The sequence below is a fragment of the Phyllostomus hastatus genome, unplaced genomic scaffold (genome assembly GCF_019186645.2).
Source record: "Phyllostomus hastatus isolate PE091 unplaced genomic scaffold, TTU_PhHast_1.1 phas_scaffold_345, whole genome shotgun sequence".
NCBI lineage: Eukaryota > Metazoa > Chordata > Mammalia > Chiroptera > Phyllostomidae > Phyllostomus > Phyllostomus hastatus.
This window is the reverse complement of record NW_025334024.1, coordinates 17,970,753-18,027,673: the sequence shown is the minus strand read 5'-3', so window position 1 is coordinate 18,027,673 and position 56,921 is coordinate 17,970,753. Positions and strand designations below refer to the sequence as shown.

Below are 56,921 nucleotides of genomic sequence, written 5' to 3'. Positions count from 1 at the left end.
TATCCTTATCTTTTTCTCTTTGTATTTTTTCCTATAATGTAAAAATGACAAGTAAATAATTTCAAGACAATCCATTTGCTGTGTAATCCAATTTACACTCCTTTTAAATAACTTAAAGGAAAAGTTTATGGTTGTCAATAGAATATAATGATAAAAAGGCAGTTTACATAAGAAAGAAAAGGAAATTTATTAAATAAATTATTTGGAAACAACAGGATAGCCATCTGGGGAAAAAATAAATGAATCCATATCTTACAATTTATACAAAAATAAAATCTAAATGAACTAAATATTGATATATTAAAATAAAATTATATATATTCTAAAAGAAAACATGACATTTTAATATTCTCAAGAGGAGGAAGACCTTTCTATTACACAAAATCAATAAATCATAAAAAACTAGTATATTTTACCACATAAAAGTTTTCTTAAAGTTCTGCTAGAGACCAAGAATAATATAAGGTGTGTATGTCAGGTGGCGGGGGGGGTCTCAGAGGAAAACGGGGCCAGAAGCAAAACCAAATAGTAATCTAGACACCTAGAAAGAATATACATAAGTCATCTTGGGCTACAGCATATTTTTTCTACTACTGTTTACAAAAATCTACTACAATGAAGTATGAAAAAGATCAACATTAGTGTAGAAAAATAGGCAAAAAAGATGAACAGTTCACAGAGAAGGAAATATAAATAGCTCTTAAACATGAAAAAGGGCTCCATCCCACTCACATAGAAAGATAAACAAACATTAAAGCTGCACCGAGGTAGCTTTCATCCGTGACATTGGCAAAAGATCACAAGCGTATGGAGAAACACTCCAGTACATTACAGGTGGGAATACAAATTGGTAAACCTCTATGAAGAAACACTTTTACGTGTACAAATTATTAATGTTATTAACTGCAGCATTGTTTGTAATAGCTAAAAGTGACCTTCCAGGTAAAGATGATGAATTTAACACCTATACTTATTTTTGGTGCTTCCAAAAAAACCAATTAGAACAGTTTTTCAAAAAGGCAAAAACCCAGAAGGACAGGAGAAATGCAAGGACTAAAGGCAACAAGACTTTGGAAATTGGAAAGCAGGTGAATGAGAGCCTACTTAGCAGACTTGATAAACCTGAAACCAAAGCTAACAACGGGAAAAGCCAAGAAACTACTTAAAATATGCTACCAAGCTCTCAAAAGGCTTAGGAATTTGAGGTACTAGGAATTTACTGGAGATGGTGTTAAAAGCAGGAAGAATGGATGAAAATCTCCTTAAGAAGTTAACGAGATTACTAAATCCCTACTCCTAGGTTCTCACACTTACCAGGCATTTGTCTAACACTAGAAGCTACTCTCCCTTTCTCAGGCTGAACATTTAATCTCTGGAAGGGACAAAACAAAGTCTACACACTGGAAGATTTCAAGTGTAACTAAAGGCAGAATACTATTCAAGAAACAGACTAAGCAAATATTTACTTGGTGAATACTAATCTTCCTCATTTTGATTCCTGAACACTGACTACGAATCCCCAGGCAGGAGATTACACTTTGGAGGTTCTTCAAATAATGACCCACTTAATCCTACGAGAATTCACGGTCAACAGATTTCCAAGGAGACTTTTAGCATCTGACCCTTAAATACGACCAGCAACCTAAGATCACCAGAAATCTGAATAAAGCTAGAGACAAAAAGAAAAAAGAAATAAGACTAAGATAATTTAAAGGGTACACAAAAGAGGCTTTGGTAACTAAAAATATGATCTTTTACCCTCCAACCTATGTATTTGAAAAATACTTCAAAAAAGTTCTATATTCTTTGAATTCAAAGAAACCAACCTCATTTTCTTCTCTTTCCAGCTGTTCTATTCTGTGAAGAATTTCCTTTGCTCTCTTCCAGTATTCTTCAATATTCTTCTCTTTCCTATTTATGTCTTTTAATTGTTCTGCTTCATTTTCATCAGAAGGTTTTTCTCTTAGAGATAATTTCTCAGCTTTGTAATATGGAAAAAAATAGTGAGTTTATCGATTACTAGCAACGTTGTTTTAATACTTTAAATAAGAACGACTTCATAGCCCACACCTCTCTCTCTAAATGTTGCCCTTTTACACTGTCTCAGCTTCCTGAGTGGAAGCAGCTTCTTCCTATAATTTTTTCAATTTTCTTTTCACTTGTTGTGGCAACAATTTTTCTTCCACAAAGACCAAAATCCTATTCACAGCCACTCTCCTTGGTGCTCCAGCCAAATTGGCTATCAGTTCCTTCAATGCACCCGTCTCCTTCCCATCACTGGGCTTTTGTGCCTCACTGTTGCTCACCCCTCAGATACTCGCCCATAAAAAATTCCCTTCTTTTCACCTAATTAACTCTCTACATTCAGATCTGAGCCTAAGAATCATTTCCTCCTGGAGCCTTTTCTGTTCTACGTCTAGGTCATAGTCCTCTGTTACACAACTCTAATATCTGTGCCCCACCCCTTCTAAACTCAGGTTAATTTCTAATAATACACTCATTTTGGACACTACTCAATTACTATCTATCTCTCTAATTAAACTAAGTTCTCTGAGTGCACAGACTGTTTCTTATCACTATATTCTTAAAGCCTAGCACAGTGCCTGCTAAATAACTGGCAGACATTTTTAAATAATTAAGTAAATACTTCATATTATGATTTGATCGTGTTGCCCGGAGCCCTCAAATTTAAGTCTTACAACTAAATTTGTCCACACTGGATAAAACATGTGAATTATCTATACTGTTGCTCTCTTCCTTAGGGGTTTTTTATATGCCGAAACACTGCAGTCGTCACGTCCAAACCGCACACTCTGCTCCTCAGGGGCAAGGGGAGCCTGGGGGCTGAAGGGGCTTGGCTCCGCTGAGCACATACAAATTCCCCTTCATAAACTCTGGTGGGTTATTTTTTTAAATAACAGTAAACTTACTAATTTTTTTGCAGTTGAAAAGCACAAAAGTGGCAGCTTTGTTCAGTTCCTCATTCTGAGATTCAGTTAAGGCCTGTATCATGAGTGGAAGCCCATTGTTTTTGAAAAGCTCATACTGATTTTCCTCTGGAAAAGATATAAAAAAATTAGAGTGGAAGATAGTTATTTTACGATAAATTACCTACATTAGGTCAGAGTTTTTCCTTATGATAACTATGAACATAGTTCAAATTAGAGAAAAACAAATCACTTTAAAAGTATATTCAATTAGGAAATAATTGCCTCATGTAAAACACATAAGGCTCGTAAGTAATGGTCTCTGAAATACAGCCAGAGGAGTATCATGCCTCATAAGCGTAAACAAATGCCCTCATATGGTTTTTAAAAAGGTATAGTTCTCAATAAAACCTCAATAAAAAATTTAAAAAATTACAAAGCATATTAAATCCTAAATTTTACAGAAGTTGAGACAGAATAAAGAAATAAACCAATGGCGTGAATGGAAATGAGGAAAGAAGGAGAGCAGAAGGAGCGAGAGAGCAAAGGGAAGAGGGTGGAAAAGGGAGCCAAGAATGGAGACTGGAAGGAGAGAGAGGGAGAAAGGAAAGAGGAGAGAGCTGGAAAGGAGAAGGAGAGTGGACAGAGGGAGAAGGGAAGGAGAATGAAGAGGGGGAGGAAAATGGAAGTGAGGAGAAAAAAGAGGTGAGGATGATAGGTAGAAAAAGACAAGACAGAACTTTTAAAGGTTTTCAGCAAAAGAGGACACGATCAGATCTGTGTGGCAGTGTCAGGAGCGGACTGAAAAGCGGAGACGGAAGGGAACGGGGCGGGGGGGGGGGGGGCAATCTCCTGCATCACATGGACGAAAGATGTGAAGGGGCTGCGGGCCTTGGGAGCGCAGCACTGAAACTGGGCAGACAGGCACATACAGAGGGGTCAGCGGAAATAGAACCACAGGTTCAGGGACGGACTCAACACCATGGATTAAGAAAGAAAAAGAACAAAATTACTGGTTTGGAGCCTGAATGACTGGGAGAAAGGCAGTATTTTTAAGTCTTTCACATGACTAAAAGGAACCAAAAGCAAAAGTATACTTCCACTTCACTGTTGTAATAAGCATACTAAGTAAATCCAGTATTTACCACAAGCCTCTGTGCAATGACCAAGAGTAAGAATGATGCTAAATTTGTCTCCTGAATCCAGACTTTCATGAAGCAGTAATGCCAGAAGTTTTGAAACAATGTGATATTTGGATAGTACTTCCCCAAAAGTAGCTATTAGTATAGAAAATAGAAAAAAAAAGGTAAGTATAAACTTAAAACATTTAACTATACATATACATATCTTACTATTTTTCAGATCTTATCCTAAGAGAATGATCTTATATACCTATATATCTAATATCTATGTGTGTACATATGAATAAATATACACAAATGCATTGCAATGAGGGTGGCTTATATACAGCCCTCGTTAATCCCTCTTCTCATATTAAATACATTTTACTAAAGCAAATTTTTAAAAGAATGGGTTTCTTAATTATCCTACATAATGTTGGTAATATGAAGCATTCCTAAAAGCTGAATACGCTTATTCTCACTTTATATACCTCTTCTTATCTAGACTGGACAGTAAAGACATCCCTATGCAACAAATTCCTGCCTGTCAATGAAATACACTAACTGGCCATGATTCCACTGATGTTATGCAGTGAATCACACCTCAAGCTGAAAAGTGACAAAATTCAAGAAGTCTGCCATTTTAAACTACACTTCTCACAGTATTTTGAACAGAGTTCACCAAGAGTCTAATAATATTTATATCAATAATAAGGTTGTGAATTTCTCAAGGGACTATATTTAATCATTTTCGCAACTCTAGAACTCACATAGAGCCCTACTCATAGTAGGCCTTCAGTAACTGATTTTTTAAAAATCTACTTATTTTTCGGTTATTGAGTCGCTTATTACAAAATTTACAGATTATCACTCCTCAGTGTTTGTACAAATGAGGGGCAGCAACGGGTTCAACTCTGGTTCTGCCATTCACTAGTCATGGCTGGGTAAGTCAGACTTCATGCTTATCAGAAAGAGACATACCTTAATTCTTTATATAGTTTTTCAAAAATCTATAGATAGGGTTTTCCATTCCTTCTGTCTCAAAAACATCCCTTGATTTCTCGACTAAACACTTTAATTTAATGCCACTTTTTAAGTGAAACAAAGGATTAGAGATGATAGAATCTATTATTAGACTTGAAGTGAGAAGACCTAGATTTGAACCTTAGGGAAGTCATAACCTCTGTGGGATAATGAGGATTAGACTAGACAATACATGTTAGTGTTCAAGCTACCATCTGAACACTCACCATGTTGAACTCAAACAAAATGCAACTGGAGAAAAACGACCATGCGTTTTTACTCACGATTATCAGCAATACATGCATCCACTGTCTTTGTCACCACCACAGCAAGCTTAGCACTGGAAAGAGTCTTGTGTGAATCAGATTCCAGTTGCACAAGAACTTGAGACAACACATCCAGTCCACCCACAGATATGAAGTATTTCTGAACAAATGCTTAAGAAATAAGTTAGAACTATTAATACTGCAAACAAAACAACTGTATGGTTTCATTCAATCCATCTGAACTAAATAAAACATTAACTTTTTCAAATAGTTGTCCCTCTATATCTATAAGTGATTGGTTATAGAAACCCCCTCTGCCACTCCACCCCTCCCTCAGATGCCAAAATTCTCAGATACTGAAGTCTCTTACATAAAATGGATTAGTATTTTCATATAACTTATGCATATTCTCCCATATACTTTAAATAATCTCTAGGTTACTTATAGTACCTAATACAATGTAGATGATATAAAAATAGTTATTGTACTCTATTGCTTAGGGAATAATGACAAGGAAAAAGTCTGTACATGTTCAGTACAGATGCAGTCATTGTGGGCTTATCTACACAGTACACATCAGTAACAAAAGAACTTTATTTTTTAAATATTTTCTTTTTTTTTTTTTTTTGCCCTGGCTGGCGTAGCTCAGTGGATTGAGCGTGGGCTGCAAACCAAAGCATTGCAGGTTCGATTCCCAGTCAGGGCACATGCCTGGGTTGCAGGCCACGACCCCCAGCAACTGCACATTGGTGTTTCTCTCTCTCCCTCTCTTTCTCCCTCCCTTCCCTCTCTAAAAATAAATAAATAAAATCTTTGGGAAAAAATAAAAAATAAAAGTCATATTAAATGTTACTATTATAAAAATATATATATATTTTTTTTATTTTTTATTTTTTTATTGCCTGTAGAGAGAGAGGAAGGAAGAGAGAAAGAAACATCAATTTGCTGTTCCACTTATTTATGTATTCACTGGTTAGATTACTTCCTTATGTATAGTACGGTGTTTTTTTTTCTTGTGTGTTAGGTATCTGTTTTGCTTCCTTTAGCAAGAACTGGTACATATTACAAGAACGACAATATTAAACTGAAATCCTCCCATGGAAAAGCTATAAAGAATAGATTCACTGACCTAGGTTGGTACTCTAATTAGCAAGTTGCCTATTTTCTGAATTTCAATACAACTCATTCCTCAGATTGCTTTACTCCACAAACAGCAAAGTAATTTAACAGTTCCAAAAGAATACATGTTTCATCCATCTTATTCAAGCCTAATTCTTTTACTTCTTGGAGCATAAAATTATAATATATTGAGAGTCATGACAACTACTCCAAGCAAAGAATCTATGACATATATTTTAAAAGTCTGAATTCTTTTGTTTCCCTGATGAACATGATTCTGATCAGAAAGTATCCATGAGTTTGTACATTCCATAGTCTCTACAGCTCCTGTTCCAGCAATGTGCTTAGAACAGAGGGATATAAGGGCTAGTGATAATAATTCTGCTGTAAACCTTCTTCCCCAGTCTACCTAGTACCACAAATTGAGCCACGATATTTTAAACACAAAAATTGTTTGTGTTGATCTTAAAACACAAAGATCTTAATCTAAAAAAAAAAATCATGTTCAGAATTTTCTACATCTGAGAAAGTAACTGTTAGGAAATGTTATTTAAGGATAAATAAACATTTTCAATATTAAAGAGACTCCAAAACAGGATTCTTTACTACAAAGTATTTTCATTTTTAAAAACTTGGGGGAAAAAAAGCACCAAACAAAAGAGAAACGGACTCATAGAAACAGAGAATAGACTGATGACTACCAGAGGGCAGTGCGATTGGGGGACTGGGTGAAAAAGGTGAAGGGATTGAGAGATACAGGTTTGTATTTCCTTCATTCCTCTATTTTCCTTTTCATACCTCTTAAGATCTATAGTGATGTCACCTTTTATTACCGATATTGTAATTTGGGCCTTCTTTCTTTAATTCGTGGTTAGTCTGGCTAAAGGATCCATTTTACTGATCTTCTTCCAAAGAACTAGCTTTTGGTTTCATTGACTTTTCTCTATTGTTTTTTTTTTTTTAATTTCATTGATTTCTGATCTCTTTCTCATTTCCTTCTTTGTGCTTACTTTGAGTTTAATTTGTTTCCTAATTTTTTAGGCGGAAACTAAAATAATTAATCTGAGATTTTCTCCTTTCTTTATGCAAGCATTAATGCATAAAGAATTTTCCCTCTAAAGAAATGCATATAAATTTCCCTCTAAACACTGATTTTGCAGCATCCCACATTTTTTTAATGTTTTTCAGTTGTCTTTTAGTTAAAAATATTTCTAATTTCCTTTTTAATTATTTATTCTTTGACTTAAAAGTTTGTGTTTTTTTGTTTTGATTTCATTTTTTTTAGTTCTGGGTTGTTTAATTTCCAGATATTTGGGACTTTTCTAGATGTTTTATTTTTATTTATAATTTAATTCTATGCAGCCACAGAAAACATTCTGAGGGTTTTTAGTTTTGCTTTGTAGAGATATCTGGAGAGATTCAAAACTATGCTACCACAATCATCTTCCCAATACCTTCCTAACAGATCTACTTTTATGATTTTCCTATCTGTAATAGTCCAAATGCATCCAAAATGACCCAACTTATTGGAATAAAATTAATCCATTAATTCAATTAATTCAATAGGTTGCTATTATGCTTTGAAATAATGTCTTCAAGTATAACTTAGAAAATAATGAATACATACTATTATTTGCAAGAGTGAGTCCAATAAATGAACAAATAGGACGAATTATTTCAGGTATCATGCAATTTATTAGCCAGTCATTAGCATGTTGAAAAAGTGAACAGCAAAGCATTTGATTTTCATCTGAAAGAAGGCAAAGTTAATCATATTTTAATATATTTGGAAAATATCAATTTTTTACCTTTATTTTTTATATTTAAATATTTGAAATAATTACCATTTTGAGGATTGTTGACACAGACACACAGGGTACTGCACACTGATGACCACAACTGGTAACTCTGGAAAACACTTTTATCCAACAAATTCAACTCATAATTTGAAAGAACTGTCCTATTAGGTTAGAAAGACAAGGAAGTAAATTAATACAAATGCGTTAAGGTCTTCAGTAATAAATAATTAGTAACAAGAAATTTATATTTGCTTACCTGAACAACTGTGACAGAACTTGAATACAACCTGTTTCTCTCACAAGCGTTTGTCCAGTCCCTTAAAAGAATAGCCACACATTGCATCTATATGACTTTTGTTTATAAATAATTTTGCAGAAATGGAAAATATTTAAGTAGTATTTTGATAAGTAATGTTTAATTACTGTAAAGTGTAACAGATTTATAGTGGATAAAATCTGATCAACATTGTGGGAAATATATTACTTAAGCTTAGAGAATGACAGCACTCAAATTTCTTCTAAAAATTACAAAACACCTATTTTAAATGGTTCTGTGTTACAATAACAAAGTATGCTCCAAAATTTAAAAAAATTTCAAAATAGAGCCCTGACTAGCATGGCTCAGTGTTTTGGGTATTGTCCCAAAAACTGAAAGGTCACAGGTTCGACACATTGCACATGGATGTTTCTCTTCCTCTCCCTCTCCTTCCCTTCCCCTCTCTCTAAAAATGAATAAAATCTTTAAAACAAAAATGATTCCAAATAGAAAAAATAAAATCTAAAAGTATTTTAAATGTTTACAAAATTTCTAACAGTTTGAAAATGTAAATAAAGTGATGTTAAAAAATAACCTTAACCTGAGCAGTAGGTGTACAGGTACACACTATAATATCTTTGCAACTTTTCTGTAAATCTAAAATTATTACAAAATAAAAACTGAAGCCCTGCTGGTGTGGCTCAGTGGATTGAGAACTGGCCTGTGACTGAAAGGTCGCTGGTTCAATTCCCAGCGAGGACACATGCCTGGCTGTGGGCCAAGTCCCCAGTTGGGGGAGTACAAGAGGCGACCGATCTATGTTTCTCTCACATTGATGTTTCTCTCCCTCTTTCTTCCTTCCTTCCCCTCTCTCTAAAAATGAATAAATAAAATCTTAAAAAAAAAAGAAAAATCAACCAACCTAATTCATTAAATGCCTGTCTTTTGCTCTTAAAGCTGTTTCTTTTCATTGTTAGTTAAATAATACAAATCACTTTGCTATTTGTTAAAATTAATAAATATCGATTAATTAAATACATGCTATTAATTCTTTCTTAAAGCTAGTAGCTCTCAGAAGTTAGTAAGAACAAAATAAATTGATATAAAAACCAGAATAAAAGGATTAATAATGACTATTCTGATGTATTGTTTTTAAAAAATGTTGAATGTACTTACTATTATTTGAAACTAGAACCAAAATAACGTAGACAGACATTCTTTTCAAATTTGTGTTTGAATCATTATTGGATAAGAAACAAATTAAGTCTTCAAACAATTCTGAAGTACACAAAGTCTGCTGACAGTAAACTGAAATATAAAAATACAATTTTAATTGCTATGCATAGCACAAATCAGGTATCATTTCACTGACATTTATTAATCATATAACAAAATTTTTGACAGACTGGTATGTGCCTATTCAATTAGCAGACCGAGGGAGCAATACCTTAATTAGAAATATTTGATGTAGGCCCCAAAAAATGTATTGCAATCTTCTAGAATTTTCAATAAAAACCTAAACAAAAAATTAAAATGTGACAAAAAAATTTAAGATGTGTAAATAACAACTCAGTGAGAGAAAAATTTAAGAAAAGTCAGAAGCCTGCTTTAGAAAACAGAGGGACAAACGATACTTATACTATTTCTTAAGACTATTCTAGAACTAAAAATATCTTTCCAAAAAGCAAAAATAATACCTACATGACAGTAGGAAGTTTTCTGTAATAATCACACAATAAACAATTAAAAAAAAATGAACACAGGGATATAATATTTTATCCCGTGTCTAAAACTAGCTATTGGACTCCTTCTCTCAAAGGCAAGGACGATGTCTTATTTATCCCCAATGCCTAGCACACAGCTTGATTCTTAACAAGTAATGAAGAAATATTTAATGGATAAAAACATAAGAATATAAAGTTGTTTAACAAATTGATGGTTTAGATTCAACTTCATTTCAGGTATACTACAGAAAAGTGTTTTTGCCAACATGAATTTGTATATCAGAGTATATCCATATGCAAGGTAGTATTTGTAAGTTATCTTCATCTTTTCATTCAGATACTTCTATATATAGACAATGAACAAAATACAAAAACCAGTTGTAGACCCACCTAATGAAAATTGATTGTGATGATGGTACTACTTCAAACTGATGTGAAAAAAAAAAAACTACTTTTTAATAAGAAGTGTTAGGATAGCTGGATTGCCATTTTATTTTTTTAAAAAAGATAAACAAGCTATTCATCATACCTCAGGAAAATTCAAAAAGGATAAAAAATGTAAATGTAAAAAAAGAAAAAATAATAGAAGTACCAAGAAAATGTGGGTAGATTCCCCCATAACCTGGAACTATGGAAAACTTTCCTATGGTTTAAAATACAGAAGCAAAAAAGGGAAAAAAGGATGAATCTTATTTTCATCAAAATAAAAAACTTATGCATGGTAGTAAAACATAAAGTGAAAAAAATGTTTCCAACTAACACCAAGGAGCATGGTGAAAGATTTTGAAATGGATGAAAATGATTACTGAATGTCCTATCTAGCACACCCTTCTAGATTATCTGTGCCTTTCATTGTCTTTGAACTATTTTGCAACTCTGTAAATTAAAAAAAAAAACAAAACAAAACCCTGATAGTAATGCAAGTTACTCTTGTCAACAGAAATGCAAAACATTTTGGACAGTAGAATGCAATCAGTTATTTCCATGCAGATATTGACTAGTTGTGTGCCTATTTATAAATCTATTTCAGCATTCCTAAATGCCTATACTGGTTTTCGCTATTGCCTTTAAAACACTTGTAACATTTTACTGATTCCTTCATTAGTTAATAAGTTAAATACAATCTTTGGCATACATTAATTTAAATAAATAAATTAAAAACCTGGATAAAACTATCCAAACACATAAAAAATTTAATTTTAAAATTAAGTTAGTAATTTGTTAAAGAATAACACAATGCTTGAAGGATAATAAAATAAAGTTGTTAAATTTTACCATTTTTTTCTGCAACAGTTCCTAATGTATATAAGGATGCTTCTTTTACCATGTTATGTTCACTTGACTTTGCAAGATCTTTTACAAACACCAAACCACCAATTTCCCGAAAATATAAACCTGCATTACCTATAGGACGTGCAGACAAAAAAAAAAATAGAAACGGTATTTGTTATGATTATTCTTTTAAGAATAAAATAAATCACATGAACATAGTAACATAACAGGTAGAACAACTGACTGGAAGAGAAAGAACTATTCAGATTTCATGTCACAATTCTAAAGAGTTAGAATCATAGATGACAGTTCATTATCATGCCTTACTGTTTTGTTGACAAATTGAATGAATAGTGACCAAAGCTTCCTTTTGGGAAACAGGGTTGTCCATTTGATACTTCAGACACTCCAATAGTAAGTTCAGGTCAGTCTTCATTTCTAAAAAACAAAAATCCCATTATTTTAAACCAAACATTTCTTTTCAAAAAGTAATCATTTAAATTTCACTTTCTAAATATATATCTTTATGTTCACTTTTAAAATAAGTATGCATTACTTTTATAGTCTAACAAACAATAAAGAAATATAAAAGAAATGTTTCTTAAAAGAACTTGAATGTCTTAAAGTTATTTGATCTTCCCCTTTCATGAAAAATAGGAATAGAAAATCCAAATATTATATACAACTCCATACCTATAAATTCAATGACTTAGGTGAAATGGACAAAATCCTTTTAAGATACAAGTTACTAAAACTCACCCAAGAAGAAAGAGATAACTTAAGTAGTCATATCTATGAAGAGCATTAAAACCAGAGTTAAAAGCCTTTCTATAAAGAAAACTCCAGGTTCAATTCAGATGCCTCATTTGTAAATTCTTCCAAATATTTAAGGAAGAAATGATATTGATTCTCTACAAACTGTGAACATTTGACACTGATGCTTTCAATCAATCTTGCTCACAAAACATTCTTCTAATGTTACCTGGCTATCATGTAAAGACCCTAATGTTTCTCAGTACCTAAACTATTTCACAAGCTATGCTTGCTTACAGGAGCTAAAAAGGATTCCTGACCACAAAATGAAGAGGGCTGAGCCCCAAGACCAAAATGGCATATGCAAGAAAAGACCGTGGCCCAAAGGGCCGAGTGCAACAGAAAAACAATGACCCATGCCTAAAGAAGAATTTAATGGCTCCACATGGCAGCCTGTGAATACAGAAAGTGCCTTCCCAGTTGGGGAGAAGGTATCATTACAGCATGAGCTCACCCTGTCCATTCCTTTATCAAGGAATAAAGTTTCTGCTCTGCTTTACCAAACTCAGTCTTGGTCTATTGGCACGAACAGTATTGGGCAGAAAGACCCTGATTTGGGTTCCAGGACCTGAAGGGTTGGTAATACTAAGGCTGATTTCCAAAATACCACATTACATTCCGGACTCTCCATTCACCTCTCTGAAATGTTTTTCTCTGGTTTTCTGAGGGCCCTCTTCCTCAGCCAAACCTTTATGTGATGGTGTCCATTAAGGGGAACGCTCTTCCCCATTCTTTTCTCTTTTAATACTTCCTCTCTGGTTAATTGCCTCTATGCCCATGGATTTAATTTTCAACATTTTAAAAATAACTCTGAAATCCTCCAGGCATACTTTGATGGTAGTTCTCTCAGGTCCCCAACTGTTCCTATATCTACCCCTATTAAATCAGCTATCATATGGTATTCCAATCATCAGCATGCCTTTTCCCATTAGAATGTCAATTTCCTGAAGTGAGTGTGACAGGCACAGAGTAGGTACATGATAAGGGTTTATGTAAATTGCTAAATTATTCTTTCATTTTCTGGATTCTGTCAGATAATCTGCAGTATTTCCCACAAGTGTATAAAACTAATTGCAGACATATGGTCCATGAATTCCTCACCCTGTATTTTCTTTGTGTCCTCGTTTTCCATGCTTGTCTGCTTTCTTTTTACTTGTATTTCACCTATAAGATAAAGGTATTTTTTCAATTTAAATAAATGTTTGAAATATACAGATGATATATTATAGAATTATACACTTTTATAATTTTATTAACCAATGTCACCCCAATAAGTTTTATAATAAAAAATTGTAAAAATAAATTAAACATTTCCATCACATACATTAATACAAAAATAAGTAAATGTTTGAGAATTCCAGAATTATAAGTGCAAAGGAGCAAGGAAAGAATAGTTTTCCTGAAGCGAGAAGAGCAGGGACTGAGTCTACAACTTATTAGATATGTGATACAGGGTGTGCTTTCGTTCTCTGAGGCTCAGTTTCCCCACCTGTAAAATCGGAAGTTCCTACTTCATAGAGTAGTTACAGGAATTAAATTTGAAAATGTACAAACATGCACCTGGCATTCTTAAGTACTACAGGCTTTCAACACATTTTATTAAATAAACACACAAATGGTTGGTTAACTGAATCTAACTAGACCTCTTCTGGTCCTTCCCATTTTCTTTCCTATACATTTTCATTCCATCCTTTCAGATTGGGCCTCCTTCCATGAGTCAGAAGTTTAAAACACACATGCACACAGTCTTCAGAACTGCATTTCTCTTTACACACTAAGCTTAATACTAAAAAAATTTCTAACCCCTGGTTTTTTCAACATAGTATTTCACTATTAAACTGAAATCTTTGTTTATGTATTATTTATTAGGAGAATTTTAAAAATAACTGGCAACCCTGATATGGCCTCTTCTATGCTTTATTTTAAAATACTAAACTGATTTTTTATAAAAAATATGAGTCCAATTAACTTCTTACAGCAATAAATCAGGATTCGCAGAACTCTAAAATTCTTATGTACTTCAATACTACATGGTTAAAGGGACATACCAAATTATCCTTTCTATTTTTTCATTTTCACTCTCAAAAAGATAGGAAAATTCCTGCCCTGGCCAGTATGGCTCAGTTGGTAGGAGTGTTGTCCATATACCAAAAGGTCATGGGTTTAATTCCCCGTCAGAGCACATTGATGTTTCTCTCTCTTTCTCTCCATTCCTTCTCCTCTCTAAAATCAATAAGCATGTCCTTGGGTGATGGGGGAAAACATGAAAAAAATCCCAAACAAAGTAGTTTTAAATATATGTGAGAATCTTTTATAAAGTAATATACACATATACACATATATTCTAGTTTTGCCATTTTTAACCTAAATTTGCCATTTTTTTACCATTCAAAAGGGAATCATTAGGTATATTATAGCACATCCACAGGATGTTGTTTACTCAAAATGTTTAAAAGCAAGAACAAAATGTTTCTCTTACAAAACAGCAACAGAACACTCGTTGTCTTTAGCTGGTGGTTCTATAGTGTTTTATTTGTTTTCTATTTTTCACAATTATAATAAACAATTCTAGTGTTCCGTAAGTGCTATTGTAGACCAAGCGCTGTTCTATAAACCATAGAAGTATCTTTTTAGTCATTACCACACCACCACAAGGGGGCTCTAAGGATAAAGACACATGAAGAGAAGGTCAAGACTGCCCAGTTGGAACAGCTAGTAAGTGCCAGAGCTGGAATGGGAACCAAGAACATCCAAAGCCAGGCTCGACACTCTTAACCTCTGCAGTATTAGACTATCTCCTATATGTAAGTATGTATTACCTTTCAGCAAATGGGTTAAGATTTGGGAGAGGAAAGACCAAACTAAAAAAGGCTTAAAAAATGGACTACTGTGTCATTTGTGGAAGTTTTTGATAGTTGAGGGAGGTTAAGGACTATTTCCTTAGTTTTAATTAATCTATTCTGCTTTTTAATATAATTTTATGTTTAAAGAGAGATATAATTTTTAATCTAAATATCTTGAAGTTGAAATGTCAAAATACACTATGTTGTATTCCTTTGTTTTTCTGATACAATTTTCTAATAAATGGTTACTTTGCACATTAAAATTAGATAAAGCTTGCCAAGTACCAGGTACCTGCACTAATACAAGTCATCTATTCACTCACTAAGTGTTTAAAAAATATCCATAGCAAAAGACAAGTTACAACTTTAAAGGGATTGATAATTATAAAATTATATTTTAAAATTTAAAATATAATCTATTCCCAAGAACAAAAACATCTGCCCAATAAAGCATTTACTTAATGGATAGATGCAAACTGTAATTAACAACAAGATTTCAAAATTATTTTCTGTACTCTTACAGAAAAAGGGAGGGGAGGAAGTCGAGATAACAGGAAGAAAGTATCCCATTTACAGGTTTCACTCATTCTACTACCCAAATAGTACTATCTCAAATTCAAATTTAAGCAAGAGAAGCAGCTGAACGTCATTCTTTTAGCTGGACTAGTAAATGCTGACATGAAAAGCTTTTGAAAATCAAAATACCACCCCCAAATACCAGAAACATAAGTGACTTCTTTCTTTCTTTCCTTTTAATCCTCGCCTGAAAATATGTTCACCGATTTTTAGAGAGGAAAGGAGGAACAGAGAGGGAGAGACGGAGAGACAGACAGACAGACATTGACAGACATCAACGTCGACCATCTGCCTTGGTGGGGGATTGAACCCATAACCTAGCACGCGCCGACCAGGGGTCAAATCTGTCACCTGCTTGCTTACGGGAGGACGCTCAACCAGCTGCCCCACCCAGCCGCGGCGGTAAGTGGTATCTTTCTGTGCAAAGCTGCACCGCTGAAAAATCCCAGCACTAAATGCCGGCACTAACTTGCTGACAGTGGATACCTACAAAGTGGAAAGTGGAAAATTCCTTCTAAAGTGGAAGAGGCAAGGGAGAAAAGGCCCAACAATATGCAAATCCATGTACTGTACAATCAATTCTCATTACAGGAATGGAGCAGGTTGAGCAATAACGAGCAGGCCCAGAAAACAAGCCAAGGGCACCTGGAGTAAGCTCTCCCTCGACGTTCACACTCAGCCCACTGGCGCAGCCCTTCCGCGTGCACCCCGCCCACCCCACCCCGGTGAGCACGTGGCCTTCCCCCGGAGGGAAGGCCGGGCCCCGCCGGTCTCCTGAATTTCCAGTCGTGAGCTCCCAGGCCTGGCTCACCTGGAGAGCTGGCAAACTGCTTTCTTTCGAAGGGCACAGGCGGCCCCTGAGGCTCTTCTCAGACCAGGTTCTCCAACTCCTGTGAGGGACCGGGCTCTGGTTAAAGGCCCCACCACCGGCGTTTCACCAGCAGCGGGTGGGCGCGAAAACCAGCCCAATAACCGTGCCCGCCCCACCCACGGTGAGGAACGCACGGTCTCCCCACGGTCTGGGGAACGACCTCACCGGTGGCTCCCGCCCCTTCCCTACATCAGAGTCACCTGGGGAGGCGCCCGCGGATTCTGAAGTACGAGCGGGTGGAAAACCGCCGGGCTCTAGGAACCTGACAAAATGGTGGAAGCCAATGCTGTGTCCCACCAGGTGCTGCGGGGACTGCAGCCGCGGTCTGTTGCTTCCTGAGAAGGGCCCCTTCCCGCATGATCAACCCATTCTCTCACGTGGGCGGGCTACGAAGGGAACCGCGGGGCATTCTGCACCCTTGCCTCCGTGACGGCCACCTGGGCCTGCAGGCCACAGTCTGTTTTCTACAGGAGGCAACAAAACGGGACAGGGACAGGGCTGGGGTAGGACCCGAACACGAACTACAAGGGAACTACGTCCTTTACCCTCAAATCGAGGCCCTCTGCGTTCCCGCCCTTCAGCGCTTTCGGCCTCCCTACCACAACGCAGGAGCAGGAGCCCGTTTCCCACCCAGACGGTGAGGCTCACTTCCGTGGGGCGGGACTTCCGGCAGCTCCACCCCCACGTGGAGTCTCCTAAAAGGCAGGGATGAGCAAACATGTGGGTTGGCAAAATCACAATTTTAAGGGTAAATCCTTTAATCTCACAGCCACGGTGAGTGCTTCCTTTGCTCAGGGGGTGGTTCACCCCTAGGAGTTAATTTGGCGGTCTCAGTGATAAAATAAGATGGCTCTGGGACCATGGCCTTGAGGGTCTTGGTGGGCCAAGCACATGTGCGCAGGCTGGCTGGGGGAAGGACGGCCCTCATTCCTCTTCCAGCCTTCCCTCCGCGTTGCATCCTGTCCCTGTTTCTAATCAACTGATACATCTGAAACATTTGCTTTTAAAATTCTGTTAGTTTTAACAAAGGGATGGTCCTAAAATATCCATCGCTAAAATCTGCACGTGGATTTAATTATTTTAGACTGTAGAAGAAAATATTTGAAGCTATTTCTAATGAAACACAAGATTTCTCCAAGTAACTTTGAGACAGTAAGCCAAAAATAACAATTAGAAATGGATAGCTTTTATTCTCTGGGAAAACGACTGCTTCCTTCAAACACACACACACACACACACACCACGACCCCCCAAACAACAAGACGACATTATTACAAATGAGAAAAATGTTTATTAAGGGAACAATTTAACAGTTCTCCCTTAGCAGCATTTTACATATTTGAGCACAACCTGAAGGTAATTAAAGTTTCATTTAATACACAACATAGGGTACTTATTCTACAACTGAAAAGTTGCTGAAGTTTGTGACATGCCATTATAAATGTAAGTATTATTAAAAATTACAAATTGTTTGGTGATTATTTTGATAACTTCTTGAGCAGCAGCTCCTGCAAGGAAAAAGAAGAAAAGCAAATCTTTGAAAGAAGTAAATTTCAAGAGTTACATACAAATATTCAATTCTGTAAAGAAAACCTTCCCTTTTTCCAAAAGCAAAGGTGTTTAAAGGTAATCCAAAACAGACATGATTTACTCAGTCATATCGAAATAAAGAACTATGACTTTTTATAACTATATTATTAAAAGTTTTGTTTTATACATTCATACCACAGGATATTATGCCAGTTTTAAAGAATGAGATAATTTTAGTGATTGTGGTTTAGAAACATTAATTAGCAAGATACATTAAGTAGAAAAAGTCAAAATAGTACTATGGCTGAATACATTTTAAAGGATACATATAGGCAGAAAAGATTCTCAAAGGATACCCTTATACTTTAGAATAAAAAGGGCAGGGCTGTGGGGGTGGGTTGGTATGGGGGTAAAAGGTAGAAAACTGTACTTGAACAATTAAAATTAAAAAAATAAAATAAAAAGGGAATAAACAGTGTATTTGTTCTAAACACATTTGTAATTTGGAAAGACTCTCTATTAAATACTGCCAGACTGCTATAACTACTCAAAACAAAGCAACAGAAGAAAAAAACAAAAAATTACTAAGAAAAAATTCTTTACTTTTTATAATCTGAAGCTTGATCTTCCACAAATATTCATTGATTCAGTACAATATGAGACTCTACTATGTACCAGATTCCAGGTATGAGGGATATGATAGGGAAGAAAAGACAAAATTCAGTGCCCCCACAGATCATTTACAAATAAGTAAAATGTATAGCATGGCAAATGACTCTAAGTGCTGTGGAGAAACCGCAAGGAAAAAGGATATGAGTACAAGAGGAGGGTCTCAGTATTAAATCAGGGAGTGAGGGATGGCCTCACAGGAAAGACAACTTTTAAACAAAGACCTGAAGAATATAATGCTATTGTGCCACTTAATACTTATCATCCTGTTTCACTGACCTCCCTTGTAAAAAGAGCAAAGAAAACAAAACTTCATAACTACTATAACACAGAAGCCAATTTCCCATCTCTGGAACTCACCCCCTAAGAATGCAGCAATGGTGTGTGGCTCAGCATCTCCATATCGGCAACTACAGGAAAGGATAGAGACGTAAACTTAGACTAGCTTATGATAGGTACCGGTATTATCTCTTATATGGCTTAAAAAGTACTTACAATTCATGGACATAATCATCTTTCACCATTACAGATAGTCCATATTCCTGAAGGAAGCTGGTGAGACATGACTTCAATTTTCCTATATCTTCTTCAACTTGATAGTTATATACGCCTAAAAATATACATGTAAGTTAATTTTCATTAAAATAAACTTGTCATTCAAATATTTAATCCAGTTTCAGGTATTCTAGTCAAAACAGTAAGGTGTGAAACTGAAGAACAAAAATAACAAAGTAGGAGACCAATATTTGCAAATATCATGAACCTGTAACAATCAAAGAAGTCATCAAAAACCTATTACATGTATGGTGTCAGAACGGTGCAAGATTTATCAGAATGATCAATTAAGTTATGTAATGTCTAATCACTGCAGTGTATGCCTGAAACTAATATGTATGTCAACTATAATTGAAAAGATGATCTTAAAAAAAAAACTATTAAAATTCGAGTTTGATAAGCCTGCTTCGATCACTGCTCCATATCCAGTATCTAGAAGAGTGTTTGGCACACAGATGGTGCTCAATACTTCTTTGATAGAATAGAATGAATGAGAAAGTGACATCCTATTTTTACCCTTTATAAAAACTATGGTGTTTATTACCCATTTCCAGAAGATTAAATGACACTGAGGACATAAATCTATAATAACAAGTAACACTTATTGAGCACTAACAAATGCTGGAGACTATCTTAAGCATCATATGTACATTAATATATTTAATCCTTACAACCACCTTATGAAGTAGGTACTATTACTTCCATTTTTCAGATGGAAAAACTGAGGTGCAAATTAAGTTATTTGCCTGAGTTACTTAGCTAGTAAACAGCAAAGCCAGGATACAAGTCCAGGCAGTTGTTAATGACTAAACTATAATGTCATCAAAGGTAAGCTATTATTATTATTACTATAGGAAGGAAGAATATAATTGCCAAAACATTCAGATTATAAAAAAATCAATATTTTTAACCATTATGGTTTGAAAATGATCACCAGTTCTCTTCCTCACAATAATAGCAATATACTTACAAGGTGCTATGCACTGTGTAAAGTGATTTTCATACATTACATATCTAACCCTAACAGTCTAATACAGTGGATATTATTGCCATTCCATACATGAAAGACCTGAGACTTGGAAGGAAATAGTGACTCACCCAAGGTCAAGAGACAGTAAGTGACAGAGCTTGGATCTGAACCTAGGTCCAAAGCCTATGCTCTATGTGGTAGCTACTCTCCCAGGACAGCTCCCAACGTACACCCTTCATGTCCTCATGTAGTCCCCCTCTACTCTTAATCTAAGCTGGCCCCGTGAAACCAACAGAACACAACATAAGTGATGCTGTATACCTTCCACCTGGGTCTTTTGGACTGTTAATTCTGGGGAAGCCAGACACCATGTGAGACATCTACCCTAGGACTGCCATGGTAAAAAGGAGCCCCAGTAGCCAAGTGGACACAGATGCGTGACAAGCCCCCAGCAGTTCCAGTTATCCCGACTAAAGTGACAGGCACTTGAGTGAAAATGTCTCTCCGGATGTCTAACTCAGTCAAGCTTTCAGAGTCACTCCAGTCCCAGGCATCATGCAAGACCCCCTCTCCCCAGTGCGATCTGCCTGAGCCCAGCCAATGCACAGAGTCATCAGATAATAATTTATTGTTTTGAACTACTAAATTTTGGGATGGTTTGTTATGCAATAGATAACCAAAAATACATTCTAACCAAAGAATACAATAAAGCAATACACATTTAGTGTTTATTCATTTTCTTCCTTCTGGTAAGCTAGCTCATTGAGACTGTAACTCAGTGGGCATATGACATCAGCTGGGGCAACAGGTTTTATGTACACCTAGAATGTACTGCTATGCAATAATCCTGCATAATTAAAGTTATAATAAAAACTTTCTGGGCAACTGAAAATCTTTGAGATTTATGCTGATTCCCTAATCACTACATTTACAGACACAAAGATTAGATACTAAGCAAAGAAATCTCTACACCTTCCGAGTTCTGAGTTCAGAAGTCACTGGCACACTTCCTGTAGCTTTCTATTTCCACTTTTAAAGTCAGTGTGAGTCTTAGAAGTAAACTATAGAAACTGAAAGAAAAAAAATGTTTTCTTCTATATGCATTGTGCCACTTAAACTATTCCCTTGTAATAGTTTATAACCAAACACTATTTGCAAATAATCATACTTACAAAACAAATGGTAGTTCCTCACTGAGATGAACTAGGCGTAAACTGTTTACAAAGTAAAAATCAAGGACCAACTCTAAAAACCCAGAACACTTTCAGATTTAATTCAAGTGTTTATTCAAGATTTTGTTATATTTGACAATTTGACTGCTATTCTTACCTGGATATCTACCATGTTGTTTATAAAACCTATCCACAGCCCGTAACATTAAGTAGAATACCATCTCATTATCTGGATTGTCCATGCTGGAAACTGAAAGGAAAAAAACTCAATACAATTTGGGTAATTCATGACATAAAAACAAAGAAGGACTGAATTTACTATATACTCAAATTTGAGGACACAAGACAATTTTATCACAAAATTTTAATATTTTGTGACAATAAAATAGAAAAGGATAAATAATAGTAAAATAAAGGGAGATATGTTAGATGAAACCCAGTTGTTTTATGGACTATTAACTACAGTCACCATAATCTCTACTAAAGTAGTACCATACTGACTTTAGTTAGTGTTCTACATATCACACAACTCAGTAACCTACCTAAATATGATTTTATATATGTATCAAGTTTTATATTTTGAAATTATGACTTTTTGGTAGGTTTAGAGTATAAATATATCCATTATCCTTTTATATTATCACCATATACTGATACTATTACACACAAAATGTTAATATCTTTAAAATAAAAATTAATAACTAGCATCAAAAGATTATTATACTTACTAATTTCATCCCTGTTAACTGTATTCAAGCCATATTCTTCAGCTAAAGATCGACATCTTACCACTCGAAGAAATGCAGAATTGCTGCCTAAACACAGGGAAGACATTATAGAGGTAACTGGTTTAAATCACAGATCACTTTAAGAACAAGAAATTGGGCCCTGGCTGATGCAGCTCAGTGGACTGAGTGAGGGCTGCCAACCAAAGGGTCGCCGGTTTGATTCCTAGTCAGAGCACATGCCTGGGTTAAGGGCCAGGTCCCCAGTGGGGGCCACGTGAGAGGCAACCACACGATGATGTTTCTCTCCCTTCCTTTCTCCCTTCCTTCTCCTCTCTCTAAAAATAAATAAATAAAACCTTAAAAAAATAAAACCCAGATATTAAAAAATGAAAAAAAGAACAAGAAATTGTGTGTATGCTCTTCACAGACATGGAAATGTGAAGAAATGTCTTCTATCTGGCTCTAATGGTTAGCACAGAAGGCACTAGAACTTAAGTCATCTTAAATTCATGTCCTTAGCACTACAACCAGTTTAGCACTGAATAAGTAGGTGATGGCATCTCTCTGAGCCTCAGAATGGGGATAATATTGTTTATCTTTGAAAGTTATTCTGTCAATCAAAAGTACCTAGCACAATGCCCGATAGGGCTCAATGAACAGTAGTTTTTATCATTATTATAGATAAGCAGTCCTAAAAGAAAGTGTTATATATAGTGCTTTTGGTATACATAAGGCTTTTTTTTAAATTGATTTTAGAGAGAGAGAGAGGAAGGGAGAGAGAGAAACATCAATTTGTTGTTTCACTTATTTATGCATTCATTGGTTGCTTCTTGGATGTGCCCTGACTGGGGATCGAACCTGGAACCTTGGTGTATTGAAATGACACTCTAACCGACTGAGCTACAAGATCAGGGCTGTAAGAGTTTTTTTTTAAAAACAAACAGTTTGTATTATGGAAATTTTCAAACATACCCTTAAGTAGAAAGAACAGAATATACCCTCAAATACCCAACATCCAGCTTTTAATCTGGTATCATTAGTAGAACAAACACTACATGAGAAATAAGGTTCAAGATCAGTAATGGAACAAGATATTAAAACTAAGCCTAAGCCCCGACCAGTGTGGCTCAGCTGGTTGAGCGTCATTCTGCAAAGCAAAAGGTCACTGGTTTGATTCCCAGTCAGGGCACATGCCTGGGTTGCAGCTTTGGTCCCCAGATGGGACATGTATAAGAAGCAACCAATCAATGTTTCTCTCCATCCCTTCCCCTCTCTCTAAAAATACACTAAATCTTTTAAAAAATAAAAATAAATAAAACAAGCCTAAACAAACACTATAGAAGAGTCATGTAATAGAGGACTTGGATAAAGTTTTAAGGCTGAGAAGCATGTAAAATATAGACTTTTGCAGAAACCACGGGCAGTAGCTACAGGGAAACTCTTCAGACAGCATGTAAAAAAGATTTTATTATTCTTAAACTAAGTCTTAAATGTAAAAAATGTCTCAGGCCTACTAAGGAGTTATCAAAAAGATGCCAGGAGCCTAGCCACTCTGAAACTAGACAGTAAAATTCTTAATTCCATTACAGTCAATTAACACAGATCAAAATGAGAAGTTAAACCAATACTGTCAACTTACATGTGACTTAAGGCTTCACACCCGAAGTCTTGTGATACAACTTTCCCAAATTACTTAAAATTAATATGCTGAAAATAATTCTGTATTAATGACAATTTTCCATTAATTGGCCTTCATGTCTTTTTAGCATTGCCATATATAAGAGTATATGTTCTACCTCTGACCTGGTCTTAAAATACTCTCCATTTATTACATTATCGGAATAAAAAACGCCCTGGCTTGTGTGGCTCCATGGATTGAGTGCCAGTCTGCAAACCAAAGGATCACCGGTTTGATTCCCAGTCAGGGCACATGCCTGGTTTGTGGGCCACGTCCCTTCTGCGGGGGCACGTGAGAAGCAACCACATATTGATGTTTCTCTCCCACTCTCCCTCCCTTCCTCTCTTTCTAAAAATAAATAAATAAAATCTTAAAAAAAAAAAAGAATAAAAAAACCTTACCCAGTCATTATACATATCTATACCATGAGACCATGGAAAATTTTAAATTTCAACCATTTAAAATTCCTTCCCTGTGGCATTTTTATGAAGCAAAACAAACAAGGAAATTAATTCAAAGGGACTTACAGAGTAATTTTAATTCTTTCTCTGAAATGGACTCTGGTGCCTGTGAAGAGATAAATGCAGATTTTGCTCCAGTATGAAAGAGAAGATTATCAGGGGGCACAGCAAAAAGTCAATCTCTGTGAGATGGGAGGCTTTCTCCAAGTGCTGGGTAAGCACTGGAAAAACACCTTGTCTCCTTAAAACAGTCGTTCTCATTAGGCAGGCAAGTGAGAGATCCCTGTAAAGAAGCAGAGCCAGTGCCAGGGCCTCCATCTCGAAACCCTTTCTGGCTGGAGTCATGTGATCAGGCCCACATGGAGCGGTGCTGTCCATCGAAGACAAGTGTGCCCGGCAGCTTACCTGGCCTATGGACTGCAGCAGTTTGGCAGCGTGATTACCCACAGCAGCAGCATCTTCCTTTGCTTTATCTCGGTAACTAGAAAAAAATACGCAAAAAACAAAATGCTACTAATAGCATTTTAAAATCAGCAAGTTTTGAATATCACCAGGAAAAAACCCAAAAAACTGTTCTCCTTTTCATGAAAAAATACTGGTCTAGAACATATGAAATGGGGAAATGCCATGGAAATGTTACCAGCAGCACCTGTTAGTACTGGAGATCTTCCCAGTGCTGGTGAAGGACTCTCGGAATCCATCAGTACCTGGGGTTCCTCTGTAATTAACAGCACCCAACTTAAAAACTGGCCCCCATGATACATGACCCATGCTTCTCTGGTAAGAGGACCTAACAAAACGTATTACTGAAGGACACGATTTTTGTCCTTGAAGTCAAGTCCAAGAAAAGTTAAGTACTTGAAAACTGTCCATCTACAAATTCATGTAAAACTTTTAAGTCTATTTATATTTTCATCTCTGAAGATGATCAATGTTAAGCTAACTACGTCCAATGTGAGGTCATACTTCTTTCTGTCCTCAAATGACTTCTCCCAAGTTTTAAGCACTTGAACTTTTAGTCTAGGACAACAAAGATTTGTTAAACAATGACTGAGATAAAGAGCACAATCTGTTTAGGGAAGAGAGATCTCTCTGAATGACATTATTTGGCCCTTGAGGAAACCAAGCCAGTGGCCCTGGATTCATCAGCACCATGCCCACACTATGCAAGGGTAATCCACTGAGAACCATCCTCATGACAATCTGTGTGGGTTCAGGATAGTGATACCTGGATAGCAAGTGTCTACCTATAGTCACCAAAGCAGTACAGGGCCCTGGTTAAGAGTATGGAGATGGGTTTCATGGGTTCAAATCCTGGTTCTGCTATTTACCAGCTGTCTGACCCTGAATAAAATACCTTTGGTAGGCCTCAGTTTCCTCATCTATAAAACTGGGACAATAACAGTATCTCTTTCATGGGGTTGTTGTAAATATTAAATTAGTTAATACATAGAACAGTTCATAGCACAGAGTTAAGTGCTCAAATGTTAGGTTTTACCAGGAAAGAAGCAAGAAAAATATCTGTCTCCTATCGGGGTGTAGAACTCTGTACTTTCCACTCAATTTTGCCATGAACCTGAATCTATTCTAAAAATAAAAGGTTTAAAAAACAAAATCTGCCCACTAAGTCCTTTAGCTTATTTTTAAGTATATTTTATTGATTATGCTATTCCATTATTCCAATTTTTCCCTCTTTGCCCACCTCTGCCCAATATCCACCTTCCCTCCAGCAATCTGCCCCCCTTAGTTCATGCCCATGAGTCATACATAGAAGTTCTTTGGCTTCTCCATTTCCTATACTATTCTTAACCTCCCCCTATTTTGTACCTACTATTATGCTACTTAATCCCTGTACCTTTTCCCCCATTCACCCTCTCTCGCCTCCCACCTGATAGTCCTCCAAATGATCTCCATATCTATAATTCTGTTCCTGTTCTAGTTGTTTGCTTAGTTTGTTTTTTAGATTCAGTTGTTAATAGTTGTGAGTTTGTTGTCAAAAGAGATTTTAATGCTCACAGTTTTGATCTTCTTTTTCTTAAATAAGTCCCTTTAACATTTCGCATAAGGGCTTGATGATGAACTCCTTTAGCTTTACCTTATTTGGGAAACATTTTATCTGCTCTTCCATTCTAAATGATAGCTTTGCTGGATAGAGCAATTTTGGTTGTAGGTCCTTGCCTTTCATGACTTTGAATACTTCTTGCAAGCCCCTTCTTGCCTGCAAAGTTTGAGAAATCAGCTGATGGTCTTATGGGAACTCCTTTGTAAGTAATTGTCTCCTTTTCTCTTGCTGCTTTTAAGATTCCCTCTTTAACCTTCGGCATTTTAATTATAATATATCTTAGTTTGGTCCTCTTTGGGTCCAGCTTGTTTGGGATTCTCTGTCCTTTCTGGATTTATATGTTTATTTTCTTCCCCAAATTAGGAAAGTTTTCTTTCATTATTTTTTCAGGTAAGATTTCAATTTCTTGCTCTTCCTCTTCTCCTTCTGGCATCTGTATGATTCAGATGTTGGCACTTTTGGAGATACCCCAGAGTCTTCTTATTTTCTCCTTGTTTTTTTGAAGTCTTGTTTCTTTATTTAGATCTGGTTGACTATTTATTTCTTCCTTATGCTCCAAATCATTGAACACCGGCTTTCTCCCTTCACTGTTGGTTCCCTGTGGATTTTTCTTTATTTCACTTAGTGTAGCATTCACTTTTTCCCTGATGCTTTTGCTGTACTCAATGAATTCTCTGAGCATCCTTATCACCAGTGTTTTGAACTCTGAATCTGATAGGTTGGCTATTTCCATTTCATTTAGTTCTTTTTCTGAGATTTTATTCTGTTCTTTCATTTGAGCCATTCTTCATCTCCTCAATTTGCCAGCCTCCCTGTTTGTTTCTGTGTATTGGGTAGAGCTGCTTTGACTCCTGTCTTGGCATACCAGTTATGTTGCATGGCACAGGGCCTTCAGTAATTGCCAAGGTGGGTTAATCCACTTCACCACTTTGTGGCTCTATATGTGGGGAAGGGGTCAAAGTGGGGACAATTCTGCTCCCTGGCTGCTGGAGGCTTGCTTGGCACTCACCCTATTTCTAGTTACTTCACCCAATTCCTGTATGTGATTGGCACCCCTCTAGTTGTTGCCTTAGTGGCGGTTCCCATAGTGGGTGTTTGCATACATTCTAGAACCGTACTGACCCTCTAAACAGACTCAGGACGTGAGAGACCAGCAGTTTTTTCCACCACCCCAACCTCAACTAGTTTTTATAGCCAGAAGTTATGAGGCTTTGTTTTCCTAGCACTTGGAACCCTGGGCTGTACGGTCTGGCCTGGGGCTGGGATGACTTGCTCCTCAGATATCCCTCCTGGTTTTTATCCACCACACACGAAGGTGGGAATGCACATTCTGCTGGCCGCCCACCTCACCACCACACCACATCCTCTCTGCCCCGGCTCCCCATCCCTGCCATCCTACCCAGCTGAATGAATATGGCTTCTTTAAATCCTGGGTTGTTGGACTTCCATACAGTTCGATTTTCTGGCAGTTCTGGATGTTTTTTAAGGTTAGTTGTGATGCTTCTGATGGTTGTGCAAGGAGGCAAAGTGTGTCTACCTACACCTCCATCTTGATCAAAAGTCTCTTCAGCTTATTTTTAAAGCAGTTACATTATAATAAGCTTTCATTTGATTTCTGATAGACTAGTAAAATATGTTCATCTCTAATATAAACAAACTAATTTTTCCATTACATAGTTTAAAAACAGTGACTTACACATTTTGAAGTTTTATATATTTGGCAGAATCTGCAATCATGTCGGGAATTGTGCCTCGGACAGGTAAATTTCCTTGACCCTCTTTGGCCACAAATTCCTTTAAGGCACGAGCTAAAATCCAAAATGATGGAGTCTAAAAGAGTCCAAAGAAATTATTATTATTGTAAGTGGCATTTGAATTTGACCCAAAGCTTAAGGGGGCACTATTTTTACTTGCTGTTACCTGTTTGGTGATATTTATGCAGCGATCATCGTTAAATATATCTTCAATGCTGCTTGGGATCTGCCAAAGCAACATGAAACATTTACTTATACTAAGAATTTGCCCACCTTTATTTCACTGCTATTTCTCTGAACAAGCTCTTTGAATTCTCAAATTATAATCAAATACAAACTTCTGATTTGCTTATACTTTTATTTAGAATCAGCACCAGATGGAATGTGACTAGGAACAAGAGAATAGAAGAAAGTTCCACCCTGTCCACTGCTGTTAGTATTAAAAACTAACCTGTGCTTTTCCATCATAAATGGGATAAAGAAGAAGCCAAAGTAAATCTTCTTATATATTTACATTTGAAAATATAACAAAGAGTACAGACATTAATGTCAAGCTTGAGTTGTAGTATTTCATGTTTTTCTATCTTGTTAAAAATTTGAAATTCTTAGTTTCTTTTTTTTTTAAGATTTTATTTATTTATTTTTAGAGAGGGAAAGGACAGAGATAGAGAGAGAGAGAGAGAAACATCAATGTGCGGTTGCTGGGGGTCATGGCCTGCAACCCAGGCATGTACCCTGGCTGGGAATCGAACCTGAGACACTTTGGTTCCCAGCCCGCGCTGAATCCACTGAGCTACTCCAGCCAGGGCTAAAAATTTGAAATTCTTATACCCTAATTAGTAACTATTCAAAGAGACTACCACTTTGAGCAGTTAATTTTAATTAATTATTTTTTAAACTTTATTTAATTATTCATTTATTTATTTATTTTAGAGATAGGGGAAGGGAAGGAGAAAGAGGGTGAAAAACATTGATGTAAGGGAGAAACATCAATTGTTTGCCTGTTGTATGTTCCCCAACCAAGGACTGGCTTCGCAACCCAGGCGTGTGCCCTGACCAGGAATCAAACCAGTGACCTTTTGCTTTTTGTGGGACACCATCCAACCACTGAGCCACACTGGTCACAGTATCACTATTATATACTGAAGCACTGATGTCCATTTTTTAAAGAAAATACAGAATATTATTAAAACAAGAGTCAATCTGTATTATAGATATTAATTTCTAACCAACTATACAATTTAGGAAATACTAACTTAAATCTAAAATCAACTATTTCACAAGGACCTCAGAAAACCTTTCTTAAATGAATCCTTCAGCAACTCTTTTATGTATTTACTTATTTACTTATTTATAATTTATTGACTTGAGAGACAGAGAAACATTAACTTGCTGTTCTATGTTTTTACACATTGATTGGTTGATTTTTGAATATGCCCTGACTGGAGATCGAACCTGCAACCCTGACATACTGGAATGATGTTCTAACCACCTGAGCCACCCAGCCAGGGCCAGCTCCTCTTTCAATACCTGAGTTGTATTTAGAGCTGTGTTCACATTTTTAATGGCTTCTTCAAAATTCTCTTCATCTTCTGGAGCCCCATTTTCATTCTTTAGAATGCCTATTAAAACAGAAATTGGTTAGCAAACAACAGTCCTTTTCTTCCCTCTCTTTCTCTCCCCACAACATTAGGGGAATAATGTTGTCAGATTTTGAAGGGAGGATCAGATATATTGAAACTTAAGAAGAAGTATGGCTTACACTAGTCATTCCTAAAACTGTACAAGGAATGGTTCCTTAATCTCCCAAGGCAAAATAAAATATCAGCTAATGATGGCATCGTTTGACAAAGATGTTGACAGAAGTCCAATATACATTAGCTTAAAGCAATTTCCTTTTCAAACTTTACATAATACTTAGTCATATCCCATAAAATTACCTTGTCTAATCAAATCTCTGAACTCTTCTTTTTCTTTATACGTTTTAGGTATTCGTCCATTTGTCTAAATTGGTTAAAAAATTTAAAAACCTAGTTATAAAAACTCAAAATATGGTAACTGAGAGCCCACAGTTTCCCCCATTCTCCCATCCACATGAGATTTCATCAGTAAATATACACACAAGTAAAACCAGAGGCTGATTTGATACAAAACAGAAACTATGGGCCATTTCTCCACACTCATTCCCCACTGCAAGTTTCAGAATGACATCTACTCAAATTTCACTTGGTTAATAAAAATATCAGTATCAAAAGAGGAACTGCTGTTTCCATTTAAATGGAAAAGCACCCACCTACCCTAAACCATGCAATGACAAATATTAATCTCCCACTCCCTTCAATGAAATCCTTTATAATAAATTGAAACTATAGTTATATGGAATTTCTTTTTTTTTAAAGGACATACTTCACTATACCACTGTGCTAAATATTTAGCTATGATCACAATCCATGGAGTGTGGCTATGGTCCTAAAAATGAGAGAAGAAGAAAAGAAAATATCAGTATTAGTTAACATTAATTAGTTAATATTTATTCCTCACTACCTATATCATTTTCAATAAATTCAACAATATCTATGATCATCCCCCAGTACATATGACTTAATGAATGGAGGAAAATGAACTGGATTAATAAAACTTGCTTTACAAAATTCTTTTAGTGTCCCATTTGATCCTAATATGGCAGGTGTGTACTATGATTGTCCCCATTTTACATCAAGAAAAGTCTCAGAAACCTGCCACTCAAAAATAAAGCTCAAATCTCTTGATTTCAGATACCAATCCTAGACTATAAAAGATCTTCCTTGTGTTTTCTGATGAACCAAGTACATGCATTTAAATTAATACATAGGTAGGAAAAAATACATATTCCTTAAATTATACAGTATGTTATAAATATCATTATTTCCATACCAAAATATGCAGTTGCCTTGACAAATCTCAAACACTAAAAGTAAGTGTTGAAGCCCTGGCTGGCGTAGCTCAGTGGATTGAGCGCAGGCTGGGAACCAAAGTGTCCCAGGTTCGATTCCCAGCCAGGGTACATTCCTGGGTTGCAGGCCATAACCCCCAGCAACCGCACATTGATGTTTCTCTCTCTCCCCCTCTCTCTCTCCCCCTCCCTCCCTCCCTCCTCTCCCTAAAAATAAATAAAATCTTTAAAAAAAAAAAGTAAGTGTTGAGAGGAATCAATTTCAATAAACAACCATCCAAATTCAAACTATTTTAAAGGCACATCTGTTCGTTTGGGAAAGGGCCACGAAGAGGAATATGTTCATGTCCAATTTCTTGACCTGGATGTTGACTACACAGATATGTTTGGTTAATGTACTTTTCAATAAAAAAGTTTTTTAAATTTTGGAGAAAAAAAGATTTATTTAAAACAAATTAGGTACAGTGTTGTTACTATGTAACCTAGATGATAGGACAATTGAAGTTTATAGTCTTTTCTCACATAGGTATAATTCAAAAACCTTATGTTAAAGAAAAATGTTTTAAGTCCATCTATAAATGGAAGGTCACACACACTACCAACCTTTTTGTCCATATGATCCAAATCATAAGACTGAAAATGTTCTCTCAGTTCAGGAAAGGGTTTATCCAGTCGTAGATCCTCTAATGCATTATCTGGATGAGATTCTATTACTGTGAAATAATCCCAAAAGATCAATTTACTTCTTTAGTAATTCTGCTGGAAATACACATTACAAGAATTAGGAAATCTACAATGTTTAAATGAACATAGGGTCTATAGTTTATTTTAATTGTTTTGTCCATTATTGAGATAAATTTATATTTACATGTACATTTTTACTAAAAGCACAAATCCTACATGGACTACAGTTTTTTAATTTATTTTTTAAATTTTATTTTAATTGTTGTTGCAATACAATTTTCTCATAGACTACAGTTTTAATAAAAGTAAAACCAAGATCCTTTTAGAGTAGAGTTTTGTTAATATCATTGGAATAGGTCAAAATGGATGAAAATGTGTGTTCAGATACTACCTAATATCCTACCCTGACTCCTCCTGTCATCTGCAACAGACAGCATCACCATCTACCTAAACCTCTGCCCCAGAAACCTGATAGTCATCCTTGACTTCCTGTCCCTCGGCCTAACTTCAGTCACTCCCCACATCCTGATACCACTTCATATACAGCTCTCCACATGGGGGAGTACAGAAAAATGTGTCTTTAAAGCTAGGCCAGTTCTGTTACTTGCTAGCTAGCTGTATGACCTTAAACAAATAACTTATCTCTCGGTGCTTCTGCATCCTCATTTGTAAAAAGCAGATAAAATAATGTGTACCTTATAAGGATTTTAGAAAAACTTAAATGAAGTAATCCACATAAAGACAGGCACAAAGCCAGTAGATCTAACCTTTATTACCATCTACCTCCTCTTCCCTATCTTTATAACATGTGCCCTCAGTCAGGGGCTCACTTGTGCACACGCTTGCTCACTCTCCCACCTAAACCACTGGAAATCTCCTAATAGCAAGCCTTGCCTCCAGTCTTGGCCCCTTCAAATCCATTTATTATCTACTCCATTTCAGTGACCCACTTTAAATTTTTACCCTGTCACTCTCCCACCTACAACTCTTAAATGGCCCAGCACCCCCTGCCAAAAGCTTATCCTCACAAGCCACTCTCTAACTGCCTAAGCAGACACTACTACTCAGTGTTGCTTCCAATGCCAATGGCTATCATTGCACTAGCAGACTGCCTGGCTCAGAGGAATGTATAAGTAATCAATGAAAATGTTACAATGATTTAAGATTAAAATTTTCTAGGTAAAGGACTAACATCAGCCTTGAATTGTTGCAAGCCTGCCTATGAATGGCTTTGGTCTCTGGTAACTCTTTCCTCGGAACAGTAGCTGGGTAAATGCCTTGCTTGTTTTGTGGAAGTGTACCCGAACTGGAGGAGTCTAAGACCTGTATAAGAATGGAATAAAAGATCGGTGGGGAAAAGGTGGTGTGACCCCTAGGTGTCAGTGTGACCCACATATCTTGGCTCTTGCCTGTAAGCAGCCACACATGCCTATGTGAGTTAAGAGGCAAAAAAGCTAGGTACTTGCACAGCAGCTGCGCCTCCTAATAAGTTGAAGAAGCTGTGCCTATTGTATCTCCTGCTCTGTATCCTCCTGTAATGCTAAGTAAAAGAAATATTAAAGCATACTGATTCTAATGAACACTTTGAACCTAAAATCCAGTTGTGCTGCTACAAATTTATTGTGGAACTGAAAATTGACTTTCTAAATTGTCAAGTTTCTAAAATCATAGCTAAAGCAACCAGAAGCAAGCCTCCTGTGTACAACAGTTTTACCTGGATGTTCTTCTATAATGATCCTCATATAACCAATTAATCCGTATGTCCTACAGATCAAGAGAGGGATTTGGGAATTCCAGAGGACGTCTGCTAAACGTAGTAATGTACTGTAAAGGAAGGCACAATAAAGAGAAACATAAACAAATGGATATATGCCAAACATGAAAACTCCTTAAAGCAGCTTTCTTACTAAATTATAAATGCAAAGATATATCTATTGCATTATAAGCTGATCAAGTATACATTGAAAAGCAAGCAATTCCACAAGGCTGCAGTTTCAAAGAAAGCATACCTTTTGGACTACAGGGAAACGAAAGCCTTGACTTTGGAATTAGGGATAATGTTACTGAAAGATACTTCCTAAACATTTCCATAAAAAGAGGAAAACATATTTATAAAATGCATGTATCCTTACATACACCCCCAAGTATTCCCTATAATTAATTCTATCAGGGTGTCCAACCTTTTGACACCTCTGGGCCACGCTGGAAGAAGAAAAGTTGTCTTGGGCCACACATTGAATACATTGCAACATATTATCACAAAATCTCATAATGTTTTAAGTAAATATACGACTTTGTGTTGGGCCACATTCACAGCCATCCAGGGCTGCATGCAGCCCACAGGCTGCAGGTTGGGCACCCCTGTATCTAACTAGTTGTTTTTTTTTTTCCACCAAAAATAACCAATGTTCAATTTAACTGCTCTAAGTCTATGTATTTTAAAGTTTCACATCTAATATTTTTCTCTTTCCTATCTTTTCAATGCTAGAAATTCACAAGTGCTCCCAATTAAAGGTTTCTACAGAGTTCAGGAATTTTAAAAACCACAGACTGCAAAGAAAACAAAACTATGCAAATTTAATAAGAGATTCAATTAAAAACAAATTAACATAAAAACTTACCTTTCAGGAAGCTGAGTTGCAACCACAATGGTAAACCTACAGAAAAATGAAGGATCATTGTCTAGAAGGTTTTCTGGACTCTAAATAGGACAGGGGGAAAAAAAATCCAACATGTTCACAGTCACATTAAACATGACAGAAAACAGGCTATTTAGAACAAACGAGGCAACATGCCAAACAATGTTAAAGTAATTCAACTCTCAATTAAATATAGTATATACAAAGATTCAAAATTTTAACTTTCTAGGACTTTGAACTACTGAAAAATGAAATTTCTGCACAGAAATAACAATGTATATACATATATACCTCTTCCACAAAACTCCCAGAGACATCGTTATTTAATTCTTGTAACAATTCCATGGCAGCTTGAGCACGGTTCTTTTTGAAAACAAAGCATTTGACTTGAATTAGAAAAGATGTGGTTAAAATGTAACCCTTCAATTAACAGATCAAGCAAACACACTATAAAATTACCCAAATTTCATGCATAGATATGACAACTCTGCTTTTCATAGTGCTTAAACTGAGGCTCAACCAGAATATTACTTAGATAAGAGCTAACCCATCATTACCCAGAGTTCTTAAACGAACACATTAATTGCACCTTACTTTTCTGATTAAGCAAATGACCAGAAAACCCCGAGCACCATGCACGGATATTCTGGACCAATGTACAATACTGTACAAGAGATCAATCATTAAAGAAACAGTAATTTCCACTTGGAATACTGTACTAAGTTGATTTACTTGTATATGGCTTTGTACAATTTTTTAATATGAAATACAAACATACTTTTATTTTTGTAAAATACTTTTATCCTGGCTCTTAATAAAAAATCTTGTTAACCAAAATACTCTTTCCTGTGAACACTAACATCACTCAAGATTTAGCTTTAATACAGGATACAGTGTAAAAAAAATACATTACTTGTTCTATGTTCTTAAACCACCAAACATATAAAGATCTACAAGATCGGGGGAAAAGATTGAGCTAATTTAACTTTTTTCTTGGAGAAATAATAAGCTCTTTTAAAGTCAAAACTTTTCAAGAAATCAAAATATAGTAGCATCACTAGATGCTTAAATCCAACCATATCCTATAACAAATTGATTATTTACCTTGCCAATACTGCTTCTTTGGAGGAAAAAGCTAAAATAGATAAAATTTTTAAAAAGTTAAGGGCTTCTTAATTGACTATACAAAGGAAAGGTTATTTGTAATACCAGGTATACTTCATTCATACTATAAAACAAACTATATTTCCATTACAGATTGTAACAGCCTTCCTGGGGACTTAACTGGATTAAAACTTACAATCACAGGCAAGCTAATAAATCAGTGTTTCCCTTAAGTATGTACCACAAAATATGAATTTCACAAGACACGCTGAGAAGAAGGGTTCCCGGGCTTTAAAGAGTTTAGTAAACATCATGTGTTATACTTCCCTCTAGGAAATTCATAACATACATAAAACACATGATATTAAAGTCTTATATTAAAGAAATGTCTAACTTCATTTGACCATGAAATACCTTTGGCCATTTAGCAGTTATTAACAATCCCCAGAATTAATGCTCCACAGACCACACTTGGAAAATGCTATATTAAACTGTTTGATTTGCAGGTACGTAGAATATAACAGATCTATTCAGACTTCTTCCCACACGTACCCCCGTCATATCCCAGGGCTCAGATCTGAGGCTGCTGATCAGTCAGGCCGCTATGTTGTAGCACAAGCTCAGTGGTTGCATAACGAAAAGAAACCTTATTCTTATCACACCCTGCTCTAACTAACCAAGTAAGCAAAGGTAATAGGACTTTCTCTTTACAGACACCAATAAAAGGGCTGTGTTGTGGATGGATATACTATTACCCAAGGAAAAGATGTCAAGGCTCGATATGAACCAAATTCTGATTTCCCTTGTATTTATTCACTGCTGCTGTATACTGACAGATATCAATATAATGAGAGATCTCAGACTCCAAGTTCCTGAAAAGGCAAGCCTGAAAAACTCTGTACTTCTAAACATGATCATCTTTAAAGAATGATATAGCAGGCCATCTTTAAAACAGCATTTTTATGGAGACAGTGTAGTGAGAGAGAGATTAAGCTTAGAAGACACCACAAATAAAAGATAGATATTATTCTTATAATCCAATAATTCAATTATTGTTAATTATATACTAACATCTAGGAATCAATACAAGAACTTAGGAAGTGTTCAGATTTCACAAATAAAGGAATAATGACTACTCTTTTGCATTAATAACAATAATCAAGATAGTAATGATGGAGGTCTTTTATTAATGACATATTTGCCAGACACTGTGCTAGCACTTGACCTATATTAACTCCCTTCATCCTCGCCATAATCCTAAACATAGGGATTACTGTCCACCTGAGAGTCAAGTCAACCTGACTGAGGATGGGAAGCTGGGATTTAGGCTTCATTTTCCGGTGACAGCACACTGCCTTCCCTAACATGCACATATTTGAAAAGAATAGAACATACTTATTTCCAGCATCTTCTCCGCTGACCTGATTTCCATCAATAATTGTAAATGAACCAATACCTGGGAGATAAAACAAAATCAGTCAGGAATACATGTTTCTAGTTCAAAACCTTAAAGAAGTACATTTACAACCACAAAACTACATTACCTGGTAGTATCAAGTTTTTAAGAATTTCAGTTCCGGTGGCTGTTGCATTTATTAGGCAAACATGGGCAGATTCTAAAGCCTCTTGCCCATGATCACCCCACAACCTACAAAACATGATATATATTCAATGTTTTTAAAAATTTCACAAAAGCACAACTTTCTTATTTGAATGGAGATCTTTGGTCTTCAAAGTGTTCCTGCACAGAACAGCTGATGTGATAACCGTGGTAAACATGTGAGACAGGAACAGCAGGAGATGTTATGGGGATTATATAGCTGTGTAACATAAGACTAAGACTAAGGATGATGCCTTGCATGGTTAGATGAAGGGTCAAATCAGAACCAGAAACCCGGCCTTCCAGCTTCCTGTCCATTACTCTCCTCAAGCCAGATAACTTACAGAATGGAAAGTCTTTAGAAATGCTCATTAACATTAAACAAGTGCCTTAGGTTTAAAACCGATTCTGTTCTCTGTTTCATTTCTCCTTAAGTTACATGGATCCAGTATATTTAAGATCTTGACATAGGACTTACCACTGTGATTTCTGTAAGAGAATAACTTTACCAAGAAAACTGATTATCACCTGAAAAGCCTCATAGTGACTTCTATAGGAGTGCTTTAAAATATAATATGCAATGAACATTCTACTAGCATGATTAATAAATGCATCAACAAACACAAAGATACAATAAGGATTAGAAATATATGGGATAGTCCTGGCTGGTGTGGCTCAGTGAGTGAGCACCAGCCAGCGAACCAAAGGGTCACTGGTTTGATTCCCAGTCAGGGAACATGCCTGGGTTGTGGGCCAGGTCCCCCCACTGGGAGCATGCAAGAGGCAGCCGATCAATGTTTCTCTCACACTTCAATGTTTCTCTCCCTTTCTCCCTCCTTTCCCCTCTCTCTAAAAATGAATAAATAAAATCTTAAAAAAAAAAAAAGTAGTATAGGGAAGGCCCAAACCATCAGAAAAATTCAATCCTAAAATTACACTCGGCCCTTTGAAGGTAACCACGAGGCTGATGTGGCCCCCAGTTAAAATGAGTTTGATGCCCCTGACCAAAAAGAAACAAGTAGGACTGAAAACGTCAAGTTTTCCTAAGAAAGCAGGGCACACAGAATACACCTAACCTGTTTTCAGTGAATGGATGCTTAGTTATTTGAGAGTAAGCCTAAGAGATCACTGGTGCACCTCTAGGTAACATGTTTTAATCAATCCTCTCTACTCTTATTGGCCTAAGGAGAGGAGGGCCTTGTTGACTGCTGACTGGCTGTACATCTTTGCTTCTAACTGCTTTCCTATATGACATTTCAAAATCAATAACCACTTCTTATTATAAAAGGTAAAATTTGGTCCTTAAATGGACCAAACTCAGCAAAAACTCTTTTGTTACAGTTACTTAGTAACCAAAGAGATCTTCTCAGCTATCACATACAGTTTTATCTGCATTCAAAACACAAGGAACTCCAAGAATTTACAAGAGAACATGAGTTGGTTACCAGGGCTCTGCCACCTTGCTTCTTTTCCCAGCAGCTTGGGACCAGAGTGATGAGCCTGAGTACCAGCTCTGAAAAGATCGGAAGGGCCTGAGTTTACACTCTGGCCCAACCACACAAGACTGAGCAAGTTATCTGACTTCTCCAAGACTCAGTTTCCCCTAGGTTTCCATCTATAACGCAGAGAATGTCTGCCTTTGAGGCTGCTCTCAGGATTGCACACCTAAAGCCCCTAAGACAGTACTCAGTTGTAGGTGCAAATGGGAGTTCCAGACCCTAGGGACATGCTGTCACTTCTGGCTTCAAGGCTACAGAAAGAAGGGGAACCAAGCGTTTGTGTTACTTCCACTGCCTTAATATATGGAAGATGCTCAATGAATAAGGAATGGGGAGGGAAAAGAGAAAAAGCAAGGAAGACGAAATAACCAAGGACCTGCCTGCTGGCCTAGACCTGCAGTGCCCACTAAGGTAGCCATTAGCCACTTGTGGCTACTGAGCACTAGGCATGAGGCTTGTCCGAATGGAGATGTGCTACACAGTGTAAAACGCCGGATTTCGAGAGCGATATGAAAAAAAAAAGTAAAATATCTCTAATAACTTCATATTGGTTACCTATTGAAATGGTAGTATTTTGGATACAGTGGGTTGAACAAACCGTATTATCAGAATTTTGCCTGTTTCTTTGTATTAATGTGACTACTAGAAAATGTATGACACACGGCATGCCGGCTCAGGAGACGGCATTATACTTCTATTGGACAGTGCAGGCTCGGACCCATACCTAACGTGCCGCCTGGATGGGGTGGCCGTGATTCCCCCATTCTGCAAAACGAGGAACCTGAGAACAACGAGGCGGGGCCGGCAGCCTACCTGGAGACAACCAATGTCGCTGGGACCCCGCACCTCAAACAGCACAGTGCTTGGAAGGTGAGCGCGCCCAGCCGGGAAACGGAGGTCGGCCCTGGAGGCGCACCCCCAGCCCCAGGCCGGAGTCCCGAGGGCCGGCTCCGGAGCCCCGCACGGCCCCACCCGGTGGGAGGCCTGAGAGAGAGGCCGGACCACACAGCTCGCAAGCTCAGGCCCGGCGCGGACGCAGTGGAGTTCACCAGCAGGCCCGCCCGCCCGACTCAGTGAGCCTCGCCTCACCTCAGCTGCCGGTCATACTTCTGCTCTTTGAGCAGCTTCCCGGGGTGCGCCATGGCCGAGGGAGCACAGAGAGCCGATCTCCCGCAGAGTACCGCCACAACCTCCCCGAGCGCGCAGGCGCACTACGTGCCCTCCGCCGCCGCTGCCTCCTGCGCGCCGCCCGCAGGGGGCGCCGCCGCTACAGTGCGCACGCGTCGCCAGTACGCCCCGGCGTGTGCCGCCACAGCCAGGACCTGGACTGGGACTTGGGGGGTCAAGTCTTCCCTCTTTCCGTCAGCCCCTCTAGTCATCCGTTGGGTGACTCTCTACGTGCGGTGTTTGTGGCGGACTCCGGCTTTGGAATCAGGCCGATTTGGATTTTAACCGCTTTACTAGTTGTGACATCTGCTCTTTACCTCTCAAATCCTCCATTTTTTCACTTGTGCAATGAGGATAAATGGATCTCCGTCACAGGGTTCGATTAGCATTAAATGAGATTTTGAATACACAGAACCAGACTCACAAAAAAAATCCTGTCTAAATAATAACTTTCACTATTATGGCGGTGATTATTTACCCGTGTTGCCCATCATCTCATGCTACAAGCCCACTTTGAGGACCTGTTTCAAAGATCCAGGCCCTGCTCCTGGGGAGGTCATAGCCCGGAAAAGGGAGAGGGACAGTAAACAAGTACTTACAAGACAACGAGACGACTCAGCCCTGTTATAGATAGAGGGAAGTGGGGGAGCTGAGAGGTACACAGAGGAACCCCACCCACTCCCCCTCACCAGGAAAGTTTCATGTGGTATGGGCAAGGAAGAATATTTCCAGCAGAAGGAACAGCAGATGTCATCATCTCTGGGACAAATCCTTCCTTGCCTCCTAGCTTCTGGGGGTTTGCTGGTAATCCCTGGCTTACAGCTGCATGCAGCACTTCAACTGCTGCCTCCATGGTCACCCAGCATTCTCCCCTCGTGTTTCTATGTGCTCTTCTCTCTCTCTCTTTTTTTAATCCTCACTTGAGGGTATCTTTTTAATTTTCATTTTAATTTTTTAAATATTTTATTTATTTATTTTTTTTTAGAGAGAGGGGAAGGGAGGAACAGAGAGAGAGAGAAAGAACCATCAAGAGAAACACCAATGGATCGGCTGCCTCTCACACACCCTCAACCAGGGACCAATCCCATAACCTAAGCATGCACCCCAGAGAGGGAATGCAAACCGCCACAACCTTTTGGTTTGTGGGGTGATGCCCAACCCACTGAGCTACACCAGTCAAGGCTATTTTGTTTTGTTTTTTAAATTGATTTTAGAGAGAGAAAAAGGGGGAAAGAGAGAGAGAGAGAAACATCCATTGGTCGCCTTCTGTAGGCTCCCCAGCTAAGGATCAAACCTGCAACCTAGGTATGTGCCCTAAAGAGAAATCGAACCTGTAGCTTTTTGGTGTATGGAACAACACTGCAACTAGCTGAGCCAACAGCCACGGCTGCCCTTTTCTTCTTATAAGAATATCAGTCAAGCCCTGGCTGGCATAGCTCAGTGGATTGAGCATGGGCTGCGAACCAAAGTGTCGCAGGTTCGATTCCCAGTCAGGGTACATGCCTGGGTTGCAGGCCATGACCCCCAGCAACCGCACATTGATGTTTCTCTCCCTCTCTCTCTCTCTCTCTCTCTCTGTCTCTCTCTCTCTCTCTCTCTATCTCCCTCCCTTCCCTCTCTAAAAATAAATAAATAAAATCTTAAAAAAAAAAAAGAATGTCAGTCACATTGGATCAGGGCTCACCCTAGTGACCTCATCTTAACTTGATTACATCTCCAAAAACCCCATTTCTAAATGAGACCACATTTACAAACTGGAGATTAGGACTTCAACAACTTTTGAAGGATACAATTCAACCCATAATGGCATGTAAAAGTGCCTGTGTTAGAGCTGTGGGAATTGATCAGACACAAGCCTTGTCATCTGGGAACTCAGGGCCCATGAGTGAATTTTTCCTATTGTGGAGGACAATGAATCAGATATTACTGGCTTTCAAAGTGTGGTCCTGGACCAGCAGCATCCACATCACTTGGGAACTTGTTAGAAATGCAGATTCTCAGACCCCGTCCCAGACCTACTGAATCAGAAATTCTGATGCACACTCTCAAGACTGAGAACCTCTGATCCAGGCCGGTCTCACACTGAACAGATGGGAAAACTGAACCCCACAACCACATTTCTGAGTACTGACATGCCAGGGAGCCCCTTCAGGTGCATCACCTCAATCTGTGCTCATTCCAGTTCACAGGCAAGAGAACAGAGGTTTGGAGAGGTAAGTAAAATTCCAAAGACTCACAGCTATGAAGAGGTGGTGTGGGGATTAGAAATAAACACTCCAACAGATCAGGCCAGACCCAGCTCTTGTCTGTTTTGCTACCTATCATTGTTGGTCCCAGCTAGTGGAGACCAACCTCCCAGGAAGTTTGGGGCTGGCCCTGCCCTGGAAGAGCTTCTTTTCTTTTAAAGATTGGAGAAGGAGAGTGAGAGAATTATCAATGTGTGGTTGCCTCTCATGAGCCCCATACTAGAGACCTGGCCCACAACCCAGGCATATGCCCTGACTGGGAATCAAACTGGCGACCCTTTGGTTTGCAGCCTGTACTCAATCCACTGAGCTGCACCAGCCAGGGCTGGAAGAGCTTCTAATCCATGGGAAAGCAACCAGGAAAAATCAGTCACAACCCAGGACACTGTCTCGGGCCTCGGCAACTAGCCCTCCCTGCCTGCCCTTGCCCATCCCAGCCCTTCTCACCCTGGTGCACATTGGCCAGTCATTTGCCTCTCTTCCCCACTCCTCCCCTGAGACAGCTGTGGGTCTGTGATGATCACAGCTGTATCACCCATGCCTGGCCCAGCGTTTGGCATCTAATAAATCTTCAGCAAATGTGCATTGAATGAAAGAATACATTTCCAAAACTACTTTGACCATGCTTTCCGCATTTTTAAATGCCTTACTGGCAATCTGTATATCATCTGATATGGTATTTCCACTTCTAGCAGTTTATCCCAAGGAAATCATCAGACACACACAAAGCTGTATAAATATGGATGTTCACTGCAGAGCTATTTACAATAGTGGAAATTGGAAATAACCCAAACACTAAAGGCATTGTGTCAAGTTCTCCAAGGCTAACCAAACAGGAAAATGCTAACCTAATGATGGGGGGGTGAGGGGAAACTGGTCATAAAGTTACACACGTTATTCTGATTGTTTTTTAAGTAATACAAATACATATCAAAAAAGCTGGACAGGATGATCACTAAAACATGAGCAGTGCTGATTCTTGAGTCACATGACCAGTAGTTTAAATGTTCTTTTATAGGCTTTTCTGATTCTTCCCAACTTTCTGCCATGAATAGCCGCCACTACTGGCGGAAAAGGTATATCTGAGGTTTGGATAATTGGAAAAGGTATATCTGAGGTTTTGAATGTGTCCCACAAGGTAAGGAAAGGGGAACGAACAGAGGTCTTAGGGTCTGAGGAGTACATCGCTGGTACCAGGTATCTCAAGGCATCACCTTATCTGACCATATTATCCTATTAGCCCTTAGACTCTCTATTCCCACCTCACAGATGAGAACACAGACTCAGAGCGATGAAGCAACTTTCCCCAGGCCACACAGCCAGTGATGCAGGAAGCCAAGCCCAGGCCCGTCTGAGTCCACAGCCCAGGCTCATTCCATCCTACTGCATGCACACATCCCCACACATACTTGGAGTGAAAAATGTTTTTTTAAAAAACACAAGGAGCTGCCGTTCTGATCTTAGAATTTCCAGGTCATAGGGCTTCTAGCCTGGCCTGTTGGTCCTGTGCATAATATACGACGAACAGCAGGCATGATTCTGTCTGTCGGTACAGCACTGGACATCTGTTTTCTCAACCAATGCTCACAGGGATGCCCATAAAGTGGGTAGTAGGGGAATGAGCCCCTCATCACCTCACAGAGCAAAGACACTGTACCTTCAAGAGCGAAAGTGAGTTCAGGTCAAAGACGCTTGACGAATGGGATGTCATTACACAAGCTGTTCCTGCCCTCTTCCCCAGCCGTTCATCATAACCCTCACATCTCTGTGCTCCGCCTCCTCCAAAAACGGTGAAATTCAGGAGCCACTGATGCCAGTGAGACCAAAGAGTAAATCCAGAGCAGTGAAATCAATTCAGCTTCAAAGACAGCACGCAATTGAGACAGGAGGCGCTTGAATGAGGTCACAAGCTCTTCCAAGTTGACCTGAATGGGCTGCCGGTGCAACTGGGGCTTCACCTGAGACGGTCAGACTCCATTGGCTCCTCTCATCTTCCTGTGTTCCCGGCACTGGGAGAAAATTGCTGAAGACAGGCTGCAGGAAGAAAAGAATCGGATCAACTTTTATTTGATCGTTAGACAGGTAACACAGTTGGCTCTGGAACAATGCTCTGGTTAGGGATGCCAAAAGCCCCCCACCCATGCAATCCAAATTCCACATATAATTTTTTCTTTTAATTCTCACCTGAGGTCACTTTTTCATTGCTTTCAGAGAGAGAGGAAAGGAGAGAAGGGAGAGAAAGAAACACTGATGTGAGAGAGAAGCATCGATTGGTGGCCTCCTGTATGTGCCTGGACCAGGGATCAAAACTGCAAACTAGGTATGTATGTGCCCCAACCAGGAGTCAAACCCACAACCCTTAGGCTGTGGGCCGACACTCCAACAAATTGAGCCACACTGGCCAGAGCAGCATGTGGAATGTTCGACTCCCTGAAAACTGAACTACTAATGGCTTACTGTGGATCACAGCCTTACTGATAGTGTAATCTATTAACACATATTTTGTATGTTATATGTATTACATACTGTATTCTTACAATTAAGTTAGAGAAAAGAAAATGTTACTAATGAAATCATAAGGAAGAGAAAATACATTCACAGTACAGTACTGTATTTATTGGGAAAAAAAAACCCTCATATAAATGGACCTGCGCAGTTCAAAGCTACGTTGTTCAAGAGTCAACTGCACATACTTTTATTTTTCCGAAAGGAGTAGGCAATATAGAGACACCCTTCTGGTCTCCAGTCTCCTCCTTAAAGGCAAAGAGACTCCTTAGCTTCTCTTAACTCCTCCCAGAGCCTTGCATATATATGCAAAGCATATATGTGCAAATGACAATCAAATTTAAAATCTGCTTCCTCTGCCTCCCCATGATTTTAGACATGTTGAATAAGGGACTCAGCAGCTCTGGGTTTTCATCCTTGCTTTGTCACTGTGCACCACAACTGAACTTTTCTGAGCCTTGCTTTCCTCATCTGTAAAATGGGGTGAAAAATCCCTCCCGGGTTGCTGTGCAGATTAAACTGGATACAAAACTATAGAAATAATTCCAATTCTATTTTTAATACTATAAATAAATACAGAAAAGGCCTGGGTCACTGTGAGGCGCAAGTGGGTCAATGAAGTGGACACATTTGGGCCCATCCCCAAGCCCCCAAGGGTGTTGCAACTACCCCAGGAGAAAGTGGCAGGCTCTTCTTCAAGATGAATAGAGGCTGCAGGCCTCATGGAAGCACACCTTTGTCTTCCGGTCTGAAGATGACATTTCTGGCTTGGACACCTGGGGCCTTGACAATGTTTCATTCTGTGACACTTGCTGGTCTTGGGGCCACCCTATCCACGCCCTAGGGTCAAACTTATCCTAAGGGCCCCTTTTAGCTTCTGGGTCAGAGAGGAGCATCAAGGCAGGGCTTAGAAATCACGGGCTGACCTTGAAAGTTATCAATTAATCTCTACCACTCTTCCTGGGGAACTGGGGTTCAAGGGCTAGGGGAGGGAATCTGACTAAGACAGCCACAGGGAGGTAAGGGAGTCAGGAAGACAGAACGGCAGAATCCTGCACAAGATCGGCTAAGAGCAGGATCTGAAACAGTCTCCTCTGGTGAAGGTCAGACCAGCAGACATTCCACAAATGCCCCTTTATCTCCTGCTGGGTACAGGTCCCTTTGTGGGATCATTTCCTGTCCTTCCATCTACCCATCTGTTTGTCTTGCCAGGAGCTCCTGCCGAGGCCTAGCCAGAGACTAGCCTAGCCTTGGCACAAAGCCACATCCTAAGATGAATCAGATTAAGCTGGCCAGAGCCAGTGGGTGGAAGACAAAGGATGTACCAGGGGGAAGGCACAGCAAGAACCAGGGCTAGAGGGTGCAAAAATGTTGGGCTGAGGCCAGCAATGAAGTTGAGTGCAGGGTGAGGGGTCTGAGCTCCTAGCAGGGATCCCAAAAGTCATGGGAAAGTAAGGAAAGGAAGGACAGGGGACTTCACAGAGACAGGCAAAGAGTCTGGGACAGAGGGAGGAAGCAATGAAGAGAAATGAGGCAGCTGGAGGCGGGGCCTCAGACTTGGTTCCAGGGGTTAGCCGGCTGGGGTCTGTGGGCCTGTCTTCACACCACCAGTTAGTGCCAAAACTTCCCTCTCCCCCTTTAAGGCTCTGGCTCTTCCTGGGCCAGGGGTTTGGACTGCTAGTCCTGCCCTTGCCCTCCCCCAAGGCTCCCAGACCCCTGCACCCACAGGAACCACCTGCCTCCAGCCCCAGGGGAAGTGGTCAAGAGCACAGAGCCTGGAGTGAGACAAACTGGGAGTGAATTCTGCACTAGCTGGCTGGCTGACCTCGGGCAGGTCACTTCACCTCTCCAGGCCTCAGTCCCCTACTCTGAAAGAGTGCTAATGGAAGGACCTGCCCCCCCGATGTTACAGGGAAACCGAAAGGTTTAGAGGACAAGAAGGACCCAACCCTGGGCCCAGAGCCTGCCACCACGTCTGGCAAACAGGAGGAGCTCCAGTTCTCAACACAATGGCCAGTGTAATTTGAATTTAAAGGGGACTCTCCAATTCCGGAGGACTCGGGGGCCCAAAACCCACGTTCTCGGTGGTAGGGTTTACTGATCAGGGACAAGCCTGGGGAGGGGAAGGAATGTGGAGCCCTCAGCATGAGCGGTCTCTCGTGTCCCAGAGTCTGCACACGTGCTGGAGGAAAGGAGGGAGAGTCATCCAGCGAAGATAAGAGTGGAGTTGGGGGAGAGGTTCACTTCCCTCTGGCCCCACATCTCCACTTGGGGCTCAACTAGCGGGCGGGCGGGGGCGGTGCCTGGCCGGCCTCCCTCGTCTTGCCGGGGAGGAGGGGGGGCGGGTCTCCCGGGAACTGCTCCTCCCGTCACTGCTCTAAGAGGCTGCTCCGCAGCAGCGAGCGGGGCCCCGAGCTGCAGCCTGAGCCAGCGGAACTGAGCCCAGTCGGCAGATACACGGCCGCGGGGACAGCAGCGGCATGACCGGCCACCACGGCTGGGGCTACGGCCAGAAAGACGGTAGGCACAGATCTTGGCCGGCTGGGATCCTCTGAGGCTCGCGCCCGGCAGGGTTTCGCAGACCGGCAAGTCCCCACTCTCCTGGCCAGATCCGGACCCCGCCTCCCATCCAGCCCCTAGAACCTGGCCCACCTTCCCGGCCCGAGCCCTGGCTCCCCTGCGCCTGGCGCAAAGTCTGCGCTGCGCCCCAACCCGCTCAGCAGCCGGCTGCGCTGTGCCGCCTCCTCCGCGCAGCCTCCGACCGCCGGACTCACACGAACTCGGGCCCCCGCGGCCCGCCCCACAAACACACACTCACCCATCTCTCGTGGGCCCTGTGGGCAGAAGTGGCCTAGAGCAGCGGGGGCGGTTGGGAAAGAGCGCTGCGCGTGGGTGCGGGGTGCGGGATGAGGAGCGTGCACGTCGTGTGTGCAGGAACATCCCGGGAGTCCGGCTCCGCTTTGGCAGGGACTCAGTGTCCCCAGGACAGTGTATCCCTGCGGGGGCTGTTTACGCTTACCTGTTGGCAGGTACGTGAGGGGATGGGCGCATTTGCGTGCGCACGCATGTGTCTGGGTGTCTACATGGAGCAGGGTGTCTGAACACGTCCTAGTGTGAGACGTGGCCCATACCATCCTCCTGATCTGACCCGGAAAGCAGCTCCTCAGTTCTGCTCTCAGTTCCCTTAGGATGCAGAAGAGGGGAGAAGGGGCGGAAGGTGAAAGCCAGAGTGCTTGGGAGCGGGTCTGGGGCAGGTCCATTCCCTCTTGGGGTGTTTCTTACCAAGCTGGTAGGATTGTCTGGGGTAAAGGTTTCCCCCCTTCCCTGAGGCGAACAATGAGACCCAAGATCCAGGCTACCAGTAGACCCATGCAGGGCAGGTGAGGGTGGAGAGAAGGAGGAGTGCTAGTGGGAGGAACACGTCCCATCCCCACTTCTCTGGGGAGAGGCAGTCACTCTGGTGGGGGAGGGGGCGCGGGTGCTGGGCTGCAGTCTGGGGGTTGGGAGGTTGCAATGGGCCAGAGGGAGTTAAGAGAGATGCTATGGCATATCTGCCTCCCTCAGGGACCCCAAGGGCACAGGAGCACCTTCTGGAGGGGCAAACTCCAGACCTAGGCATGCAAAAGCTAGAAAGAGGCATCCAGAAAAAAGCAACAGAGACCACCAGAGATGGAGAGAAAGGCAGAAAAGGGGCAGGTTGACAACCCATAGAGGATTGTCTTCCCACCGGCACCTGCTCCAAGCCTGCTCCTGGGTACCTCCCCAGATTCAGAGTCCCCTAACTTCAGCCTCCTTGCTAGTCCTGCCCACCAGCTCTGAGCACCCAGTATCCTATAAGCCTACCCCATGGCCAGCCAGACCTGGGCAGTCCAGTCTAGGGGCGCAGAGGGGGAGAAGGACAAAGGATAGAGGTGCCAGCAGGCGGCATACTCACAAGACTTCAAAAATAACCCCATGAGTCTGGGACACGATTCTGAGTCATCCACTGGGGACACAGCTCTGTTGGCACCTGCTGTTATTTTCCCAGGAAAACTTAAGAAGCCAAAAAACAGGGAGAAGCACCAGCCGGCAATAGCTCTAAAAATAGGCTGCACCTCAGGATGTTTCCCAGGGAGATGCTGAGCCTCTCATCCGAGGATGGGGCCTCTGGGAGGCAGGTGGTAGGTGCCCGTGGGTGTACACGCAGGTGTGTGTATATGTGTGTGTGTACCTGCATGTGTTTTGCTGTAGTCTCTTAGTGCAGATCTAGGTTTGCAACAGGGGGTCCCTGTGTGAGGGTGCATATGCGTGCGTCAGATATAGTTGACAGGGTGTGTGTGTATGTGTATGTGTTTGTACATGTGAGTGTTATTGGGCCTAGCCACTCACATCCAGTGAGCTCTGATCACTGTGCGCCTGTGTGCACACATGATCATCTCTATGGATCTGTAGGCACATGCCTGGGGAGGACGGCTGGGGGCAGTTCACACATGTGCTATGTTTATATAAGTGCCCGAGTGTATATGTGCACATGCCTGAATGGCCCTCAGTTCCCTCATCTGTGAAATGAGGACCACACTGGTTTCTACTTCACAAGGCAATTGTGAGGAACAAACGCATATCACAGAGACAAAGCCAGGATGATGGGAATTTTTGTTATTCTTATCACAAACAACAACACAAACCTGTCCGAGGTACAGGAAGAGGCCCGATGCCTGATATGGTCAGGGCAGGGGCTTCAGATGCCTGAGGGACCTCCTATCAGCTCTGGGTGGTGAGTTTTCGAGAGGTCATTTCAAAGACAAGGAAGTGGAGGGCAAGTGGAAGATCTGTGATTGGAACTCCAGACCGCACAGCTCCAAAGCAGGGGCAGAGGTCTGAAAGGATACCGGGGAGACCATCCCCCACAGATGCCTTCAGCCTGAGGCCCAGAGATCTGGGATAACCTGAGTCCTTGCCCTCTCCCCACCTACAGGCCCCTCACAGTGGCACAAGCTGTACCCAATTGCCCAGGGATACCGCCAATCACCAATCAATATTGTATCCAGCCAGGCTGTGTACTCGCCCAGCCTGAAGCCACTGGAGCTTTCCTATGAGGCCTGCACATCCATCAGCATTGCCAATAGTGGCCACTCTGTCCAGGTGGACTTCATTGACAGTGATGATCGATCTGGTAAGTGGCCCCTGCAGACCCTGGCGCCCCTCCACCTGGGGTCCTAACTTTGTTTTGGGCAGGCTCAGGAGGGGCAGCATGCTGTGGCGGGGAAAGGAGACTTCACCTCTCACCAATGTGAAGCCACGGCCTGAGCCTCAGTCTCCTTAGGCATGAAACGGGAGCAATAAGACCTTCTTTTCCTCCCTAGGATCATAGAGAGAAAAACTGAAAAGCTGAAGTGATGTTCGTAGTGCTGGCATATAACAGATGCTCCGAAGCTCAAGAAATGCTACTTCTCTCCTTCCCTTCTATTTAGTGCTTTAGGTTGGGTTTGTTTTCACTTCACTCCCTGCCCCATCACTGACCTGCTGTGTGGCCTAAGGCCAAACCCTCCTCTCTGTGTGATGTGGCCAAGCCCAGCAGAGAAAGAAGGGCGCTAAAATGTTCTGTGTGCCAGGCCCCTTGCTAAGGTCACAAGCAGCTCTTTTATTCCTCTCAAGAACCCACCCCTAAGATGGGCAAGCAGAGACTCAGGGAGCCCAAACCAGCCAGTTCTGACTCCAAAGGTCTTTCCAGCCCACATACAACCGCATGATTGCAACGACCTTGGGCCAGAGATCCACCAGCAGGGACGTGTGGCACCCTTTCCAAGGTCTCTTTGCCCTGGGATTTAAGTCCAGGTTCTATTATGATAAATTCCTAGGCAGAGGCCGCAGGAATACTTCTCAGTGAAGCAGTTGTGTCTTTATGACCAAGCCTGTGAAGTGTGAGGTGTGAGGTGTGGGGTGGGACAAGGAGGAAACTGGCTGGAGTTTCTTGTGTAAGAAAGTGTCAGGAACTCTGCCTACCACACCCCACCCCCACCCTACACACGTAATAAAAGCACTCAAGGGAACTTACAGTTCAATTAAAAAATCAAAGGGCAGGGAAGAGGAAGGAAGCCAGATAGGAGTGATTTTAGTTGCTTAGCCCCGAGTTTCCCGGTAGGCTAGGAAAAAAAGGAAACCCCCTTTATTAGTTATAGTTCTTGGGGCAGAAAGGAGAGAATCCAGCAGATCCTCAGAAGAGAGACACAGCTTTCCTGGTACTGAATTCTAAGAAAAGCCTCTCACCCAGAGCTTTGAGGAGGACCATGGGGATCTTGATGACCCTAGATTAGGGCTTATGAAGGAGCGGTTTTTGTGTGGCTGTACCTTCTAAACCCTTCAGAGGGCACTAAGAGTTCAATTCAGATCAGAAGCTCAGTGAAAGGCTACTGCATGGTATGGAGGTGGGAGGCCCAAGGGCGCATGCGTCTGGACCACTGACCCAAGGGCCCACTTTCAGGTCTGCCCTACCAGAATGCCCAGACCAGAGGGGCCAGGAAACCAGTGGGAAGAAGGTGGGCTTGGGAGCCAGATAGTGGGAGCTCGGCTACTCACCAGCTGTGTGACCTTGGGCAGGATACCTACTTTTCTGAGCCTTAGTCCCACATCTGTCCAATAGGGATAACAGTGTATCCCCCGCCCCTCAAGGTCTCTGTGGGGGTTGACACCTATGGGTTCAGAACACATAGTAAGTACACAGTGAATGGCAGTGTGTTTTACAGTCAGGACAAAGGGAGGAGGCCAAGGGAGCGAAGTTCAAGGGTTTAGGGAAGGAGTGCAGAGAGACCATACTCTGGGGTCCCAGGTAGGGCATGCTCAGAAGGGTGGGTCCCCACAGGCTATATCCAGGAGCTCAGCCTGCAGGACAGACAGCAAGGAGGGTTAGGCCTCTGGACTGTCCTGTCTTCCTCCTCTTCCCCCTCCTCCTTCTCAAGGGGCCCACAGCGGGCAAGGCCCTGCCCTGGTCACCCATCCTGAAGAGGCCTAGTGGAACTCTGAGCCCAGGGCCGTCACCTGATCCAGGGGCTCACATTCAGGCCTGGCAGGGGCTCCTTCCACTGCCAGATCCCTTTCAGCTAGAAATTCAATCAGTCCCAGAAGGCCTTATGCTTGGCCCCAGTTCACCAGATATCAGGGTGGGAAAGTCACAAAACCATCACAAGTGGGACCCACCAAAGAGGTCGGGATAGGGGGTGTGCATTGGAGGTACTTAGACCTAGCCACCAGAGTGAGAGCCCTCAGGAGCTGGCCTCTGGACAGCACCAGGTCCTGGGGAGGCAGCATGGCCTGGTGATTCGTGGCTTGGGCTCTGGACAAACAAAAGGAAATGCAGGCTTCTGTCCCAGCTCAGTGCCTTGCTGTGTGACCTTGGGCAATTGCCTCGCCCTCTATGTACTTTGGTTTCCTCCTTTATAAAATAGAGGTAATAGATTCTGTCCCTCATGAGCTACTATGAGGGCTAAACAATATAATCCTCCTGACTACACCCTGAGTCACAGCTCCAGACAGGGGAGGCCTATTGTCAGTGATAATGGATTGCTTAGAGGCAAGGTTCCAGCTTCCGTGCAAAATTGGGTAGGAGTTGGGGGGGAGGGGAGAGTGATGTGTTCTGTCAGTACCAGACTCTCTGCCACCTACAGACTGCTAGGATTTCTGCCCTGGTCCAGCTAAAGGTCCAAAGAACTGAGTGGAGACTGACCCAAGACCAATTAGCCCAACCAATTTTTCAAATGAAAAATGTATCCCCCATCCTGGGCACTGCCCTGATCCTGGCACTGCTGGGCAGTCTGGGCTTTCTCACACCGATTGCTATAAGCCCCACTTCTACCCGCAGTGGTGACTGGGGGCCCCCTGGACGGGCCCTACCGGCTCAAGCAGTTCCATTTCCACTGGGGCAAGATGCACAACGTGGGCTCAGAGCACACGGTGGATGGCAAGTCATTCCCCTGCGAGGTAAGGGCCCTCCTCCACAGGAATGCCTGTACTGCCTGGGGACAGAGTGGGGGAATGGATAGTCAGGGGTTTGGTGGCCGCCTGGTGTGGGGCTCTGGAGTGAGTGAGGAGGAGCACCCAGGGGCCTTTGGGAGAGACATCCTCCACCGACCCCCAGCATAGAGTCTTTCTCCTGAACTTTGCCCACTGCTGTCCTGGTGTCCAGAGGAATTTTCTGAGGACCAAATCCAGCCCCATGCTAACAAGCCTTCAAGGACTGAGCTTAGCATTCAAGGCCCTGCATGAACTGGCCTTGCAGGGCCTCATCATCCCCCAACCTCTCCCCATGCTGCCCCGCAGGTGGTGAATCCCCTGCTGCCCACACCGGGCTCTTTCATACCTCCAGGTATTCCACCTGGAGTTCCTTTCCCCCAGGGTTGCATTTGATAGCCTCCTAATTATTCTTTGGACTTCGTGCAGTGCCATCCTCAGGGAGTGCCACACTGGATGGCCATTAGCTATTTCATAGTTCATGGCAGGCAGGGCCTGAACCAGATTCCTCTTTGGTTCCCTGGGGCTCAGGAAAGGGTTGGGCCCAGAGCAGGGTGGGTGTGATGTGTGCCATTTGAGGGCTCCTGGTGGCCGCTTGGGATACTAGGCCTTGGGAGGTCCGACAGCCCGTCCCTCCTGCAGAGGGGCCTGGAGTCTGCTGGGAGTGAGGGAAGCCTGGCTCTGAGCTCCCGTGGCCCCTGGGAGGTGCTGAGCCCTGGTCTGGCCTATTGTTAAATCTGTAGCTACACCTGGTTCATTGGAACGCCAGGAAGTACAGCACCTTTGGGGAGGCAGCCTCAGCACCTGATGGCCTGGCTGTGGTCGGTGTCTTCTTGGAGGTGAGGGGGCTTTACCCAGGACCGGGAGGGGCACGGGAGGCTTGGTACTGCCCCTGGTTCCAGAACACAGTGGTACTGGGCTCACACTACCCTCTCCCTGACAGATGGGGGATGAGCACCCCAGCATGAACCGCCTGACGGACGCGCTCTACATGGTTCGGTTTAAGGTGAGACCAGGGTCCGTGACCCTGACCCACAGCAGCCTGGAGGGAGCGGGGAAGAGGCTACGGGATGGAGTAGACACATGAACTCTTCCATTCTGGCAGCAAACCCTCACTGAGATGAAGGGCGCAGGGCAGCACCTGCGGTATCCTGCACCTGACTCCTGTTCACCAGGGTCCGTGGCCCCCTGGAGTGCCCAGCGTGCAGACTCGGTGGCCTTGTCTGGTTGTAGGATTGATAAGATACTTGTCCCATTTGTTAATGGTTGTCTGGCAGGCAGCACCACTAAGGGCCACTGAAGGCAAGGGAGAAGCCTTGGTGGCCAAAGAGGTCCTGGTGCTGCAGCTTTTACATACGCACACATAGGTGGATGGGGCCTGGCCCCGGCTGGGAGATGGCATCTAGGATCACAGACATTTGTCCCTAGTTTGCATCAATGAGCCAGGGAGAAGCCTAGATCCTCTGACAGAAATGGGGCAGTGGCGGGGTGGTGGGGGGGCTGCTGGTCTGGTCCTGGCAGGAGGTCCATGCTGGTTCCTGGGTTCCCTACCCTGCTGCAGGGCACCAAGGCCCAGTTCACCTGCTTCAATGCCAAGTGTCTGCTGCCTGCCAGCCGGCACTACTGGACCTACCCAGGCTCCCTGACAACTCCCCCACTAAGTGAGAGTGTCACCTGGATTGTGCTCCGAGAGCCCATCAGCATCTCTGAAAGGCAGGTGAGTCCTCCAGGTAGAGCATCAGGTGGGGGGATATGGCAGTCAGGGTCCACCCCGGGCAGTGTGACTTTCCCAACCAGCAACCCACAGCCTGTGGTCCCACCACTGAGGCTCCTATCTTCTGTGAATAAACATTTAGATCCTTAGATGGGAGTTAGCTTGATTGACAGTCGTGAGGACCCAGGCACAGGCTGGGAGGGGAGATCCCTGGATCCTGGGACCACGCCTACTGTGTTAGAATCTCAATGCTGCATTTTCTGATCCCTTAGCTAGATGGAATTGGAACTGGAACTAGGTGGTGCAGGGTCCAGATTCAGGGGCCCTTTAGTGAGTAAAAAACTGAGGTTGGGGTCCCAGGAGAGAATGAGTTAGAGGGGGCTGGGGACAAGAAGAGGAAGGGGCAGAGGTGACTGGGTGGCATATACCAGATGATGGGTCTGGGATCAGAGGGAACCATAGCACCCCATCCCGCCCTGAGTTTCTCTTCTGCCTCCTCAAGATGGAGAAGTTTCGGAGCCTGCTTTTCACCTCAGAGGACGATGAGAGGATCCACATGGTGAACAACTTCCGGCCACCACAGCCACTGATGGGCCGTTTGGTCAAGGCCTCCTTCCGGGCCTGAGCAGCCCAGCTGCCCGGCCAGCCATTGAGGCGTCACCTTTCCAAGGGCTTCCTCATCAGCAGACACCAAACCATCTGAGGCTCTCTGCCTGGGGGTGCTGTGGTGCCCCCGTCAGCTGGCTTGCTCCTCGGCTACCCTACAGGCTTCTTGATAGGATCCTTGAGTCAGGGAACACCCCTCAGCTGCCCTGGGAACAGGAAGGACAGGAGCTGAGCATGTTCCAAGCCTGGGGCTTCCTCCGCTTTCCAAGATCCAAAGGTCCCTGGGAACCTCCTCTTGTCTTCTTCCCCACTGGCAGTGGCAACAGCCCCACCCTGAGTTCACACTGTGACGGACGAGACTGAGCTCTCTGGGGCAGGCGGTTGGCATTGCCAGGAAGACTCAAGCAATAATTAGAGGTGGGCAGGGCTGCCCTCTTGGCATTACCTCCTCTGCAGGCCTCTGCCATGTACGCACCTTACTGCCAGGCCATTAAAAACAGCACTCAGTCTGCTGGAAGTGACATGGCCTTCTCCCTCCAGCCACCTGCTGCCATGGGCAGGTACTGGCTACAGCTTATGTAGTATCTTGCCTCATCCCCACCCAGCTACCAAAGCCACCTACATGACAATCCATCCATGCAATGACTAATAAATTCATTCATCCTTGCAACAAATACCCCTTGAGTGCCTGTGCTATTTCAAGTCCTGTTCCAGGCATTGGGGAGGCGACGATGGTGCATCAAGCACAGTATGTTGGGAGGGACATGTGTACTCAGCAGGTGTTATGGAGACGACAGGGCAGGGGCTGTGGGGGCAGAGAAAAGGGGGAGCTTAACCTCATCTGGTGAAGTAATTAAATTCCAAGGAAGAGAGAGGAGAATAATATATTTGAAGCTGACAGAAAGCAGATATGCAAGCTCAGAGGAGAAAGCCCAGAGCGTTTGTGGGGCTGGAGCTCTGGGGTGAGGGCCTGAGACTCTATCCCAGGCCTACTGGGGAGTCATAAAGGGTCTGGGTAGAGGAGGGGCAGAGTCAGATGTGCAAAGAGGGGAGATACCTGTGAAGTATGGATGAGTGGGCAGGAATGGACAGCATCAGGGTGGAGGTGGTAGCCCATGGCCAGGAAAGAGACAGGGTGGTGGAGGTGGGAAGCAGGGGGCTGAATGGGAGAGATTTAGGAGATGGAGCTTACAAGGCAGCATTTGGCTATCTGTGAGGGAGAGGGGAATGTGGGGAGTGTCCCTGGGTAGAGAGTGGGGTCTCCAGATGGGCTGGGGACCCTGGGAAGGAGCTGACCAGGGTGGGTGCACAGCATTCGCAGGCCCCTGGAAGGGAGGGTAAGGAAGCAGTGGGATGGTGAGGTCTGAGCTGAGGAGGGAGGTGGAGGGTGGTGGACTGTTTTGGACCATCTTAATTCAGGGTGGTGGGTGAGAGAGGGGGCCCAGGATGGCTGGAGGACAGCTTTGCCCATGCAGGCATTCTTGATCTGATACAGAGGCATTTTCTCTCTACCATGATGGGTGACCATGAGAAGGGTGGTGCCTGGAAGATGGTATTTTTGCTCAGCTTGGGCACAGGTAGCAGTGGGAAAGTAATGCTGATAATGCTGCCTCTGAAGGCAGGCAAAGGGGCTCCGGGGGATGTCTGGATGTTTCATGATCCCAGAATGGTAATTATCGACATTTAACAGATGAGGATGACAAGGCTGGGAGAGGTTAAGTAGGCAAGTGGCAGAGCAGGATTTGAACCTGGAACTATCCAATAACCCTCCTGCTCTATGCCACAGCAACTGGGTCCAAGGGCAGGGTAGGGGGATGGGCACGTTGGTGGTCACATGGAGGTGGTATAATAGGTCCGATGCTGCCGGTCCTGCCAGGGACTTTGGCCAGCCTCTTGCTGGGATGGTGGCACCGCAGTCCTGGCACCACAAAGGACTTGAGAAATGGGAGCTCATTTTGTAGTAATTATCCCAAGCCTGCCAAGAATCTTCACTCCCTAAACCCTTTCCCTTAATTTATTTTTAAATCCAAACTATTTTAAAACCAAAAGTGGC

The 56,921-nt window shown here is 41.5% G+C and overlaps 3 protein-coding genes across 3 annotated transcripts in view; 1 reads left to right on the top strand and 2 right to left on the bottom strand.

Moving 5' to 3' along the window:
* Positions 1–13,452, bottom strand: part of TERB1 (telomere repeat binding bouquet formation protein 1) — a 23,415-nt gene extending 9,963 nt beyond the window's left edge. Inside the window, exons 1-12 of the mRNA XM_045819217.1 lie at positions 13,422–13,452; positions 11,835–11,945; positions 11,511–11,639; positions 9,688–9,819; positions 8,512–8,572; positions 8,301–8,416; positions 8,084–8,206; positions 5,356–5,508; positions 4,073–4,204; positions 2,931–3,056; positions 1,827–1,981; positions 1–31 (exon numbers count right to left, since the gene is read on the bottom strand). The exon at positions 1–31 is cut by the window's left edge and continues 316 nt beyond it. Of these exons, the coding sequence (XP_045675173.1) occupies positions 1–31; positions 1,827–1,981; positions 2,931–3,056; positions 4,073–4,204; positions 5,356–5,508; positions 8,084–8,206; positions 8,301–8,416; positions 8,512–8,572; positions 9,688–9,819; positions 11,511–11,639; positions 11,835–11,945; positions 13,422–13,452 (1,300 nt within the window). The remainder of the gene's footprint in view (positions 32–1,826; positions 1,982–2,930; positions 3,057–4,072; positions 4,205–5,355; positions 5,509–8,083; positions 8,207–8,300; positions 8,417–8,511; positions 8,573–9,687; positions 9,820–11,510; positions 11,640–11,834; positions 11,946–13,421) is intronic.
* Positions 13,453–17,881: 4,429 nt separating this feature from the next.
* On the bottom strand, positions 17,882–39,844 carry NAE1 (NEDD8 activating enzyme E1 subunit 1). Its single transcript, XM_045819203.1, has 20 exons — positions 39,737–39,844; positions 37,093–37,196; positions 36,944–37,004; positions 35,549–35,579; positions 34,736–34,807; positions 34,427–34,506; positions 33,520–33,629; positions 31,725–31,834; positions 30,596–30,658; positions 30,130–30,193; positions 29,720–29,811; positions 28,356–28,415; positions 28,132–28,265; positions 24,779–24,854; positions 24,440–24,479; positions 22,235–22,321; positions 21,664–21,756; positions 19,305–19,419; positions 19,170–19,219; positions 17,882–18,118 (listed from the first exon to the last, which is right to left on the bottom strand). Exons 1-20 carry the CDS (start codon positions 39,787–39,789, stop codon positions 18,009–18,011), a joined length of 1,605 nt encoding a protein of 534 aa, XP_045675159.1. The 5' UTR covers positions 39,790–39,844; the 3' UTR covers positions 17,882–18,008.
* A 7,079-nt stretch (positions 39,845–46,923) lies between these two features.
* On the top strand, positions 46,924–55,542 carry CA7 (carbonic anhydrase 7). The gene is made up of 7 exons (XM_045819224.1): positions 46,924–47,085; positions 49,520–49,717; positions 52,400–52,518; positions 53,292–53,387; positions 53,492–53,554; positions 54,110–54,265; positions 54,765–55,542. The coding sequence occupies exons 1-7, from the start codon at positions 47,046–47,048 to the stop codon at positions 54,885–54,887; spliced, it is 795 nt and encodes a 264-aa protein (XP_045675180.1). The 5' UTR covers positions 46,924–47,045; the 3' UTR covers positions 54,888–55,542.
* The last annotated feature ends 1,379 nt before the right edge of the window (positions 55,543–56,921 follow it).

Coding starts and splice junctions, on each gene's coding strand:
- CA7 (XM_045819224.1), top strand. CDS start 47,046: ATGACCGGCCACCACGGCTGGGGCTACGGCCAGAAAGACG. Junction 47,086..49,519: donor GGGCTACGGCCAGAAAGACG/GTAGGCACAGAT, acceptor CCCCACCTACAG/GCCCCTCACAGTGGCACAAG. Junction 53,388..53,491: donor TGGTCGGTGTCTTCTTGGAG/GTGAGGGGGCTT, acceptor TCTCCCTGACAG/ATGGGGGATGAGCACCCCAG.
- NAE1 (XM_045819203.1), bottom strand. CDS start 39,789: ATGGCGCACCCCGGGAAGCTGCTCAAAGAGCAGAAGTATGACCGGCAG. Junction 34,507..34,735: donor CTGGGAGTTTTGTGGAAGAG/GTATATATGTAT, acceptor TGTCCTATTTAG/AGTCCAGAAAACCTTCTAGA. Junction 21,757..22,234: donor AGTTAACAGGGATGAAATTA/GTAAGTATAATA, acceptor TTTTCCTTTCAG/TTTCCAGCATGGACAATCCA.